The following is a 72,089-nucleotide window of genomic DNA, read 5'->3' as shown; positions in this document are numbered from 1 at the left end:
ATTTGCTGTTCTGATAACATACCTGCAGAGTACGATCCGTCAAATAATTTTGAATAATTTTCACGATATAAATCGGAAAATTAAACCTTTTTAATTTCGCAATCAAACCTTTATGCCAAACACTGTCAAATGCTTTTTCTATGTCTAGAAGAGCAGCGCCAGTAGAATAGCCCTCAGATTTGTTGCTTCGAATTAAATTTGAAACTCTCAACAACTGATGAGTAGTTGAATGCCCAAGGCGAAATCCAAACTGCTCATCAGCGAAAATTGAATTTTCATTAATGTGTGTCATCATTCTATTAAGAATTATTCTTTCGAATAATTTACTAATAGATGAAAGCAAACTAATGGGCCGATAGCTTGAGGCTTCAGCAGGATTTTTATCCGGTTTCAAAATCGGAACTACTTTGGCATTTTTCCAACTACTGGGAAAATATGCCAAATCAAAACATTTGTTGCAAATTTTGACCAAGCTACTTAATGTTGCTTCAGGTAATTTTTTAATTAAAATGTAAAAAATGCCATCCTCACCAGGGGCTTTCATATTTTTAAATTTTTTGATAATAGATTTTATTTCATTCAGATCCGTATTAAAAACATCATCTGATGAAAACTCTTGTTCAACAATATTCTGAAATTCTATTGAAATTTGATCTTCAATAGGACTCAAAACATTTAAGTTGAAATTATGAGCACTCTCAAACTGCTGAGCAAGTTTTTGAGCTTTCTCCCCATTAGTTAATAGAATATTATCACCATCTTTTAAAGAAGGGATTGGTTTTTGAGGTTTCTTAAGAACCTTTGAAAGTTTCCAAAAAGGTTTGGAATAAGGTTTAATTTGTTCGACATCTCTTGCGAACTTTTCATTTCGCAGGAGAGTGAATCTGTGGTCAATAACCTTTTGCAAATCTTTTTGAATTCGCTTCAGTGCAGGATCACGAGAACGTTGATACTGTCTTCGGCGAACATTTTTCAGACGAATCAGAAGCTGAAGATCGTCATCAATAATGGGAGAATCAAATTTGACTTGGACTTTAGGAATAGCAATATTCCTAGCATCCAAAATTGCATTAGTTAAAGATTCCAAGGTTGAATCAATATCAACTTTGGTTTCTAAAACAAAATCATGATTTAAATTATTCTCAATATGATGCTGATACCTGTCCCAATTAGCTTTGTGATAATTAAACACAGAACTATTGGGTCTGGTAACTGCTTCATGAGAAAGTGAAAAAGTTACTGGAAGGTGATCAGAATCAAAATCAGCATGAGTCACTAAAGGACCACAATACTGACTTTGATTTGTCAAAACCAAATCAATTGTTGATGGATTTCTAACAGAAGAAAAGCAAGTTGGCCCATTCGGGTATAAAACCGAATAAAGACCAGAAGTGCAATCTCTGAATAGAATTTTACCATTGGAATTTACTTTTGAATTATTCCAAGATTGGTGTTGGGCATTAAAATCACCGATGATCAAAAATCGAGATCTATGCCGAGTAAGTTTATTCAAATCCCCTTTGAAATAATTTTTATTTTCCCCAGCGCATTGGAAAGGCAAATATGCAGCTGCAATCATAATTTTCCCAAAAGAAGTTTCAAGTTCAATGCCCAAACTTTCAATAACTTTTAACTTAAAGTCACGTAAAGTGCTATAAGTCATACTACGGTGGATAACTATTGCAACTCCACCGCCATTTCGATTCATTCTGTTATTGGTTATAACTTTATAATCTGGATCACTTTTCAAATAAGTGCCAGTTTTTAAAAATGTTTCGGTTATAACTGCAACATGCACGTTATGAACTCGTAAAAAGTTGAAAAATTCATTTTCTTTCGCTTTTAAAGAGCGAGCATTAAAATTCATAATATTGATGGAATTACTTAGATCCATGATTAAACTTCAGGGTAAGAACAACATCATTCGCAAATTTTAATCCAATCTGGATAGCTTCCATCATGGATGTAGCATTACTCATTGTTTGAATCAAACCAAACAGTGAGTTTTGCAAAAAAGTCATTTTTTCAAACGTAACATCGCCGAGATCAGAAGATCCCAAAGCGTTGCCAGCAGAAAAATTTTCAAATGAAATTTGAGGTACCTGCCCAATTTGAAAATTGGTAGAGGATTTAAAATTCGTGGATGAACCCGAACCCGAAACGACGTTGGCATAAGAAATACCATTAGTGTTACCTAACTTTTCCACGGTAGGGGTATTTCTAGCATTGTTCGAGTGAGACAGCACGAACGTTTGATTTAAAGATGCAGGTACAACCTGACTTTGAGAAAATTTCGGTTTGGATTTCGGCTGATGCTTAGCACGAGAATCCAAAACCTTTTTTCTGATGGGGCAATCCCAGAAATTAGATTTGTGATTTCCACCACAATTTGCACATTTAAATTGGGTGACTTCTTTCACGGGACAATTGTCCTTGTCGTGAGAAGAATCCCCGCAAACCATGCATTTTGGAACCATGGCGCAATGATCAGTACCGTGACCGAATGCCTGGCAACGCCGGCACTGGGTCAGATTCTGGCCATTACCGCCATGTTTCTTAAAATGCTCCCACTTTACCCGTACATGGAACAAAAACTGTACTTTGTCCAAAAGTTTCAAATTGTTGATTTCATTTCTGTTGAAATGAATCAGATAAAATTGTGAAGTCAAACCAAAGCGAGAAATATTCCCGTTTGATTTTTTCTTCATTGGTATTACTTGGGATGGGGCAAAGCCAAGCAATACCTTAAGTTCGTTTTTGATCTCATCCACCGACAAGTCGTTGGAGAGACCTTTCAGGACCGCCTTGAATGGACGAGCATTCTTGGTCTCATACGTGTAGAAATTGTGTTTGTGGTTTTTCAAATAACCAACAAAAGTTTGGTGATCTTGTAAAGATTCCGTCAACAAGCGACATTCTCCTCTTCGACCAAGCTGGAACGAAACCTTCAAATTGCAAGTTTCCTTGCAATTCTTCAGTTGCGTTCGAAAGCTGGCCAAATCGGAGACGGAAGTCACTACAATTGGCGGAGCCTTTACTCGTTTCTCGACGGCAGTAGGCTCAGTACGAGGAGAAGGATCCTTGTCAACAGTTTCGGATAAAACACCGAAACCGTTTGCCAATGGAATTGGAGGATTGACCTCACTTTCAGAATCAGAATCAGACCTCAGAAGAGGCTGTTTTCTTTTTCTGTTTCCGTTAGCCGATTTAGCGTTCAAACGCTTCACCGACGTAACGACCAAATCTTCAGAAGATTTGCGTTTACCTTTGTTTTGACGCATTTTGCAATCAAAGTTCTCTTAAAAAGATGGCTTCGTTTGTAAAATACAACAAAATTTCAGGTGGGGTTAGTCTTGAAAAGACTGTTTAGAATTTTGGAAAGTAACTCAGGTAGTCTTTAAAAAGACTGTGAATTTTGTTTGAAATAACTCTGAGCTTAGGTAGTAAAAAAATACCGCAGCTCTAGTGTCTGTTCACCACGAAGGTTCGCAAGACACTGAGAAACATTTTACTCTTGCTATTCTTTCTGGGTTCTAGATTCTGGAGACATTTTAACAGTCTCCATAGTTTATGGAAGATCACAATGCTCCAGCAAAGGAGTGAGGTTCGGCGTCACAAATCATCTTGTTGAGCGACGCCGCCGCCAACGATCAAGGAGTGTCTCGCGGGCGGCAATTATTTAATGAATCATGCGTTCAGAAACGATGTGTGAGGCTGTACTTGGAGAGCAAGAAGCGTTGTTAAAAGATCGTGCGAGGGATATGAGTTATGGTGCTTATTAATTAATTCTAATTTTTAAGAATCAAGAAGAAAGCATAAACATTCGCGCGCGCGTCATTGTTTGGAGAGGGGTTAAGCGAGACAAGAGCGTTTTTTTTAAGACATCAAAGAAAATGGGTTTGTTTGTACGAGTGGGTTGTGAAATTTATGGCGAGACACTTCCGTCAGAATAGCGGTACAGCATATAATTTGTTTTAGAAATGTTTTGAAAGATTGATGCTATTCCAGCAAGCATGGTTCCAATGCTGTAATCGAAACTGTATGACCAGTTTGCCTTAATCGGCATGTTGATAAACAGCACTTGAAACAATCCAAACACTTTCTCCTTCTGCTGTGATTCACCTCTTGGCAGCATCACTCGACTCTTTGGCCGCGTAGGTACCATAGAATGTGGGTCAATTCTAAACATATGCTTGCCACACTGTTAAGCGATGGCCAACGATGAAAGTGTTTTTCCTCAACCAAACTATACTGTAAAAAATCTACTCAGTGAACCAAATGTAATTTTACATGTTTCATCGTGTAATTTTATCATAGTTTATGTGGAAACACTGTTATTACTCATATGATTATGTAAATTTACACGTTTTTCCAACAAAAAATCTGATTCCATGTTTTTTTACTGTGTTTTTGTGTCATACAAATTTTAATTGTGTGTAAATTTTTACATTTTTTTATGACATAAATTCTACTTTTACACATGCTAAGGTAAAAGTTTTTATAGTGCAATCGAACTCCCCTCTCAACCTCACCGTAGTTGGCTCAGCGCAGAGCAAAGTGGATGTAAAGGGAAAGGTTTTGGTTTTGTTGCGTGTGTGTGTGTGTGGCAATGTTTTCCCTTTTTGGTTCATCGGGTCGGGTCGATGTAAGTCACACTTACAGCTCACATGTACACAGCTACACACTAAATTTACACAATGCACACATTTTTCAATCGAAAAACGCACGCGACGATCCGGAACGTTTTAAGAAGTGCAGAGGGTGACGGGTATACTCTCAATAACAATCGAGAGCACAAGTGTTTTATTTCAAATCAATAGATTGTTCTCTGCGTTGTGTGGCCTAGTAAAATAAACATTCGGCGAGAGAAAACGCTTCTTTTTCATTTTATAACGGACCTCTTTAGTGTACAAGGCATCTACGTTACACACATTGTAATGCTTTGTAGCGAGATAGAAAGAGTTTTTTCAGGTTAAATGGTACACAGCAAATAAAGTAGTAATCCAGCTGCGTGTAAAAGGCCTGGGTGTAAAATAAATTTTGCATTATTTTATGAAATTCTGTGTAATATTACATCCTGAAATATGTAGCCCATCAGTATGGGAAACCTACTTGACCGAAATGTCAAGCTCAAGTACACGTTTATCCTTTCAGTTTTTCATCTGTCTGATGGCCGAGCGGGCTAAGGCGCCAGTCCTTACTGATGGTGCTGGGTTTGAATCCCGTCGGTTGCAACTTTTTTGTGTGTTTGCAAAAAAATGTACATGCAGTGTGTAATATTAAGTGTTTATTTTGACGAAGGTGATGTGCATGCTTTTGCATACGATTTTACCATCGGATTTTTTGCTGTGTACGTCAGTTCATAGAGAACTTATGTTCGCATTCGCATTCGCATGGAGATGGTGATCTTAGCGGGTTGCAGACTGGATTTCGTCATGTATATGTGATAATTGTCCAGCCCAGGTTGCTTAGAAATTGATTAGAGGGAATTCAAACCAATTCTACCAGAACAGGACAGGTAGCACCATGAAAGCCATCCATTGCCGGCCGCTCCCATCTCCACCATTCACCGGGAGAGGAATAAGGATTAGGAACACGGGAAGTGTTGATGCTGAACTTACTTAGAAAAAGGTAGCGAAACCGCAGGCTCTTTTTCCCAACCTTATTGTGGAACTCGATCAAACTGACCATTTGATAAAATTTAATCGAATTTAAACAACAAGGATGCGTAAATGTCGCGTGGAGTTGGTAGTTGTGATGGGTAAAGGTCTGGGATTCGCCCTAAGCAAGCGATACGACCATTGGCATAAATGAAGTTAACTGTTAGATTTTTATTCTCAAGGCAAGCAATCGGATGCTGCTGATGAGACAATTCCCGTTTAGATTAAGTAAGGATTATTATTTTCACAGGATTGAAAATTTATTCTCAAAGCACGCAGTCGGATGCTGCTGCTGAGAAAGTGTTATTATTATTTCAGTATATTTTTTATTTTAATCCCGACGCGAATATTTGTTTGAGATCTAATCTTAGACAGCCGGCTGTGGAAAGATAAGATCCATGCGCCTAAATTTCAATCATCATTTATTCCAATACGATTCATTGTTACGTTTACGGAAGCGGCTCTCCTGTGAGCAAAATTAATAAAAAAGGGGACCATCCATAAACCACGTGGACACTTTAGGGGAAAGGGGAGAGGGGAGGGTTTCTGGCGAATGTCCACACTCCATACAGAAAAAGCTTTTATTTGTATGGACAATTGACGACGAGGGGGGGGGGGAGGCGGTGGAGGGGGTTTGAGATTAAAAAAAAAAAATTCCACGTGGTTCATGGATTGTCCCAAACCGAAAACTAACGTGTGTTAACTGCTGGAAAATGTGCATTAGCAAACCGACAACGACCACAGCATTATTTGAATGAATCATCCAGCACTTTCCTCTCCTAACCAAGCCACCCTTCCCCCTCAAGCCCACCAGAGCAGCTGAAAAGAGAACAAAAAAGAACGCTCTCACCCGATGCATCAGCGACATCCTCGAGTCCAACTGTAGACGAAAGCTTTCAAACTCTCACAGAGAGCCGCCGGGCCGGCCCCGCTCAGCAGCTCTTCACACCAACAAATTGCACAGCTTCTCCTTATTTTTGGTTGCCAGAGCAAAAGCTCTTTTTCTGCAGCACACAAACACAATCCGTTTCGTCGATTTTTCTTCATCTCTGTAAATGTCATCTCACGGCCAACCTCTCGCAAGCTACTCGAACCAATACTCTCACCCAACACAAATCTCTCCAACTATGCTTCTCTTCATCGATTTTTTTCTTCTGCTTGCCTCCTGTCAAATATGGCCTAACAATTTGTACCAAAACAACACAATTTAAATCGCGATAAAACTGATTATAACACCTATTATCACTGATATTCCACATTTCCCGTGTAACTCTCTTCACTAACAAACGAATAAAACCACTTTTGCCGCGAATACGCCAATTTTTCGCCGAAAAAACGCGAAGATACCCGGAGCATCACACAAACGCGTCATGCTCTTTTCCCTCAATTCGGACTGCTCTCTCAGTTCATAGAGAACTTATGTTCAACCTAAAACAATTTCTGAGTTCAACAGATTGTTTGCTGTCATCCTATTGATCGTTTGTAACACGCAGAACCTTCGTAAGCTTCTGAACAGGGTTGATTGATATGCACGGTGTCGAGCTTAAATCAAAGGAGGTGGGCATCTAGTTGTCACCAAACACGCATATTTTTCAGTGTCTATGGTGATGCACGTCACTTGTTTATTTTCACGTGCTTACATTTCGGGTTAGCACGTCATATATTAAGCACATTACTGCACGTGTGCTTATTTTCATAGGGACCTTTTTTCAAGTGACATTCAGAGGTTTGTAAAATATTTATAATTTCTTTCTTGAGGAAACTTAGAAAAAATATTTTTTCTTTTAGGATGGAGCAATTAAAAATTGACAGACTGAAGAAACTTTTTCAGAATTTCAATTTAAAAAAAATGGGGAAAAAACGCCTGGTGGAAGTTGTTTGCTGGTAAAAGTTGCTTGTTGCCGGTTGCTGTAGCCCGGTCTTTAATTGCCGGATGCAGTGTCCTTTGCCGACCTCCGTTTACGGCTTCGTTTTCTCGGCTACTTGTTCTTGGTCTATGGATGACCTACGGGCGTTGCTGGTTCAGACGGGCAGGTGCCTAGGCTCCTATCTTTGGCTGTTTGGTAGTTCTAGCACCTGATGATCCGGATAGGTGACCAGCGGGCTGACGATGATGGCGCGGGGATGCATCGGATGACGGGTTATGGTCCTATCACTTATAGACTCAGACCATCTAATCCGGGACAGAGCGCAGACGTATCTTTCGGGTTCCGACAAATGGAAGGTCGATTACCAATTTTATTTAATTTACTCTATAAACTAAACCAATCCTTAGTTTTGCTTAGTTCAGAACTATTTTACCGATGTTTTCTACAAATAATCACACCAGATTGAACTAGGACCAAAGCCCTTGCCAAATCCAGTGAAGTTCATTTATTAAAAAATATAGTGGGTTGATTTAAAATGTATTGAAACCAGATAGGCACGGGAAATTATAAGCACTGCGTGCTTAACATAAGCACGTGCACCGCTCATAATTTTGTCGCGTGCAGAACCAAATCATAGTACACTTAGAAAATTCTTGTGTGTCTTTTCATCAACCCTGCTTCTGAATTTCCTTAAACTCGAGGCGTGGTGTTAATATGTGCCTTCCCGTTTCACCTTAATTCAATCATGACATTGGTTATGTATCCAGAGCATTAAAAAAAAAACAGTAAGTCCTATTATAGAAAACCATCATTCTGGCTCAGTTTCTAATTTAAGTAAACCTAAAATAACAATCAATACAGCAAAAATTTGCCAGCATATTATAAAACGATTCAATTTTAAGTCAAAAAATGATGTTAAACATGAGTTCTGACCATGATTTGAATATTTTGCATAAATCACATTTTTAAAATTATAACTTGGGATAAATAATTTGGATCCTTTTGTGCAAAAGCTTAAAACATTGCATTTTTGGTTATCCAAAACAAGTCCAAAAATAAAATAAAATACTTTAGTGGTATTTTTGCGCAATTTGATTTTTTTAACATGTAAATATGAGTACATTTTCATGAGTTTAACCATAGCTTCGCAAAACCTGTTTACCTATAATTATAACATTGCTGAAGACACCAAATAGGTCAGAAAATGGCTTTCCAAGGTACCAGTGTTGCAAATGAGTGATAAAAAAGCTCTCAATTGATTATCTCTGCACCAAAAATATCCGAGAGTATAGCGACCGTCACTATAGCTTGTGAGATCTCTTCTTGTGTCTCGTGATTCCCAGCGATGGCATTCTCTCTCTATCACTCCTTCCCTTTTTCTCGACTCTGCGCTCTCACCGCTGAGTCTCTCAATCTCTCCGAAAACTGCAATGAAAGAACGCGAGATGGCGATTAGGAGCCGACCACGCATGACGTCCCGTTAAACTGCGTTTGCAAAATTGATTTTGTGGCGGCTTTTGTGGTTAAACGCTGTTGCTGTACGATGATCGTGGAAGCGGGAATGAGAGAGAAAAAGAAAATGTTAATCACGAGTGTGCAAACACGAAAACGTGTTCGGCTATGTTCGGCGCTGAGAGTTTCAATGATGAGAGAAGAGCAGTTGTATTTGAGGCATGATTATTCAGGCGGGATAATTGTAGTTGCTGTGAGCTGATATTTTGATATTTTAACAACCCTGCAAGGTACAGATTATTGAACATTTATAGTGCATTTTTGAGGGGAGCTCAAATTGGTATGGAAACTTGAATGGACGAATGGAAAAATTTCTTCTATAATGCGAATAAAGAAACGAATATTCTTCATTTAACAAAGACAATTTCTATTATAACAGAGTAAGGTTTGATCGAGGGTTAGATAGTCTTGAATTACATTTTTTTTATGTTCGAAGAGATCTGAAAATTTTACAAAGGTATAATTTTTTAGCATTATGGTTACTATATGGCCTATGGTTGAGTGATATTCTTAAGATGTCAAAGTTACCCGAAGTTTCAGACTTTCCCAAGGTTTATTTACTGTGAATTAAATTTGTTGACAAGAAAGCCAATGACCAAGCAGCAATGACCTCGCCAAACCTTTTTTCTTTCGCAGTTATTACATCTACTGGATGTGTCTACTTCCCACACAGGAGAATGACTACACGTCAACGGTCAGAAGCTGACCAACCCAAGACCAACCACTAATGGTTGCATGCAATTTTCTCTTCACTCAAATCCAACAATTGTAATAACCGCCAACCACACAACGGCAACATTTAATGAGTGTTATTTGCGCGATCACATCCTATTGTTTCGCGATTATTTGTGCGATGAAGTTTTTTTTTGGGAAAAGTTTAAGTGAAAAATTATACAAATTCCGCACTGCTGTTGCAATTATTTCCGAGAAATTTTGTGAACTTGAAAAACGTGTCTGCACATGTCTTTGGCTTCGGTCATTGGAGCCCCCTAATCCAATGCGAAACACGGTCAAGATAATAAATTTAAAATTAAGATAATCTGATAATCGTTGATTAAATAATTGCGCGCTTCACTTCGCGTGGTCGTCCGCTGATATGGAATTAATTTTCTCTCGGCGCGGTCACTTTAGTGCGCGCGCGGGTGAAGTGAAAATTTGGGTTTTTTTTTTTCAAAAGAGAGAGGATGAATTTGATCGTGATCATCTCATAGCAAGGGACTGAGAGAGAGGCAATGTAATGAGAAATGCTGATAAGAAGAGTGGAGAATGGGGCAATAAAAGAGAAGCTCATCACTGTGTCAGCTGAGATAACGTCAAAGTCTTTGCAAAGTGTTTTCTTCAGCCTTAGAAACAATGTAGGAAATAGCAAAAAGTTACTTTCTTTTATGTCGACGTAATTCGTTCTCATTGGAATGCGGAAATGACTTACAAAGTAATCATCATGACTTGAGGTTGATTGATTCTCACCTACACAGGGAAACTAAGCGGTGACAAGCACAATCTGGTCGACATAAATTTAACCTCATTCTAGACACAAAGGACTATTGTAACCTCAAATGGTTTCACGTGTTGCTCCGATTCACCTGTGTCTTATGTGTAGGAGTTCAGGTCGACGATTGCATGTCGAAAGTAATAAAAACGAGTGCTGATTCAATTAGGAGGGAAGCAACCGGTGAGGTGCACACCTCTATGGACATCGGAAAGTCCGAGACCTACAATCAACTGCATAAAGCATTCCACCACAGACAACAGACACCCAACTTTGAACATTCCGTTGACAAACGAGAAGAGAAGAGTTTATCTTCTATTTGTTAAAGCCCTTCCCCCGAATGGCTCAATCCAGGGACCACCCACGGAGTTTTATTTCTCCTTTTCATCGTCACCCTATCTAATCGTGTTGGGCGGCTACCGAGCGGATCCGGAGGCCGGACCCAGCACCCTGTCCGCCCCGGGATTTGATGCCCCGTGGGAAGTCAGATTGTGGAAGAATGGATGGTAGAATCGAACTGCAGCAGCGGCGCATTGGTGTCTAAATTGGCTCACACACTAATCGCTTTTCCATTCCCATCTAGTCTGGAGTGGATAAAAAAATGTTCTCAGCGTTGCGAGAGTTGGTTCGGGAAGTCATATTGTGTAAGTTATTGAAGTGAGGAATCAAACCACTCTTCTTAAGCGATGAAGCTTTTTTAGAGTAGATGGGTTTTTGATATAATCATTCTTTTGATTTCATAAAAAGTCTTTCAAAGAAGTATCTAATAGTTTAATCTAATCTAATCTAATCTAATCAATCACAGACGCAGAAATTTGAGTTCTTTGACTCAATTTTAGTCAAATTTGAATAGGCAATCGCCTATTAAAAAATGCATATTTTCAATATTTCATCTCCTCCATTTTGGGTGCCATCTTGGATTTCAAAGTTCTAAATCATATTTGAGTAGGTTATAGGTACTTGAGTTCGACAATCAAAAATAAGATAAACAAAGTTTTTTTTTCGTCATTCGATTATCCGAAGTGAAATTTTTCCAAGGCCTTTGGATATTGCAATACATCCGAGAACACCAGAAAATGTATAGCAAAAATTAAAGCGGCCAGCCCTACTGCGTTGCGTTTGCCGCAGAGAGGATTCTGAGAACGAGTCACATTTCACAGATTCTAAAGAGAAGGGAGGATGCGTGGACATACCTTACCAAACCCTCCAGCTGTATAGATGTGTTATGTATTCAATTATAATAATCACTCACCTCATGCACACAAACAGCGAAACTCTGCGTTCCCACTGTCAGAGCACTTATCCTCAAAGGAGTATCGTAAGACGGGGTGATTTTGATAGGTTTGAGATTTTTCCGCAAAATGAAGAGTACAAATAAAATACGTACGGAATGGTACGGAATCATACTGGTAGAGAAGTGGTCGTTCCTCAACGATCATGATTTTGAATCGGAACATGGAATGCATTTTCGAATTCTTTGGACAATTTTCCACAAGGAGATGGTAAAATAAGTTTGAAAATAATAAATAATATGTGTTTTTAAAATAAAATTCAGAAAAATCTTCAAATTTATAGGCATTTCAAATTTCATATACATAATAATGTATAATGTGAAAACTTTTGATTCGTGCTTCGAATTCAGTTTAAAATGTAATAGTAATCGATAATATTATAAACAAAACTAGTTTAACAAATTTCAGGTAAGTTCTGACTATGTAACAATTTTACCTAAAATTTATATGTGTTTTGTTAAAAAGCTTATAACCTTAGTTAACTTAATATAAACATTGATTTTTTTCTTGAAAACTATATTAGCAATCTTAGTGATGGCACATTTAACGTAAAAATAAAGTTCGATCACCTTAAATCTGATTTTACCAAGAAAAACTATGACTATTAAAGTCACCTCGGAGTTCAAACTAAGAATTTCTAACGTAACTTTTTTTGAAACATTATTGATTTTTTTTTCAAAAATGGAGCATGGACCTTGTGTGGCTTACCCAAGTACATGTTTCAAAAATAATAATAATAATCTTGAGAAAAACCTTACAAGTGGGAAAATATTCCAAAAATAAATTAAAACCCTATTCACCCCGGTTTACGGAATCTTAAAAAAAAATTGTAAGGATTGTGAAAATTATTTACAAAAATGTACCCTGGGCAAAAGTGAATCCCGAGCAAAAAAATAAAAATAAATAAATAATTTAGGACCGAAAAGCTCGATTTTTTCTGCACTTTTCGTATTCATCCAACTCGGCTTATGCTCGTTAGATAATCTTTTTGCAAAAAGTGTCATAAACTACTAAACTACCATCAACTACTAACCATGGTGTGATAATTGAAACGATTTGACAAATAATTGATATTTTTTCTGATCCAAGCTGCCGCCACGACCGCGTCCGACCTGTCACACTTCATAACATAACAATTTCCAGCTTGTAGACCGAATTTTCTCTCTCCACCGTGCCTTTGAAGCCAGAGGCCGTTAAATTTACGCACCACAACTCACACCACTCCCAGCAGCCGAGTCAAATGAATGCCCCAGCGACAGATTTTAGTGCTACTCTATAGTGCTAGTTGGCACCAAATAAAAAGAAGCAAGAAAAAAAAACCTTTCCCGCGGCAGTTTTGGGTGGTTGGCACGCTTGTTTAGTATTTATGTACACATTTTGGCTCGAAAAGTGGGGAGTCCCACTTAGCCCGGGTCGCCACCACCGGAGTTGACGAAAGAATTACGGCCGGCCATTCCGGAATGGTAGAACGGACCGAGATCAACCGGCTTTTTGGTCGCAGGGGATGGAATTCGAAACCCATAACTCATCACTGGTGGTTGGGGTTACTAAGTATTTATAGGAAGAATTTGGGGGGTCAAAAGTCGAATAGTCTTCGGTCTAGTTCGAAAGAAACCCACATTTGATCCCTCTAATTAAAGTGTCAACGAGAATGGTCACAAAAATGGTCTCCGGCGATTTATGGCTTCCTTTTCCGATTAACGGCATTGTTGGCTAAGTTGAGCGTGTGTGTGGGGATCATCAATATTGAAGGGGAGGAGAGTCATCACTCATTGAAAGGGTTAAGTCAAGCTGGTCAACTTATTCGTATGAACATCGGAAGTTTCTTCATTGACCTCCCTTATTGACGGATGGTTGGGTCGTTTGAGGAGCTCATGTCTTACACGAACATAGTTTGGAAATCCCAAATTATCTTTAATTACATTACGTTTGCTTAAACAATGATCTATAAACAAAAATAGACTTTTTTATGTGAAGCTTCAGTTGTGTAATTTTCAACTAAAACAGCTAGATAATTTCCTTAATAACCCCAGAGCTTAAACTCAAATAGCACAACACAAAAAAAAACAACTAAATTTTGATACGTGTTCCACACTCCACATAACCTACTGGTACGACCTGCAAGGTCCAATTAACTTGGCATGCAAATTTGCATTGTTTCCAACCATTTTTTTTCTTCTCGCTCTAACCAGCCCACCCCACCTAACAAAGATCTATATGTGAGATTTAACTATATCTGCGCTCGGCATAATGAGACTCACCATCCCAGAGGGCGAAACAAACGTGTGGTGCGGGGTAAAATTACGATCAAAACAAACTTTGTTTCTACAGCCCGCGTTATAAGACCATCAACTTGAACTCCTTTTCAGGCGAAATGAGCTACCGGTGGCGCGGCATCATCCGCAAAGGTAATAAACCACTCTGTCAAAATATGGGTGAAGATTTTCCACCTTTTCCTCTTTTCTATCTTCTTCTTTTGTATTGTGAGTTGATTTTAGTGGAGTAGTGTGTGAGCTACTAATTAAGGTTTGTAGGGATATTTTGGGTTTTGGGAGTAGCCTTAAGAAGTTTATAAACATTAAATTAAATTTGGTACAGCAAATCATGTTACATGAATTCATAACGGCAAAGAATTATTAAAATTTATTTGTTATCTGTATTTTAGAGATTTATTATTTCACAAATGGTATTTAGGACCATCCATATATCACGTGGACACTTTTAGGAAATTTCACCTTCAGATTTGAAATGGTTTTCAGTGTGTGTTGCGAAATAAAAACTTGTTGTCTTATATTCGCTTGGAGCACATATTTTAACATAAGTTTTGACCTCACCATCGTGGTCCTTTAAAAAATAACTTTTTATCTCAATGTTTTATTTCTAGTTCACGAGATATTGCGTTTTGAAGATTTCAAAACTACTCTTAAAAATATCCTAGCGAAAGCGCGTATTGTTTGCAAAAATACAAAAATTTCAGCCAATCAAAAGTATCATTTTTAATGTAAAAAATATGAGGACTCGATTGGTGGCGATTGGTTTTTGGGGTGTTTTTTCGAATATCTTCAACTGCCGTAGTTTGCTGCACATCTAAAGTATCAGTAGTATTGTTGACACTCTTAATGGCGGCAAATGAAACCAAGGGCCAATGTCCCATTTTCCCTTTTATTTATTTTTCTTTAATAACATGAATTGCTGTAGTTTCCTACAGTTTTAAAGCTGTTATTTTATGTAGAAAATCACGAGGAATCGATTTGTGACATTTTCATTGGGGGCAAATGACAGCAAGGGCTTATTTTACCCCATTTTATGCGTTTTTCGTCAACAAATATTTTTTAATTTTTAGGAACCCACCGCAATTTTAGATAATATGGGCATTTGTCGTCATTTGCCGTTTATGGGAACGCCACCAAACGATTCCTCGTTATTTTCTGAAAATAATATACTTTCAAATTGTAAAAACAACGGTAAATTAAAATAGATTATAGAACTCTTTTCAATGAAAATTGCAATATTTCGCAATATTTTTTTTTGTCTTTTGATTTTTTGCAAACATTTTTAATGGGGTCAGGGGAACTTGAATTAAAATTAGAATCGGCTCAAAGTAGTCATCAAAAATAAATGAAAAATTTAAAAAAGCTGTAAATGCATTTAAAAAAATGACAAATTGTAATGGACTTGAACGAGAGTTAACATTTTTCTTCATTAAAAAGCCAAGAAATGGCCTTGAAAAAAAGGACCCAACATTTTCTCTAAAAAACACATTTGTTTTACAACTTCGTCAAAAAATATAAAAAACTTTGCATTTTTCTGGTTCTATTATTTTTAATAGACATAACTGTAATGGTTGAATGTTATTTTCGATAAAAGTATTTAATACACCCAAACGGCGGTCGCATGATTGTGATGCTTGGCGGCATGAAAGTATATCAGAATCTGCATGAAATCTGTCCTCATGCATTTTTTGCGATATAGGGGTATGACATTTTTGCCCGTTACCGACAATTATCGACATTACCGACGGCTATTTGGTTCTATTGCACAAGAAAAAAATCTTACCAGAACGAGGATAGAACCATCAACTTCTTGGTAGTTGATCCGACACATTTCTTGTTCAAAATCAAAATAGTTGGCGGATATAAAAACTGTGTTCTACATTCGATTTGGAAGAAAATTTGTTGGTTTGTTACATAATTTTCACAAATCGTGCTTTGCTTTGCTATCCCTCTCACACTTTACGTAATCTGTCATACAATCTTGTTAACAAAAGTTATGTGCTTTTTCAAAAGTTACTCTCCAATTATTGATGGTTATAAATGTGGCCCAACCTTTCACTAGGCAATGTGTTAGCGAGATTGTAATTTTCCCCAAAAATCTTGTATTGAATTATAGATTTTTCAGTTAAAATATATTTTGCGAAATTACTTGAATAAAACAAAATAGTAAATTCCCTCTCTACTCCTTTGGTGGAGAATCAGCAAAGCAAACAAAATTACCATCGAAATTAGTTATGATGTTATAATGATTCACTATATTAAATATAATAATCTTGAAAAATAAAATTTTTAAATCATTTTTAATTTTTAAAGTACATATATAATTAATTATTTAAAAAAACACACAATTCCAACAACTTCTTTATTCATGCTTCAGATTTGCCAGGTTTTGGCTAATAATTTCTTCAAAAACACTATAAAGAAGAACAATCGTATTACAAGTTGCCTCGAGGAAAGAAATTACAAAATTTGAGATAATGATTGGTTGGTTTAAATTTCTATCAATTAAATTTTACTTGTTAAAAGTTTCAATATGCAGATTTTTCAATTTTAATTTTAATTAGTACGATTAATTATTTTGATTATATGTTAAAATAAAAATGAGTTCAAAAAGACAAATATAGCACGAACCACCCCCCAAAATCCGCTTTTAAACCTTTTTCGCTCTGCTTAGTGTGTCAGCTAGCCGCGACTAAGTTTTAGTATACTGCAGCCAGCGAGGAGGAGGGAAAAAGCTGCTGCTGTTTGGATTTACACACATAAATATTTTTCTCTTTCGTAGCATAGTTTTTTTTTGCCTTTTTTCGGGGAGGTGTTTTTGGAGTAGGAAGCCAATTTGGAGAGCGCAAGATGTTTGGTTATGAATACGGAAGCTTATATTTAAGTCATAACCGCTATATTGGGGGCTCACGAGTTTGCTCACCACACGAGGGCTGTTTAGATTTGGGGGAAATGATACCATTGATGGTGGTGGGTTGGTTAGTAGGTTGGTTTAGCCTTAGGAAATATGTTTATTGAACGATGAGGAAAGCATGAGCCGCCGGAGCACATGGTGAGGTGGCCGGAGGTCAACCCCAGGCGTTCACAGGTTTATTGTTTTTGTGTTACTTTTCGAAATGTAGGTTTGTACAACGGGTTGTTTGACGGATAGCAGCTTTGCTCAGTCAGTGTGATTGATGGTATGTGAGAGAAAAATTGATTGATGATATCCTACTTACACTCGAGAATTTCTTTTTTCCTGCTTTGTGTAGATTTTTTACAAGACAGATATTTGAAATGTTTTTTAGTTTAACTCGGTAGTTAAGACTTAAGTTAATCGCAATTTAAATTTGCAAGTTAATCTAGTTCAAGGCACTTGTCACCGTGAAACATTGAACTAAATCATCGCTGCTTTAACTCAATTAACATGGGACTGTGCCACGGTCACGTCGCCGGAGCCGGTTTCCGAGCGGAAGTTCTTTACTGTCATTGCCAAGAAAGAAAGAAAAAAAAATACTCGAAGAAGTGTGCAAAAACGCAACTTCCTCTTTAACATACCGCGATGTCGCGAAGCCCATTTAGGCGTAATAAAGTATGCCCAACAAAAGCAACAAAAGCCATTCCCTTCATAACTTTGCGCAAGAACAGTTGTGCAATCGCGAAATTACATTTTGATAAGCACCTTCCTGGCGTGAAGAAGGGGAAAAAATCTCTATGAAATCTCTATTTTTTGCGATAAATTTTATGTTATTTATAAAATGAGGAAAAACTTTTTTTTATCGCAGAAAGAAGTTATCTTTTCAAAAATTATGATTTAGAAAAAAAATCTAAATTCTCTTTTCACAGAGAATTCCCCACCTTTGGATATAGACCAAACCCGTGGGGACTAGACCAGACGTTGATTACCAACCTTCCCCTTGGTGTATACATTCTTGAGCTCGGCGTTCTGAGCTGGGGTACACATTTGAGGCCACAACATAACGTGACTTTGACACTGTTCCAAGCTGGTTCGGATATGGCGTTTCCGTTACCGGTACACACCGGCGCGCAGGTTGGTTGGTCTTGGCGGTGTGCCTTCATTGTCAACCCTGGCCGTGATAGTTGCTTTTTGATGGTTGAAAAGGAGGTAATTGATTTTCTTTGGTGAAGGTGATATTTCAATTTCTCAGAATGAATATGAAACGAAAAAGAATCTAAAGGTTTACAGATTTCCAGATTTATAGAAGGCCAGATTTCTGGATTTCTAGTGTTCTTGATCTCTAGAAATCTTGGTAAATAGATTTCAGAATTTATGATTTTTTAGATTTGTCTATTTTTAGATTTCTAGACTTCTAGATTTTAAAATTTCTAAGTTTCCTCATACAGCTTAATTTTATTTGAAAATAAAAACCGATTCAAGAAAATTTCCAAAAATATTTAAATAAAGAACATAAACGGCGATCAATGTAATGTATTCGTAAGAGTAAAAAATTGATTTTTCAAAAATTTACTTGAAAATTTTGCCCCCTGATTTTTCGGGAAAAATGTGACAAAAACTTAAAATAACTTTGGCCTAATTAAATTTAACAAATATGCACACAAGTCTGTAATTAAAGTATAATCAATCAAATATTTAATAATTTCAAGATTTTCTAATTCTAAAGCGATCCCTACGCGCGTTTGATTATAGTATAATTATAAGATTAATTTACATAGTTTTGAATTTTGAGGAAGGCGTTTTACGATTAAAAGGTTTTTATTTTACCTGGTTAGATTTTGAAGATTTTTTTTGATTGTTTTAATAATATAACATATCACAAATAAATTGAAATTATTCACATAAATGTGGTTACTTAAAACTAATAAGAACTTTCCAAACATAAATAGTTGAAACTTAGAGCGTTTGTTTAACGATTGTATACGAACCGATTGCTTCAAAAAGTTTGACTGTATCATTCGTTGTTTTGAAAATATTTTTTATCAAACTGTAAAAATCAATTTTCTTGAAAAGTACTAAATGGTCGTTGTCACAAGATAGCACACAACAGACGATAATGCAAATGGAAAATAACAACTTTTTTTTCGAAAATACTATTTTTTTTTAATTCTCAATATAAGTATCAAACGATTCAAAATTTTGCATGCATTTTCACTGTTTTAGCGTTTTTTGAATGAAATACTAAAATTTTCACAAAATACAGTTTTTTATGAAAGTACTCAAAATTTCATAATTTGCAATATGGGTATCAAACGAAGTGAAATTTTACCTACATTTCCACAGTTTTCGAGTTTTTTGAATGAATTACTCAAATTTTCATAAAATACTGTATTTTTTTTAAAGTACTCAAATTTTCATAATATTGCAAATTATGAAAATTTGAACATTTCATTCAAAAAACTCTAAAACAGTTTTCTCGAAAATATTAATTTTTTTATAATTTGCAATATGGGATTCAAACGATTCAAAAAATTTCATGCATTTACACTGTTTTAGAGTTTTTTGAACGAAATACTAAAATTTTCATAATATTGCAAATTATGAAAATTTGAGCATTTCATTCAAAAAACTCTAAAACAGTGAAAATGCATGCACAGTTTCGAATCGTTTGATACCCATATTGTGAACTATACAAATTTTAGTATTTTCGAAAAAATACGGTATTTGGTGAAAATTTGAGTATTTCATTGAAAAAAACTTTAAAATAGTGAAAATGCATGCAAAATTTCGAATCGTTGGATACCCATATTCCGAAATTTTAAAATTTGAGTAGTTTCGAGGAAATGCGGTATTTTGTGATTTTTTTTTGTATTTCATTCAAAAAACTCTAAAACAGTGAAAATTCATGCAAAATTTTGAATCGTTTGATTTGATATATGATATTGGAAATTATAAAAAATAGTATATTCGAGAAAATATTATAATTTGTGATTTTTTTTTGTTTTTATACTTAGAAACTTACCATGCTATTATAAAATATTCTTTAAATTCAACATGATTTGGTAAGTTTAAGTCAATTTTAGAAATATTATAAATATAAGTTACCGTCCGTTATCGCCGATAGAATTATCGTTATCGTCCCGAACTATCGTTATCATTATCGAACCTCGATAATTTTATTGGTAACAGCCTTGATTTTGATGATAAATTGGTTTATGTCACAAGTGTGTATTGCGATTTCTGGGAAACTGATGCAAATTTCCAAACACGGATTAAAGCATCTTGTAGTGTTTGTTAAGTATAACAAAACATCATCATTATCTCATTTTCACCAAAATGGTCATTATTACAAGATAGCACAAACCAGACGATATTTTAAATTAAGTTGTGTCAAATTGAAACTCCCCCAACTTTGCGCAATATTCAGATGACTAATCAAAATTTGTTTTTATTCTCTCTCTCTCTTTTCAGGTAAGTTCAAACCTACACGCCATTTCAAGGTGCCCAAGGGGTAAATCACAACAAAAAAGCGATTAACTTTTTTCCTCCAACTTTGGGTAAGTGGAACAACGAGATCGGTCGATTACAAAACGGCGTCTAGTTTTTAGGGGCCAAATTTAATTGGCACCAACCGATCGCCTAAAGTTACGCCATTTGGTTTGATTAGTAAAGTGGTTCGGAGTGATTTTGAACCCAAGGTGTGTGCCGTCTGTATCGACAACCGTGAAATTACAGCTTGTTTTACACGGCAAAATGTACTTGGCACATATTTTCCTCTCAATTTGATTTTGCACGCTGGGTTTTGATGGGTGCACTTTTTTTCTGCGCAAGTGAGCATATATCTCAGGTGAGTATGTTTGTAAATACAAGAAAAAACCGCTTCAAGTTTATGTTGCAAGCAAAAGAAGAGGAAAACCCTGAGCGAGGTAATTTAAGCCAGTGTCAATAGTTACAACCATGTTGCTGTGTCGTGGGTTAATGTTATTTTCCCACAATAATGCTTAGCATATATCTTGTGAAGCATTGCTACACAGTTAATTATGACGGAGAAGAGAAAATTGAAAGTGATCTCTCTAGTGGTGTAAGTTTTCGACTTACTAATTTGTTTATAAGAAAAATGTGTAATTTTTTCTGAAATGTTTAGTTACTAAAAATTGTACAAAAATTCTTTGATTAAATTGGTACATCCCTTAAACCAGGGGTGCCCAACCTTTTGGCCTTGCGGGCCAGATCTGATTTTTCTAAAGCAGAGGCGGGCCGGAACTAATGTTGGTGAAAGTAAAAAACAGTAAACATTTTTTTTCATAAAATTTATTTTAATAGGTTAATTCAAGTAAACAAATACATAAACAAGTGTTGCAAATAAGATTCAAATAACTTGATTTTAAGAAAGAAATACAAAGATTACTTTCAAAGATGTGTTTATTTGATTTAGTTTTATTTTGCTTTGGACAAATTTGTATTGTAATTGTTTTTGTCGATTGAAATTGAATTCCCTGACATCATTAATTAAAAAAATCCAAATTTCGTCGTTGCAAGTTTTTATTCAAGTTTGAAAAATCAACGAGACAAGATAAAATTTATTAAAACGAAATTTGGATTCAAATCTTCTCTACGAAAAAACAATTTTTGCGTTGTTGTGCACCTTTATTCAAATATTTTACAAAACATTTCAAAATTATTTTAAAGACATGAAATTTAAAAAAAGTGTATACAAATATATATCTGATTCGTCATTCTTCAAATTTCTTAGAATTATTGAAGATTATGAAAAAAATGCTATCTGATTTCTTGACTTCTTTAGATTGTTTTTTATTTTTTTTTTTAATATTTGCAGCGATCTTTATTTTCAATATGATTAATTTGCCTTTTTTAAGCTTTTTCCCAGCAAAACTTTATCATTGAAAAGTTGCTCTGAAAAAAAATAATTAATCAAAATCCTCAAAAAAGAAACAATTGAATTAGAAATAAAAACAGCCAAAACTTTAAGAAATTAGAATTCAGTGTCTTTTGCAATCTTATTGCATATTTTTCATGTTTAATAATTAATTCTGATAACATAAATATTGAAATGATAAGAATTAAATTCAATAATAAAGAATGTTTCCATGTGAAATAAAATCATTTCAAAAAATACGAAGACATAATCCTAACAAACGTTGAATAAGCAACATTGTATGTCAAAAGCAAAATAAACAAATAAATGTTTTGTTATAATATCTGAAAAATTGATCTCAAGATATTTTTTTTTATTTAGACACTAAATTTATTTATTGAATATTTCATGAAGGCCGGTCAAAGAATTATTTTGAAAAGCTGTCGCGGGCCGGATGAAATGGCTTCACGGGCCGGATCCGGCCCGCGGGCCGGACGTTGGGCAGGCCTGCCTTAAACTTTGTTGCTTTGTATATGAGCAACTCTCTACGAAATCGGCCGATTTCGACCATTTTTATTTTTTGTATTTTTTGATTTGGCTCAAACTTTGTGAGGGCCTTCCATATGACCAAATAAGCTTTTTTTGGTCGTTGGTTAACCCATACATGTCTCCATACAATTTTGGCAGCTGTCCATACAAAAATGGTACGTACATTTCAAACAGTTGTAACTTTTGAGTTAATTTTCTGATCAATTGTCTTCGGCAAAGTTGTAGGTATTGTTGAGGACTATTGAGAAAAAAATAGGTACACGGAAAAAAATTGCAGATTTTTTTATAAACTTTTTTTCACAAAAACTCAATTTCCCAAAATACGTATTTTTTTTATTTTCGAGATTTTTTATACGTTTTAGGATACAAAAACCCGCAACTTTTGAGCCATAGAGAAACATGGTCAAAAAATCTGCCGCCGAGATATGATTTTTTGAAAAAATAGTGATTTTTGGAAAAAAACGAAATTTCATGTAAAAACAAATTTGACGTAAGTTTTAAAGGTAAAATTTAATTTCCAATCGAAAAGTACTATACAGATTTTTTGATAAAGGGATAGCCACCAAAAGTTTGATTTTAGCTAAATATTTGCTGTTTTTCAATTTTTAAAAATATTTTTTTTTGAAAAGTTCAGAAAATTTGCTATAAAATTGTCTAAGAGACATTGAAGATTGGACCTCCGGTTGCTGAGATACAGCCACTTTAAGGAAAAGAAACACGAAAATTGAAGTTTTCTAAGTTTCACCTAAACAACCCACCATTTTCTAATGTCGATATCTCAGCAACTAATGGTCCGATTTTCAATGTTAAAAATATGAAACATTCGTAAAATTTACCGATCTTTTCGAAAAAAATAATGCGTATTTTGGGAAATTGAGTCTTTGTAAAAAAAAAGTTTATAAAAAATCTGAAAATTTTGTTTTCCTTGTACCTATTTTTTCTCAATAGTCCTCAACAATACCTACAACTTCGCCGAAGACACCAAATTGATCAGAAAATTCATTCAAAAGTTACAGCTGTTTGAATATGTACGTACCATTTTTGTATGGACAGCTGCCAAAATTGTATGGAGACTTGTATGGGTGAATCAATGACACAAAATAGCTTATTTGGTCATATGGAAGGCCCCCACAAAGTTTGAGCCAAATAAAAAAAAAAATACAAATAAAATCCATTTCCGGTTTTGGTAGAGAATTGCTCATATACTTCTTTTTGATTTTGTTGGGTAAACCCAACAGCTTAGCATTATCATCTGAATTGGTAAAGAGCAATTCCATGTCAAATAGGGAATCGGTTGTATCCGACCCTCTCCGATTGCAATGAAACTTTATAGACATGTTATCCTAAGCATATATAAACCATTTTTGTGTATATGGAGCCAGTTACACTCGATAATGACATTTGAGAAGGGCGTAAGTGTTTTACATATTTTTGTAGTTCGTAATTTAAATATTGCTGTATCTCGAAGCCGTTGCATCATATCAAAAAGTGGTCAAAGACAAACTTGTAAGAAATTTGACGGGCTTTCCGAAAAAAAATACACTGAAATAAAAAACACTCTTCTCTTACGAGATTTTTTGATTTTTAAGTTTAAAAGTCAAATTTGAAGGTGAGCTCACGATTTTTTTTCGTTCTAAATTTTTGTGAAAATAGCCTAAGATGTTACAAAAAGACTCACGAAAAATGCAGGATGGAGCAACTCACCTAAAAAAAAATACAAAAATCATTTACTGAAACTGTTTTTTTTAAAAGTGCTCTAAACGTCAAAATTTTCAAAAACCGAATTCGAGAGTCGATTCTCCAGACAATTTTACATAAAAGTCTCCATATTGACCATTGTCCTAAGTCCAATCCTTGTGAAGTTAAAGCGGTTTTAAAAATAAAAATGTTGAAAAAATAGGTTTTTTGATGGTTTTTGGCAATTTCTATATGATAGACTTGATTTTTGTGTGGCAGTGCGTGGCCGAATGGTTACGCTGTCCGCTTTGTAAGCGGATGATTCTGGGTTCGATTCCCATCTGCTCCAACCTTCCATCGGATGAGGAAGTAAAATGTCGGTCCCGGTCTTGGTTGTTAGGCCGTTAAGTCATTCCAGGTGTAGGAGTCGTCTCCATGCCATAAGTACAAACAACACACCAAACCAAGCCTACTCCGGTGGAATCGCTGGCGGCGGTTGGACTCGCAATCCAAAGGTCGTCAGTTCAAACACTGGGGTGGAAGGTTCCTTGGAGTAAAAAGAGGTTTGGGTGCTCTCTCCATTCAAGCCTTCGGACTCCTAGGTTCGAGCAGAAACTTGCAATAGAGACCACAAAAGACCCGGGGGTCGTTAATGTGGATGGTTTGATTTTGAGACTTGATTTTTCAGTATCGTAAATATTTTTAACGGAAAGCTCGTCCAATTTCCCAAAAGTTTGTCTTTGACCTCATTTCAATTGGATGTATGGGCTTACAGATATAAGCTAATTTACTATCCAGGTTACTATACTACACTGAAAAAATATTATGTTTTCAGTTATGAGCAATGTAATTAGCTTATATCTGTAAGCCCATACATCCAATTGAAATGTGGTCAAAGACAAACTTTTGGGAAATTGGACGAGCTTTCCGGTAAAAATATTTTCGAGACTGAAAAATCAAGTCTGTCATATAGAAATTGCCAAAAACCATCAAAAAACCTATTTTTTCAACATTTTTATTTTTAAAACCGCTGTAACTTCACAAGGATTGGACTTAGGACAATGGTCAATATGGAGACTTTTATGTAAAATTGTCTGGAAAATCGACTCTCGTGTTCGGTTTTTGAAAATTTTGACGTTTAGAGCACTTTTCAAAAAAAAAAAACACAGTTTCAGTAAATGATTTTTGTATTTTTTTAGGTGAGTTGCTCCATCCTGCATTTTTCGTGAGTCTTTTTGTAACATCTTAGGCTATTTTCACAAAAATTTTGAACGAAATAAAATCGTGGGCTCACCTTCAAATTTGACTTTTAAACTTAAAAATCAAAAAATCTCATAAAAGTGGAGTGTTTTTTTTTCTTTCAGTGTATTTTTTTCGGAAAGCCCGTCAAATTTCCTACAAGTTTGTCTTTGACCACTTTTTGATATGATGCAACGGCTTCGAGATACAGCAATATTTAAATTACGAAATACAAAAATATTTAAAACACTTACGCCCTTCTCAAATGTCATTATCGAGTGTAACTGGCTCCATATACACAAAAATGGCTTATATATGCCTAGGATAACATGTCTACAAAGTTTCATTGAAATCGGAGAGGGTCGAGAAAAAAATACCTAAAAAATTCCTGTTTTGGGCTGCAATTGCTCTAAATCATATTGAACCATGAAAATTTATATAACTCGAGAGGCTTAATAAAGGGTTTAAAGTCCACATTGTTAAATTCTTAGAATTCCCTAAATTGAATTTTTATGTGTTCTTCAATCTGACGAGTTCCATTCATGATCAACGCGTACTCCACATTAGATGCTCATTGAGATCGTTGATTTAAGGAGGAAGTCATGAATGAGTTTTATGCGTTTTTCATTTGAATATTAACTAGGGACGGCAGGCGTGCCTGGCCCTGATGGCAACCCAGAAGTTGACCTAAAACTTGGACCCAATAAAAGACGTACGCAGTCGGGCACACGCACTTAAGGTCTAATCAAACATCATCGCGGAAGTGAGGCAGTGTGGCTCCATAAATTTTCTTCCCCGGGGTTCGTTCGTGAACAAAAACAGCTCCAGTTTGTTGGTTCAAGTGTTTTCAAGAGGATTGTAATTGAGATTTATTTGCTTACGAGCGTGCTTTGGCAGACTTTGTAATCGATCTCAGAGAGGAATTTGGGAAATTTTCTTTAATGGACTTTTTATTCTTTTTCTTCTTATATAATGCAATCTATGTCAACAAGCTACAGGAAGCTGAATGACCAACATTTCGCATATGATTGACGTATTTTTCCCAGTTGAGCCTGCAGCCACGATTTTGCTGGACTGTCAACCGTTCCGGTTTCTCGTTGTATACATTATCTAGCTAATATCCGACGTACTCCCGTCAAAGTCGCTAAGGTGCCGTCAAAAAGCCCCTGCAGCTAAGCCGTGACTTTAGTCGCACGGGAAAGAGTGGAACCGATCGCGGCAAGATCGCGAGACTCTAGCCCTTCGACGACGACGACGACGATTACTCAACATGACTTTGCTCGCGTAAGTTCGGTCCAGCTCCCCATAGGCCCATGAACGGGTAATTATCGACACCAGAGCCAGCACAACTTTTACAAAATGTCTGTAGAGTAGTCGGTTTGTAGCACAGCAGAGATCGGCGCAGCGGTAGCAGGAAGAATATGTCATTACATAACAGTACCCCGCTAATTGATTGCCGGATGGAAGCTGGGAGAGGCGCGACCACCGCAGCCGAGATGCATCTCCCTTGTGGAAGTTGTCCCGCTTTTACGAAGGGAGCTTCTACACAGTAAGAGGAAGGGTAAAGGTTGTCATTTTGGGCTGGTAATGTTTAAAGTTCCAACGTTCTTCTTGAAAATAAACTTTTTGTAAATTTAATTTACGGATTCCAAAAAAAACAAATAACAAGTAACAAGTAACAAGTAACAAGTAACAAGTAACAAGTAACAAGTAACGAGTAACAAGTAACAAGTAACAAGTAACAAGTAACAAGTAACAAGTAACAAGTAACAAGTAACAAGTAACAAGTAACAAGTAACAAGTAACAAGTAACAAGTAACAAGTAACAAGTAACAAGTAACAAGTAACAAGTAACAAGTAACAAGTAACAAGTAACAAGTAACAAGTAACAAGTAACAAGTAACAAGTAACAAGTAACAGGTAACAAGTAACAAGTAACAAGTAACAAGTAACAAGTAACAAGTAACAAGTAACAAGTAACAAGTAACAAGTAACAAGTAACAAGTAACAAGTAACAAGTAACAAGTAACAAGTAACAAGTAACAAGTAACAAGTAACAAGTAACAAGTAACAAGTAACAAGTAACAAGTAACAAGTAACAAGTAACAAGTAACAAGTAACAAGTAACAAGTAACAAGTAACAAGTAACAAGTAACAAGTAACAAGTAACAAGTAACAAGTAACAAGTAACAAGTAACAAGTAACAAGTAACAAGTAACAAGTAACAAGTAACAAGTAACAAGTAACAAGTAACAAGTAACAAGTAACAAGTAACAAGTAACAAGTAACAAGTAACAAGTAACAAGTAACAAGTAACAAGTAACAAGTAACAAGTAACAAGTAACAAGTAACAAGTAACAAGTAACAAGTAACAAGTAACAAGTAACAAGTAACAAGTAACAAGTAACAAGTAACAAGTAACAAGTAACAAGTAACAAGTAACAAGTAACAAGTAACAAATTGATAAATAAAGCACAAATTCAGATTAATTCAAGAAAATGTTTATTTTCCATAAACAAAATATCCACAATTTTATATTGAAAATTTAAATATTTACAAATATTTGAAAAGCATGCCTTTTTTTACCTTTCAAATGACAATGACTGATTTTTTTTAAAGAGATGAAATTTGCATCTTTTACCCTATACAACGAAACCGCAACTGATGACGTCGCAGCGATTTCCCGCGAGCAAAGCATAAGATGATCACGACAAGTCGCGATTATCGCGACGGGAGCGAGCACCTCTGCCGGGACAGCGGGCTTTGTTTTTCCTGTTGTTATTCTCTCTACGTGAGGTTGAGCGCCGTTTTTTTTGCTCCTCGTCACACACTACCGGGTGGAAATGTGCTTCTTTTTCATGTGTTAGGAGACAGTGCAGTGATTTATATGGTCTTTTTACCAGCATATAGAGCAATAAATTTTACTTAGACGATGTTAGAAAAGGTGGGTATATTCTTATGTAATGATTCAATAGCCCATAATACTAGCATTAAAATATATATTATATCATGAATTTTTGAACATTATTCACGAAGTTCATGAACAAATTTTCACGATTCCATGAGTTTCATTCATGTTCTGCAATGATTGGAAAATATTGCTGAAAACAAGTAGTTCTCCCCTATCAAACCAACACTAACTTCAAACTCGACCACATTGCAACCTTTCGCAGCACCCAAGATCACTAAACACCGGTTGCGCACACATGTTCAGACAAATTGCCGAAGGCGCGTGTGTTTCTTGTCTAAAATGCATGCTTCCCAAACATAAACGACTTGCGCTCCGCCACCGACCGACTGCAACTTTCCAATAACACACCACACAGAGATCGACTAAGCGTCTGGCAAGACAGTCTGATGTAACACGCGCGCGCGCCGGAGAAGGAAAAGCCATTTAGCGGCTTTGTAATGGCATTATTTAACACCGTCTATCGGTCTGCCGTTCCTTCCCCAAAACTCGGTCACGCCAGGGCGGGAAGAATCTGTCATCGGAGATTAAATTTATTCTAACAGAGTGACACTCAGCGCTCAAAGTGCGATAAATCGTACCTCATTAACACGACACTGGACAATTTGGGAGAGTTTCACGTAATCGGAATCTACGCCGCGTTGAAAAGTGGGTCAGTTTAATTGAATTAATATTTTCCATTGTTTTTATTTGGGCGAGATATTTTCCAAAACAATCACTCAAAACGACATAATGTGGCAACGAAACTGAAAACTTGGAGGAATTCACCCTCGGCGATTCTACTAAGGTTGGAAACAAGTTTAAAACCTAGAGCCGTTGCGTATTCAGATAAATGGGTAATTAATGTGAGAAAATCTTGACTCAAAACAACACCGCATTTTGTTGAATGGTATTCCCATACTTTACTGGCGTTGTCTCTCGCAGTAACAATCGAGTACGAAAATCTCCAACTACTTAGTCAAACTGTTGTAGTTCCGAGAGTTGCCACACAATGATGGCAGCGGTTTCGAACTCAAATCTAATGAAGGTTAAGCTCATATGAATGATCATTGCTGTGCGGTTGAGTTCATCACGAAAACCTTTGCGGTTAACCTAGGTTTACACACTCTTAACAGGTTTTGGTCACAAAACTGCCCTAAATTGCATTTTATTGCGTTCGTTTTCAATTTCAAATTTCCGACCTTCTTTGGGTTACAAATTAAGAGAATGGCAGGTGGTGCTACTGCACTACTCTAGTGTCACTAACCCGGGAAGCGTTTAGAATTGGAATGGCAACACAGGAGATTATCACTTTGTGGTTACAAAACGTTTATCTGCAAATTTCCGGCGGGGTTTCCTTTGTTAATGCTTGGCTACTGAATTTGCGCGAGTTTTACGGCCAATTCGGTAGGAAGTATTAGTAAATTTATTTCCTTGAAATTTGGTAGGATTAACGACAGATTGTATTCAGAATATTAAAAATACACAACTCTACATTTTGAAAGCATTTTTCCCTGATGAAGTCTTATTTTGTTCTATAAGAATTGGGATTTTAAACACGCTGCAGTTCTCAGAATAATATTTCAGTTCATTTCTGGTAAATCATAATAAATTTCGAGTACCGTAATCTGGGGTGAATCGGGACTACAGTCTGAATAGGGACAGCAGTTTTTAGAGCACTTAAAGCTTTTAAATTGGAAATGGATGTACACATTTTGTTGGCCTGAGTCTGTTCTAACCGAAACCAACCAGAAAAATCAAAATATTGTGCTCCAACATGGTTAAAACTGCTGTCCCAATTCGCCCCATGTGTCCCGATTGACCCCAGTTTACGGTATAAATGTTATGGTGCCTCCATGTTTTTTTTCAGAAAGAGAGATTTAATGGATGCGTATGTTTATTTAGAATAATTCTATAGCATTTACAACATACAACATTTTTTTTTGTAAAGTTTCACCTTATTTTTATTCCACAATTCTAGACTGAATTTTCAAAAGGTCCTATCTCATAGGAAACCCATGATAAGTAGGTTATTTTGACAATCTTATCTAGAAATCATACAACTCTATTTTCACTGGATCGTGTTTTGCACGTTGAGCATGTTCTACAAAGTTTCCTCATAGATTAAGACCTATAAGAAGAATTAAAGGAGCTCACTTTATTTTTTTGTTGCTTTTTTCCTTTACAAAAATATGTATCTGAAAATATTTTTTCTATGATTCTTCAGGACGTTTTACATAATATAACCAATAATGGTTAATATCCATCAACAGGATTCTGAGACATGTTTTTTGAAAAGTAACCTTTTGAGTAACCTCAAAGATCTGTTATATTGACAGGATTTGCTTGTTATGTTTATTGTTCACCGTCGTCGACCGGAGTCGCACAGACTGATAACGAAAAAAAATGTTTGAAGAACGTGATTTTTTCAGCAAAGTCGGGTAAAATTTTACAGAATTAAGTTTGATGAGATTCTAAGATAATGCAAAAACCGCATACAATTCTTTTGGCCCAATTTCACCCCAATTTCTGCCACCCCTACTGAAGTTACACGAATCGAGTCTGGCTCAACAAAAAGGATGGAAAACAGGGTGATAATCTTACAGAGCATCAACCAAACACTATTTTTTTAAATTATTTTTAGGGATTGGGTGTCTTTGACGAAGTTTAAGAGAAGAAAATATCATGAAAGATTGTCGAAAATATACTACATTTTTTCAAAAATGTGCGTAAGATGCACTTTTAGTGTTACAGTCCAGACTCGATTATCCGAAGGCCTGGGTAAAATTTCACCTCGGATAATCGAAACTTTGGACAATCGAACCACGATTTTTTTTATCGTTATCTTATTTTTGATTGTTGAGCTTTAGAAAAACCCTTAAACTACTCCAACGTGATTTAGAGTTGTAAAATCCAAGATGGTGGCCAAAATGGCGGTGATGAAGTATTGAAAAAAATGCATTTTTTAATTTTACGGGCAATCAACCATTCAAATTTGACTAAAATGGGGTAGCAGAACTCGAATTTCATGTTAAAAATAAGAAAATAAAAAAAGATTTTTTTTCTTCGTGATTCGATTATCCGTAGTCCCATAAAACCTTCGGATAATCGAAATTTCGGATAATCGAGGCTTCGGATAATTGAGTCTGGATTGTACCTCTTAAATGTGTTTTAACACGCAGAAAAATAAGGCATATTTGAAACAACAAAACGTTCTGTTGATTTGAAAATCAAGATTTTTGTTGAATCAACGCTAAACGTCAAAGCAACTTTTTCAAAATAATAAAAGATTTTTGTGGAATTAACAAGGTTTGTTTCAAGCAAAACCGGCGTTGATTATAAATATTCAATAAAAATTTTGTTGAATCAAACCTCGTACAGGCCGATTCTACAAAATATTTGTCTGCCTGAAAGAGTTATAATTACACATGTTTGCCGAAAACAGAATAATGTTTTAAGCATTTATTCAGAATTTATTGCTATTTTATGTGATTTTAATTCTATTTTCATGTTGCTATGTTTTCGAAATGGCACTCTTTCAACTGCATTTCCAGAAACTATCCTCAAACTTTCTCCTCGAAATTGTAGTTTTACTTCAAAAACTGATTGAATATTTGGTTGCTGAAAAATGCAAAAGAATTTAAAATGAGGTTTGCACTCTTTCAACTGCATTTCCAGAAACTATCCTCAAACTTTCTCCTCGAAATTGTAGTTTTACTTCAAAAACTGATTGAATATTTGGTTGCTGAAGAATGCAAAAGAATTTAAAATGAGGTTTGCAAAATGCTACCAACAGCAAGTATTTGTCTGAATTTTATTGTGAAATCAATAAATTTTTATTTCTACACATTTAACCAACATTCGCAGAGATGATGTTAGCTCGATAAAATATCAAGAAAAATAACCGTTTAACACTTAGTTACTTCAAACAGAAGTCACCAAAGTTCATTCGAGAGTCGTGAGAATTTCCCACAGCATGGGGCAACGCCGTTTCGGTCAAGAACGCACTACACAACAGTGTTGACTCAAGAGACCCCCCATTCTTTCAACGAGACCACCTGCATAATTGCGTGAGCAAACAACTAACTGCCGGAGAGACAAATGTCTTTGCGAGGGGCGGGAGTTTTGTGGGCACTTGTGGCGTTGACTTATCGTGGAAGTGGTGGTGATCGCAGGTGCCATTGTGTGCAAAAAGATCCAAAATGAAATCTTTCAATTTCCATAACTATGTGGGGGACCCCGGTCTTCGAAAAGAGCACCAGCTGATGAATGAATGAGCCCATGAAGCTACGCGAATAATGAATGAAAGCAGCAATCTACATGAATGGTCAATTTTCAAGTGTCCAGATTGAGGGCTTTACGAGGAGCAATTGAAGAGGGCGTACAATTTGCATTTTAATTTACGGGTGCGATTGCGCGTTTTTTTTGCTGGGCAGCTCATTTTTTATTTCTCTCAAGGGTGCCATAATGTTACACGATGCGGCTTGGATAAATAGTGTTAAAGTGGCGAGAGACCCTGGGATTGACCAAAAGAAGCTGAAGATGCTATTCGGACGGACAGAAGCCATCATCATTAGGGCTAATCACCGGACAATGGTTGTGCATTGTGGGAAAATTTGAGTGAATTATCTTGCTTCATTGGCTAGAATTAACTCCAAAAGTTGTGGTAATTATGGGTGCAGTGGCATTCTGAGTAATCTATAGAATTTAGAATTTAAAATTATTAAAGAATATAAAAAAAACTGTTCAAATTAAAAAAAAACCTTAATATTTTTCAATATTAAATTCATTCAAAGAAAAAATTACCGCTGAATTTCTTGGTGTTGTTCAGCGTGATGGTGTTGAACTGCATCAACTCAATAATCCACCAACAACCGCAAGTCAGTCACAGCATAGAGATCTGCATTAGCCAATAATGGTACTTTTTCAAGGCAAATAAAGCACAGCACAGACACTTGTTTCTTGTTTCTCATTTCACACGGTAAGAAACTTCAGGGTTAGCCTGAAGGGCTGGTCGCCGTCACCGCGTCATCGTTGATAGACTCATTAGAATAGTTTCTCACACGTTAATACTGGCAGTGTAGAAAAATACCTTCGCGTAATTATAGCATTTAACTCAAATAGTATACATTGCAAGCAAACATTGCGCACTGCGATTTCTGTCAGCGTGTAGTTTTTCAGTTCCTGCGATCAGATCAAATTGACCTATCATTAACACTTGGCGCATAATTACGAAACAAAATTGAACAAAGAACGTAATCCCTTGAGATGAAACACTTCTTCTTCATCAATTTCAATTTATTTCCTGGAACTTATACGATTTCCTTCGGCAACTGACACAAAATCAGAGAAAAAGGGTCGCTTCCTCCCCCAATTCCATCATTCACCCCTCAAAGTTGAGTGTGATTCATATTCGTTTCCACGTGCAGCATCCTGGCGGAGAACGAAAATCAATAAACGCACTCCCCGCATGACACTCCACAGCGCCAGAGGAAAAGCCGGGAAATCCGATGCGTGGTTCAGGAAATGAGAGTCGGAAAAATCCTGCTGACTCGCTGGAGGGGGGCACGAAAGTACTTTCACCTTTTCGAGTTATTTCTATTACGTCATAAATAATGCCTCGTCAGAGCCGGAGGGGAGAACGGAGATTGAAGGAATGGTTATTTATAGTAGAGCAATTTGTCGACTCTACTCTAGGTTTTATCTGGTTGCATGTAATTGTTAAAACAAAAAGATTTTATCAGAAGGATAACATGAAATTTTCTTTTTTGTAAACATTGTGGAGCCCTTTTAATTTTTTTTGATGAATTTATAAAAATAATATATTATGTGAAAATTTGCAATTAGAGTTAGGTCGTTGGAAATATTATTCAAAGTTTATAAAGTTTATATCTTTTCAAAATCGCCTGAAAAATTATGAAGCGAAAAATTTTTTTTTTCAAGAACATAAAATTAAAATAGAAAACAATTGAGTAATTTTCTACGAAACCTGCAGTTTTTTGGCATTTTTTATATGCCTGAAACATTGATGTGGACAAAGAAGTCATCGGTTCGTCCATACAGTTCTCCATACAAATTTGACAGCTGTCCATACAAAAATTGACTGTAAATTTTGAAAAATCTGTACCTCGCATTTTTTTTATTGATATGGGTATTACTAAGGACTTTGTGAAAAATATAAATGTAATTTTTTGTCATTAGAAAGTAATTTTTATTTTACTTTTGGATATGCTTTAAGGTACAAAAAAACCATCTTCCTCATCAAGGGCAAAAATCATTTAACTAAGTTTTGATTTTTTCTTAAAAGGCGTTTTTGAAAAAAATGGAAATTGCGACAAAAATGAAAAATTAGGGTTAGACTTAATTTGATTAAAATTTAATTTTATGTGAAATTTGGGATCTTTTCACAAATCATATTTTGGGGGATGGGCAAACATATGGTACCGATGTTTGCCCACCCCAGAAATTTTTTTTTATATGATCGCAAAATTTCACATAAAAATGAAACTTGTCTCACCCTAAATTATCTCTGCAAAATTATTTGCACCCTTTTTTTGAGGCCAAAAATTGAAGTTTTTTCTATAAAAAAAACTTTAAAACGGCTGTAACCCAGAAACGGTGCACTTTTTAAACATCATAAATGTTCCCTCCGATTGCAAATTTGATGTTACATTTAAAGATTTTTTTTTGCCGCACATTGCCCTTGTTGAGCCATATCATAGAAGATGGCATTTTTGGCACCGTAAACATATAAAAAAAACAAAAATAGTATTTTTGAGTAATTTACTTAATAGGGGCAAAAAGTTACTCAAAAAATCTGCAAAATACATTCATAACTATTTTTTTCACCAGGTCCTTACTAATATTTACACCTTTACCGAAAATACTAAATCAATCGAAGATTTCTTCGCGAGATATAGCGTTTTTTTTTTAAATTTACATGCCAAACATGTCTTTTTTGCTCACATGGAAGGTACCCATAAAGTTTCAAGCGAATAACATAATCGAAGGCTGAGAATTGCTCAATGGGTAATTCTCCGCCAACTCACACAGCAGTTGTCCCGACCCCTCTTCGATTTGCGTGAAACTTTGTCCTAAGGGGTAACTTTTGTCCCTGATCACGAATCCGAGGTCCGTTTTTTGATATTTCGTGACGGAGGGGCGGTACGACCCCTTCCATTTTTGAACATGCGAAAAAAGAGGTGTTTTTCAATAATTTGCAGCCTGAAACGGTGATGAGATAGAATTTTGGTGTCAAAGTGACTTTTATGTAAAATTAGACGCCCGATTTGATGTAGAGCGTCCAATTTCCCGGGGTTACAAATTTCCCGGGAAACGGGAAATTTTCAGCCAATTTCCCGGGAAATCCCGGGAATTCCCGGGAATTTTTAAATTTATTGAAAATTGTTATGATCTTGGTTTTAATTAATATTATGCAACAAAATTGTATAGCACATCCACATTAATAGTTTAAATAAGTGTGAAGATCAATTAACAGCTTGACTGCATGTAAAAAATCATTCAACTGCAAGAAAATCCATTTTGGTATTTTTTGATGAGAAATTTTAAACTTGCCTCTATGACCAGTTTATTGAAATGAGAAAAAAAAACATGCAGAAATTATGTTATTCATGACAAATACCGGTTTCAGCTTTTAACAAATGGTAAAGCTTTTTAGTGTTGGTTTTACTCCAAACAACCCAATGTTTTCAAATATATGAAGCGAGCTTTGAATATTTTTTTGCAATATTTAAGAACAAACAATAATTTTCAATGATTTTTTTTTAATTATTATGCAACATGATTTAAATTATATGATAAATTAACATCGTTCCACAAAAAGTCTTCTATTTTTTCACATATAACCCTCTAACACCTATAGGTTGCACCAGTGCTTCATAATTCTTTTACTTCAAATTGTAATTTATTTAGTACTAGGTGTTCAACCAATTGAATTAATTCTTTTTATTTTTTTTTTCAATTTCACAAATTTGATTTCCATCTCACTTGATCATGGTAAACAAAAACGTAAACAAATCTCAATTTTAATTTGGAGGTAAGGATTTAATATTCTTTTGATGAAGTAACATCAATCTGTTAAAAGCTTATCTAATTGTAACAATTTTATACTCATTAAGCAAGATCTATTCCTAGTTAAATACCCTGTTATAAACCAAACAATACATTTAATTGAACAAAATAATGTTGAGTTTGTTCATTTATTATTTTTTCAGAGCATTTTCAAAAAATAGTTCTAAAAATTTAAGAAAATGTATACTTCCGCTTGAATTTCGGGAATTCCCGGGAAATTTACAAATTTCCCGGGAAACGGGAAATACCTTTTTTTTCGGGAAATCCCGGGAATTCCCGGGATATTTTTTCCCGGGACGGGAAATTGGACGCTCTAATTTGATGGCGTACTCAGAATTCCAAAAAAACGTATTTTTCATCGAAAAAACACTAAAAAAGTTTTAAAAATTCTCCCATTTTCCGTTACTCGACTGTAAAAATGTTTGGATCAAGTCATTTTATGGGTAATTTAATATTCTTTTCGAATCTACATTGACCCAGAAGGGTAATTTTTTCATTAAGAACAAAATTTTTCATTTTAAAATTTCGTGTTTTTTCTTACTTTGTAGGGTTATTTTTTAGAGTGTAACAATGTTCTACAAAGTTGTAGAGCAGACAATTACAAAGAATTTAATATATAAACATAAGCGGTTTGCTTGTAAACATCACGAGTTATTGCGATTTTACGAAAAAAAGTTTTGAAAAAGTTGGTCGTCGTTGATCATGGCCGTTCATGGTCACCCGTAGAGGGTGACGAGCGGGAATTCCCGGGAAAAAATTCCCGGGAAATCGATCATTTTTGGACCTCTCGATTCCCGGGAAATTTGGTCGAGACTCCCGGGAAATTTTATTGATATAAATATGAAAGCCAAATTATATAAACTAATCAGAAAAACATTTGAAAAAATCGAAATTGTTCAGAACATTGAGTGTTCAATGATCGATATTCAAGTTCGAATAAACCAATGCTTCTATAATCTTCTTATTCAGAAAGTGTAAATTTTAAATCGTCAAAACTTCCAATTACTATAATTGAGTGTAGTCAAAAGTTACTTTAAAGCTTATTTAGCAGGTACACCCCAGAAATGAAAAACTCAAGTTTTTTTTTAAACATTATTTCTATTTATTATTTCTAAGAGGGAAAAGCCTTTTCAAGATAAGTTCAATTTCCATATCATCTCTCGAGCATAGCAAACCTTATAATTTTGTTTTTTTTTTTAATTCTAAGTAAGTTAATTTCGCTGTATCAAGGTAATTTCCTTTTTGATGTCACTAAGTAGTTTTGGGTTTTGCATCAACCTCAATATTAAATAACATTTTGGAAAAATAACTCTGCAACTCTTTGTAAAGTATAGGTCCGCCAATTGTTAAAATTCCGGTTTTCCGGATAAATGTTAATAATTCTTCATTTAATATTTTCCAGGTAAATATTTCTTTATTTAATATTTACAGTTGACCAAAGAAGGAAAAACAATTTAAAATTGTTGTTTTGAACCGTTATTTATCATATTGCAAAAATAAAGATACTGGGAAATTACATATTAGCTAATTTGAAATTTTTAAAAATCTAAGAGCAAGTTCATGCAAAAAGCTTCAGAATTCAGAAAAAAAACCGTCATCAGGGGTGAAATTGGGTCATTCTGTGAACTATAAAACGAGGCTACCTTAATTAACGTTTCATTGAATAAGTTTTAATCAATTGTAACTGAATTGGTTGAAAAGTAACAAATTTATTACATTTCTGTTAAATAATTGGCACTATTGCATAGTTTAAAAAAAACTCCCGGGTCCCGGGAATTCCCGGGAAACAGCAAAATACAACTCTCGATTCCCGGGAAATTGATAATCTCGAGAATCGTCACCCTCTAGTCACCCGCTACAGACACGGAAGACGAAACAAAGAAAAATGTAAAAAGTTACTTTTTCAAAACTTTTTTTCGTAAAATCGAGATGGCTCGTGATGTTTATAAGCAAACCCCTTATGTCTATATATCATTTTTTTTTTGTAATTGTCTGCTCTACAACTTTGTAGAACATTGTTACATTCTAAAAAATAACCCTGCAAAGTTAGAAAAAACACGAAATTTAAAAATGAAAATTTTTGTTCTAAATGAAAATATGACCCTTCTGGGTCAATGTAAATTCGAAAAGTACATTAAATTTCCCATAAAATGACATGTTCCAAAAATTTTTACAGTCGAGTAACGGAAAATGGGAGAATTTTTGAAACTTTTTTAGTGTTTTTTTCGATGAAAAATACGTTTTTTTTCGAAATTCTGAGTACGCCATCAAATCGGGCGTCTAATTTCACATAAAAGTCTTTTTGATACCATATTTCTATCTCATCACCGTTTCAGGCTGCAAATTATTGAAAAACACCTCTTTTTTCGCATGTTCAAAAATTGAAGGGGTCGTACCGCCCCTCCGTCACGAGATATCAAAAAACGGACCTCGGATTCGTGATCAGGGACAAAAGTTACCCCTTAGGACAAAGTTTCACGCAAATCGAAGAGGGGTCGGGGCAACTTTTCTCGATTTCGTGTGAGTTGGTAGAGAATTACCCCAATTTAAAATACATTTTCCTGTGTTTAAAATCATATTGAACCTGTTTGGGATTGATTAACAATATTTAGATTTTTGTGAAATTCTAATGGACAGTACCGCAAAAAGTACCAAAGCAAATCAACTGGACAGGTGAATTTTAAAACACTTTTTTAATTCAAATGTTGAAACAATGGCTTGCAGTTTCAACGTTTAAAAATATTTGTAAAGGTCTTATTTTTTTAAATTTTGTTGTGAGCTTTTCCCAGTAAGAAACATCTTGAAATCCCAGAATTTTGCAAAGTTTTGGATTGTTGAATGTGTCCCTGTTTTTTTCAAATTTTATTTAAATATTTCAAATTTACAAAATAATTGAGTATTCTGAACTTTCAAATAATTGATGCATCTTATCTACTTTTGATCTTCTGGAACCATTTCTGCTTTCATTTCTTCATATTTATCTCCAGTCGAAAGCCCCATAAAAATAAATCACCATTTGTGATTAACCACCTTCGACGACGACGACAGCTCAACTTTATGCTCACACTCAGCGATGATTGACTTGATGAACCTTATTTTTTGTTACAACAGGTGGTGGCGGCATAAAGAGTTCCGCTTTCTCGCTGATTTTTGCACAAGTAAAATGAGCAGAAAAGTTTATACGACCACGTAAGTTAAGCAGCCAGGTGGTGTAATATGATTTTTTTTCCAAAATATCACCACTAGCCTGTCCCATTTTGAGGTCATGTCGAGGAATTTCAGGTGCTCACTTCTTAAATGATAGATTATGATGTTAGGAACAATGTTTTCTTAGACAAGAAAAAATAATAAAATACTTTCTCGCACCCCCTAGTCGATTTACTGAAAAAAGTCACTTTTTTGAACAAATTTTCTAAAATCGCTTGGAATCAATACAAAAACTGTTTCGATCAGGTGTGTATTATCTTCAAACGATAGGTTTTTGTCCATAGATTAAGATGCACTATCAATATTGGACCAAAATTTAAGTTTTTGGACTCTCCCATGCGGATTTGTGTCGAAAAAATCGCATTTTTTCGAAACTTTTTTCAGAAATGTTCATTTAATTTAGGGTAGCCTATTTTTCCCAGTGAAACCAATACATGCAGCTTGTAGGAAATTTCATGGCGAACATTTTTTCCTCTGAGAAAATGCAATTTCGACACTCCAGAGCCGAGATATTTGAGTTTTAGTGAGGAAAAAAGTGACAATTTTCAAAATTTCTCAGAATTCAGAAGCAAGGCCTACTAATTACACGATGTAGCAAGCATATGTCTCAATGGTCAGGGTATGCTTTTTTATAGTAATTTTGGCCGCTGAATCCGAATCTGAAATCAAATTTCGTGTAAACAGTGATGTTTTGGAGCTACACCCTTTTGGAATGTTATTTGCGTGTTTAAGAGGCAGTTTTTGTAAATATTGATCGGTTTGTTTTAGAGGTCGTATCAAGGTGCTCCGATTTGGATGAAACTTTCAGCGTTTGTTTGTCTGTACATGAGATGAACTCATGCCAAATATGAGCCTTTTACGACAAAGGGAAGTGGGATAAAACGGGCATTGAAGTTTGAATTTTCTGAGGATTTCAAATATGACAAAAGTGAGACTAAAAAGTGCCGCTATGGATGCCTACAGGACAATAACTAACGTTGTAAAATGTTTGTTATAGAAAAATCGAAAAACTATGAGAAAAACTGTGATTGGCCAAAAAGTTATTACCGTAGGCTTATAGTCCATGAAATTACCTATCTTTTGAACTAAAAGAGTATGGGTGTTGGAGGCTGTTGCAAAAAGATATTGAGGTTTAAAAAAAACCATTTTAACAGTAATTTGCAAAAGCTATGAGAAAAAGTTAAACCAATCCTGGATGCCTATGGCCCATTTTGAAGTGCTTCAAAAGACCTTTCGAATGCATCTAAGAGAGTGGGAATTGATGAAGTTTTACTAAAATGCGAGCAATTTAATTTTAAGATTTTTTATATTTTTTCCCCACTTCCCTTTGTCGTAGAGGGCTCATATTTGGCATGAGTTCATCTCATGTACAGACAAACAAACGCTGAAAGTTTCATCCAAATCGGAGCACCTTGATACGACCTCTAAAACAAACCGATCAATATTTACAAAAACTGCCTCTTAAACACGCAAATAACATTCCAAAAGGGTGTAGCTCCAAAACATCACTGTTTACACGAAATTTGATTTCAGATTCGGATTCAGCGGCCAAAATTACTATAAAAAAGCATACCCTGACCATTGAGACATATGCTTGCTACATCGTGTAATTAGTAGGCCTTGCTTCTGAATTCTGAGAAATTTTGAAAATTGTCACTTTTTTCCTCACTAAAACTCAAATATCTCGGCTCTGGAGTGTCGAAATTGCATTTTCTCAGAGGAAAAAATGTTCGCCATGAAATTTCCTACAAGCTGCATGTATTGGTTTCACTGGGAAAAATAGGCTACCCTAAATTAAATGAACATTTCTGAAAAAAGTTTCGAAAAAATGCGATTTTTTCGACACAAATCCGCCTGGGAGAGTCCAAAAACTTAAATTTTGGTCCAATATTGATAGTGCATCTTAATCTATGGACAAAAACCTATCGTTTGAAGATAATACACACCTGATCGAAACAGTTTTTGTATTGATTCCAAGCGATTTTAGAAAATTTGTTCAAAAAAGTGACTTTTTTCAGTAAATCGACTAGGGGGTGCGAGAAAGTATTTTATTATTTTTTCTTGTCTAAGAAAACATTGTTCCTAACATCATAATCTATCATTTAAGAAGTGAGCACCTGAAATTCCTCGACATGACCTCAAAATGGGACAGGCTAATCACCACGTGTTGCTTTTCATATGATGACTGAAGGTGTGATTGAGATAACTTTGAGGGTTCCGCCATAACGTGCCCCTACGGGCAATCAACTTAATCGACATCCTTTTTACTACAAATGCATTGCAATTAGACATAAAAATCAACTTTCTATGAAAGTCATTCTGCCAATAATGATGACTGGATATCGCACGGTCACCGTACGGAATCACACTATCCCGCATACCGCTATTCTTTTTTTTAGAATTCAGTCACGAACTAAGTGGTGACCAGGGTTTGTGACTTGACCAGCTTGGCCCGCGCTGGGGTGCAGTTCCCATAAAGAATTCATAAATAGCTGATAGAATTCGATTGATGGCTGTTTTTAGTACCATCACCGTTACTAGAGATAATAACTGCACGGCACTGATTTTAATTGACAGCAGAACTGGCAGTACTGTGAAGTTGTTAACAATTTTTTCAGATTTTAATTGGTACAGTGCGATAAATTTGGCGTCAACTGCAGGGATAGCAACGAGTTGCAAAAATGTTTATTTTTGCACGATTCGTACCAATTTACCAGATAATAAATTATTAATTTTTTTAATTGATAAATTGATTTACGACTCCGGTTCCATTATATCGAATCGAATACCAACTCAACCGACCTGGTAAAATCGTTTACAATGTTGAAAATTCTATAGATGTCCATAATTTTCGAATCAGATTCCATCTTTAAATTCAATTACTCCACCCAGCTACCGGATTCACAGACACTTTCCAATTAGCCCATCCACCTCTCCCAGAACCAGTAGTGGCAGATCGTAGCAATCTTCTTCATTAAATCGTTGCCCCCGACGCTGGCCAGTCTGCTGGGCTGTTCTCTGCAGTGTGGCTACTAGATTGATTCACCTGACTCCGGCCTACTGCTTTTGGCTGCGCGCGGTACACAAGTTATGAAGTTCTGGTTAGAGCTCCGGAAGCCACGGTGCGGTGAGACGCGAACGGTTCCCGGGGAACATCCGACTCTAATGATCCGTGCATAAATCGTTTTCTGGTCTGTTGGTATACCGGGGGAGTGAAGAGCGATTTATGCTGAGATTGTTGTAGAATAAAAGCAAGACTCCCGGACGGTCTGCGTTTGTTGCCATGACGATGGATGCCCCACAGCCTGCTGATGAGGGGAGAACTATTGGTTTTATGGGAAAGCACTGGTCCATGATGACCGTGATCGATACGCTTGTTTACCCCAACAAATGCGCTCTGTTCTCTTCTACAGCACCGTAATTCACCGTGTACCACCGGGGTGTAGACGGTTCTGCTAATGGCTGTGAATCGTAAACTGAAGCTACTCTGTGTGGATCCCGAAAAAGGGGACCGTATCGTCTCTCTGTCGGATTCAATTTAATCTAGTGGCTGTCTGGTAGAGGAATTTAATTCGTTTGTTGCTGCGTGTGGCCTGAAATTATTGGCCATCGGACGAGGGTATTGACCAGAAACTTTGGCAGAAGAGAAAATTAATTGCTGAAGAACAAACTGTTTTGATTGTTTTGAGTTTAGTTGCATTTATTTTAATCCAATTTATCTAATGTATTCCTTCAATTTTGTCCATCTTTCAGAAACCGAGGGCCAATCAACACGCTCCTCCAACCTGCCATGGGGTCCTCTGTACTGTGTACTCCAGCAAGACGAACAAACCCTCACCTCGTACTGCAGTGAAGAGCTCTCGGTAAGAAGAACTTGGCGTGTAAACACATCTCAAGGCCACTTACTAACATGTTTTAACACACACACCACCCCAATTGCTGCTGCTGCTGCACTATTTTTTCCATTCTTCTTCTTTTCTCTTCTCTTCTTTCTTCTACTAACCGCTGCCAACTGAAACATAACAAAAACAACCCTTCCCCCCCATCGCTCATGGATGTATAGATTTTTCCACTAACAGCCCGAAAAGATGCTAAGGTAATTGTTTTGCAGAGCGCACTTCACTCCACTCCTCCGAGCACTAATTAGGCACTTTGAGGCGACGGAAAAAAGTGAACAAGCTCACTGCATAGTTTCTCTGTGAGATCTGACATGGGAATTACGGTTTAGGCCGATGCAAATTTAAAGTTTATGTCGCCCCCCCTTCAAAATTTGTCCGAAAAATCAGGGGGCAAAAAAAATATTTTTTCAAAAAACTTCAAAATTTTAATGAAAATAGAAGTTAAATCAACTGAAAACAATCTAAAATGCATTTTTCTGCATTGATAATCATATTTAGCATGTTTAGGCTGGATTAAAAATATTTTAAATTTTGATAAAATTCCAATGCACAGCACCGCAAAAAAAAAATTTCGTAAAAAATAAAATTTTCGTCAATACATTGATATTTTGGAAACTAATGATGGCAAAACAACTGGACAGGTGTATGATGAGCAGTTCTCTCAGATTTCGGTTATTCGATTTTTTTTTGTATTTTATAATCCGGCTGAAACTTTTTTGGTGCCTTCGGTATGACCAAAGAAGCCATTTTGCATCATTAGTTTGTCGATATAATTTTCCATACAAATTTGGCAGCTGTCCATACAAAAATGATGTATGAAAATTCAAAAATCTGTATCTTTTGAAGGAATTTTTTGATCGATTTGGTGTCTTCGGCAAAGTTGTAGGTATGGATACGGACTAAACTGGAAAAAAATGATACAAGGTAAAACAAAATTTGGTGATTTTTTATTTAACTTTTTGTCACTAAAACTTGATTTGCAAAAAAACACTAATTTTATTTTTTTTTATTTTTTTATGTGTTTTAGATGGCATCAAATGCCAACTTTTCAGAAATTTCCAGGTTGTGCAACAAATCTTTTTTTTTTTTTCGTTTTCTTTGACCGAGTTATGAATTGTTGAATCAATACTGATTTTTTCAAAATATCAAAATATTGATCGCAAAAATTTTTCAACTTCATTTTTCGATGTAAAATCAAATTTGCAATCAAAAAGTACTGTAGTGAAATTTTGATAAAGTGCGCTGTTTTCAAGTTAAATCCATTTTCAGGGAACTTTTTTAAAAATAGTCGCAGTTTTTCATTTTTTTAAATTAGTGCACATGTCTACCCACTTTTGAAAAAAATAGTTTTGAAAAGCTGAGTAAACTCTCAATATTTTGCTTTTTTGAACTTTGTTGATACGACCCTTAGTTGCTGAGATATTTCCATGCAAAGGTTTAAAAACAGGAAAATTGATGTTTTCAAAGTCTCACCCAAACAACCCACAATTTTCTAATGTCGATATCTCAGCAACTAATGGTCCGATTTTCAATGTTAAAATATGAAACATTCGTGAAATTTTCCGATCTTTTGGAAAACAATATTTTCAAAAATTTTAAACCAGGACTAACATTTCAAAAGGGCCAAACATTCAATATTACGCCCTTTTAAAATGTATGTCTTTATTTAAAATTTTGAAAATATATTAATATATAATGGGATCTAAGGGGTCCCCTGAGCAAAAATTTACAATCAAAAAATTCACTAAAAGTAAAAGTGTCTTTTTAATATGCTAAACTGCCCCTGATCGCATAAATGTCCCATATGCATTTTCATCGATTTCGAGTTATAGATGCAGTTTGGTTCAAAATTGTGTGCTCTTTCGAAAGAGCCTATAACATCCAGTACTTTGTTCTAGAAATCAGGAGGAAATCCAGTTTTTTCGCGAAAAATTAACACGTAGCCTTATGTATGGGACAAACTTCAAATGCGTTTTTCTCAGCTTGCTGTTTTTGCATATGGGACATTTATGCGAACATGGGCAGTAAACTGCCTTACCCAAAGCGTTCTCAGTCTCAGATGGTAGTCCCAGATGTCCCCTACAAGCTGCAGTTCGAACCGAGTTGATATTTGGATGGAACACCTTTTTTATTTGAGTTTGAAAATTATGCTATTTTTTCACTAAAATGCCAATAACTCCCTTTAGATTTAAACAATAGGGATGCTCAATCCTGCATTTTGTTGCATTTTTTAAGCCCTTTCAGATGCATTTTGAATTTTGAAAATAAATTAAATTTTGCCGAAGTTATACCTTTTTTAAGTTTTTTGACGTTTTGAACCTTCAAACTTTGTGTCCCGATTTGCCCCACTTTCCGTTGACCTGGAGTGCTCATATTTTGGCTAGATGCTAGTTTTATATGTACAAACTGAAAATTTCAGGCAGATTGGTGAGGTCAAAACGACGTCCCATACAAAGGGGTATGCCCTGTTCGTGGACTCGCTCTTAAGTGCTTTATAAGTCAATTGGGACTTAAGGGTCAAAAGTTACATCCATTTTAAGGTAAGAAAGAAGTTTAAAACATAAATATCTCGAAAAGGCGCAGGCCACATTTTAAGTGCCAGGTTGCATTCGAAAAGGGGAAATCTAGCAAAAAATCTCAAGGGTGATTTTCTGCAACCTCGAGATATCTTCAAAAAAAAAAAAAAATGTATGGGACCACCCCAACGAAATTCTAAACTTTTTCAACTATTTGTTTTATCATATAACTTTTCCCACTGAATCTGAATCTGTCCTCAGAATTGAGTCAAATTGTCAAAATATCGATGGTTTCTATGTGAAATTATCATTTTTCAGGAGTATTTTTGGGAATGTTTTTGTCTTCTGGAAAGTTGTTAGGCTGCATTTTAATTTGCAACAACTCTTCTGAAGACAACAAAGATCCAAAAATTCACCATTTTTCTGAAAATCTATTTTCCTCTGAATACTGTAATCTGGACCACTGTGTTCTGATGCCAGCGGTGCTATTTCTATTTTATATTGTCTAAAACAGCCTGTTTAAAGATTTTGTGCAAGCCTTGAAATATAACATATACATTTTTTGTACGTTGATTAAGTTTAGGTCACCCCCCTACGTGCAATCAACTGGGAACAATTTAAGATCCGTTTTCCTGCGTTGAATATCATCTTAGCAATTTTTTTTTCCAAAGTGGCGATGTATCACGATATTATTTTCAAACTCTTATTTCATAGAAATTTTAAAACTATGGCCTGTATTTTTTCTCTATTTTTTCCCACTTCACAATTTCGGCAAGGATTAAGGGACATAAACTTCAACAAATGTTAGCATTAGCCTTATGGCTTATAAAATATTCGTTCTTAACCTTAAAAAGCAAATAATTTCGTTAAACATATATTTCGATGGTGTCTAAATGAAAAAGTAATTAAAATGCGTGGCTAAGCCTACAGAATAATAACATTTTATTGTTACTTTTTGTAGAAAAAAATATTGTAAATGTTAAATGAACCATACATTTATATATTTCACTAAGATTTTCCACCACTGTTCCGCGAACTACTCGAAGCAAATTCGCACAAACCCACCTCACGAGAGATCGTGCCGGTTCAGCTGTTTCGATCGTGGTGCGCCGATGGTGCTCCACCACTAACAACCACCCACTACTCTTCTCCTCCCCCGACCAACACTACTGCTTTCATTAATGGTTTTACTTTCGTTCGTTCAAAGCTGACGGACGTTCTGTTTGCCGAGCTGCCCCGCGTCCGGCTCGACCTCCCGCCGGCCCAGCACCAAAGCATGAAGACGATATGGGAGGCGCCCCAACATCACCCACAGCATCTACACCACCCATCGACGACCCCGCGGATAGCGGAGGAAACGGAAGAGGAGATGGAGCACCAGTTTCAGCTGCACCAGCTCAGCAACACAACGCTGCGGAGTGGAATAGGTGAGTGTCGGGGAGCTTTTTAGCTGAAACGGCGAAAGCTTTTTTTGGTTTAGTCCGACAATGAGCTTTGAATGGATGTTGTTGGAAAGTTTCAGCTAGCGACCGCTAGGTGGCAGGGTTTTGGACTGCATTGAGAGCAAAAAGTTTAACAGAATCAAAGTGTCGGAGTTGAACGATCAGTTGATGACGACTTGATGATGACAATGATGGAAAAGCGACGAACGTGAGGAATGCTTTTTAGCTCTTCGAGAGCAAGGTCACAATAATTAGGCCGATGCAAATATTTAAAAAAGTTTTTGTCCCTCGGCCCTGGCCGAGGTCAAGGGGGGGGCAAAAAAATAAAAAAAATATAAAAATTTAAATAACAAGCCATAGTCTTCACATTTAAATGAAAAAAGCAAGGAAAAAAGTGTTTTAAAATGCATTTTACACTAGTTCAGTTGTTTTGCAATCATTAGTTTTCAAAAAATCTAAGATCTGACAAAAACAAAAATTGTATAAAAAAAAAGATTTTGCATCGAAAATTTTCAAAAAATCTTAAGATTTTTTAATTAACCCAAACATGCTAAAAAGGTTTTTAAACGCAGGAGAATGCATTTTAATTTGATTTCAGCTGGTTGCACTTGAATTTTCATTGAAATTTTGAAGTTTATTGTAAAAATATTTTTTGCCCCCTGATTTTTCAGGCCAATTTTGAAGGGGGGGGTGACAAAAACTTTTAAAAATATTTGTACCAGCCTTAGCTGTTTCTAGTGTTGGGACCATTCATAAACCACATGGACACTTTTTTGAGAATCTGGAATTACAAAAAAAAAAAGTTGTATGGAACTCCTGGCAAAACTTGATTTTTTCAGCATTTTTCGTATTTATCCAACTCAGTGAACCTCGTTGGATTAATGTACGACTCGTGCTGAAAAAAATCCTCTTTTTGCAACTTGTTGCATAAACTACAATTTCAAACTTTTGTCAAAGTTATGTTCACTGGTGTTCTGAGAACCGATTCCATCAAATAAACCATGACAAATTGGCAATTGTTATTTTGACGATCAAAAATGTGAAAATTGAGCCAAAAAGGTTGGGCAGGCCTGTATTAGACCAAAAAACATTCTTCGACTTGCATTTTGTAGGAAATCGGCTAGGGTATTCGGTAAAAACATAAATTTATCCCTCAATCGCTACCCTGTATTTCAAAACCGTATTTTGAACCTTAAAGAAGCATAATGAATCCCTCCACTGCCGGGAAATAGCCCTCCAAAGATAAAACTTTGGATACAAAACTAAGTTCAATCCAAGCTTGTACTCAATACCTTCTAAATAGGTGAAATTTTAAATTTCTATAAAACTTACTTTTTCATGAAATCCTTAAACCTTTCCTTATGAATGGAAAAATTGCCTTGCTTTTTATCAACTTTATTTTTTTTTTTGCAATTGCAATTGAAATATTTCATATTAATTCATTGTTATCTAGTTTTATTTGCATTATTTTAGAGTACTAAGACAATTCATATTTTTTTGTTTTCCCTTCTGGGATCATCCATAAACCACGTAGACACTTTTTTGTGGAAATCTGACCCAAAATCGACGTGCAACAGGATAGCACAATTACGACGAACTGAAAACAACCTACCAAAAAAAGTTGGTTTTCGTAAAAAAAGAAGATTTCAAGCAAAACAATGTAAATGGGCCAAAGCCGGAGTGTAAACAAAGAGTCTGTCCTGCTCGTTTTTAATGTAAACATCCACTGACGTGAGCAGGGTAGACTGTTTGTTTACTCTTCGGCTTCGGCCCATTTACATTGTTTTGCTTGATTTCGTATATACTTTAATATTTTGAAACATAATTGTTGCAAAACAATTGGACGGGTGTTAATTGCATTTTAAAACATTTTTTCATTGAAATGTTGAAACCGCGACTTGTTATTTAAATTTTTATATTTTCTTAATATTTTGCCGCACCCTTCGGCTTAAGTCAGAGTCAAGGGACATAAACTTCAAAAAAACATTTGCAATTGCCTGAGTGAAATAAAATATTGGCCTTCAACCCTTAGTTTGTTTGTGTAAGCATTAGTAGAATTATGTATTCTACTATGAGAACTTTTGTTTAAATTTTGAATTTAAGGACCGCTGATGGGAAAAACAATTGGAAACTTTTGAAAAAAAATATTGATTTTTTGCAATTTTTTGACAGTAACATAATGTTACAATGTATTTAGAATTTGTGACGCTTTTTGTTTAATTATTCTGAAGACTAAGGAATTTTAAATTAATTTTAGTTTAGTGTACACTTTTTAGAATATTTGTTCTTTATACAAATACCTTAGGTATCAAAAAAATAATTGTTTTATATATTAATACATTATTTTTGAAGGTTAATTGAACCTAAATCATATTTTTTTTGAGATTAACCAGACGCAGGCGTAACTATCAAACCAAGAATCAACTCATTAACCTGGTTGGTTTCTTTATCAAACAAGCTGTTCCTTCTTACACTCAAATTAATTCAATGAGGCAAGGGTTACAAGACACAATCAGAGATTATTTTGGACTGAACCATCAAAAGAAAGACATAATAAAGCCCAACTCTCGAAATTATTCGGTCAACAGTTAATCCAAAACGATTACCAGCCTCATTAGAAATCACTTTGTTCTTACCCTCTTTTCTGGCCACAGCCGTTCTGCTTTTGTAATTACAAGTTTCAAAGAGAAAAAAAAAACTACGCTGAAACAACGCACTTTCTGTTTACACGGTGAACCTTCCAGCAGAATTATTATTTTCAATTAGCTGAGAAATTCCATAAAAACACCTCCACCATCGTCTTTGGACCAACGGATTTCAACTCTGAGCGGGAACCGGGGGGAGAACTATTTGGCACAACTCGCTTGTCGCAAAAACCAGCCGAAAGTGGGCCAATTATGCCAATTTATTCGGGACGTAAAACTTTATTTTTTATTTAGTTTGAAAATGCTACAAACTACTTCTTTTTTTCACAGCGGGTTGTCCATAGAGAAACTTCGTCGAGAGGAAGCGTAGCTGGTGTGCCATCTTGTGGCATGGTTAAGGTACGACCCTCGGACGTATCTCAGTATAATGGAGCTGGACAGGGTCCGCTACCAGCGACGGAAAGCTGAATTATGTTGGGGTTTCTGTTTTTTCGCCCGCCTTTCGCTCCGAAAAATTCTGATCATTAATTATTAAATAGCAAAAGCATCGCGATGAAGCTGTGTGGGCTTTCTTTATCATTCCATTTCTACTCAGTCTCTTGTCGTTGATGGCGGCTGTTGCCGTCGACACCAGAAGAGGAAGACCGATGTTGATCTTATTTATTACATGACACATTTGTGCTTCCGATTCCAGTAAGACGGTGGAGTTGATTGTGATGAAAAAACGATAAACTATTTGACATTCCTAACCTCTCGGTTGGATAGCTTTTTATCGATAGAATTTTATAGCTTTTGTGTTGAATACTGGGAGCTAAATTTTTAAAGCAGATGAATTGTTGAAATAATAATTTTTATCATTAAATGAAAAAATCTGTGTCGCTCTGAACAAATAGTCATATTTAATTTTGAATTCTGGCCAGGAATGTGTTGCTTATTTTGAGAAAAAAAGTTAGATAAATGATCTAAATGGAAATCAACGGAACTAAATATGAAATGTCATTTTCAGAAAGTTCATAAATATTGTTACATGGAAACGGAAAACACAAAACTTCTGAAAAGAAATTTCTAAACAGCTATTTATAAGCTATCATAATATTTATCATTAATTTGTATTATTGTCACAGTCTGAATAGAACAAACGAATTTCTATTGTTTTTATATCTGGAGGAACTGAATGTCACAGAAACAAACAATTTTGAGCATTTTGGGGCAATTTTCATTCAAATATTGATTTAAAAAAGTCATAGCAAAAACTCCTTTCAAAAATTATATTTAGATGTTTCAGATGGAAAAATACGACTGTAAAACTTTGACCCATCAAAAATACATAATATATTTCTGTTTAGCCATTTTTTGAATCTTCGTTTACATTATCGAAAAGTTGATGATTATTTTTAAGAAATAAAACGAAATTATGAAGTACTAAACAAAATATTATTAAAAAAAATATCAAACATTGTACATCTAGTTACAATAAAAAGATAAAGAAATTTGGGGCACCAAATAGCATTCAAATTTCGAATACTCAAATACTGATAACTCAACAACTGCCCGATTAACGGGTTTCAGAAAATGAAACATTTGTAAAATATTTTAACCTTTCTGTTATTTTTTAAAATTTTAAGTTGAACAAGAGAGATTAATTTCAAGACAAACATTTTAACACTGGAACGCCCAACGCATGTCCAACTTACACGGACGCCCAAGCCTACCAAAAAAGGTGGAACGGTAACTTCAACTCGCTGGTTCTCGGGCATTACTCAACCAATCGAGACGATTCTTGTTTCCAGTGATTTGTTAGGATGTCTAGATGATTCTAGAACTTTGCAGAACTTAATTTGATCAAATCTGTAATTATTGCGATGAAAAACATCGTTCCACCTTTTTTAAAACGACTGCCTCCGCGGAATTTTTGGCGAATTTTTGTTTACACGCGAAAAAAAAAAGTTGGAACGATGGTTTTGATCGCAAAAATTACAGATTTGATCAAATTAAGTTCTGCAAAGTTCTAGAATCATCTAGACATCCTAACAAATCACTGGAAAGAAGAATCATCTTGTTTGGGTGAGTTATGTCCGAGAATCATTGAGTTGAAGTTACCGTTCCAACTTTTTTGGAGCCTTGGGCGTTGGAGTGTTAAAAGAGCCTGAAATTTATGAATCATCATGATTGCAATATTTGCATCTGTCAGAATAAGCAAAATTTTACCGAATTTCGATTTTACAATGAACAATAATGAACTTCATTACCGAATTTCGGTAAGTTTTTACCGACCTGTTCAGCAGTTGAAAATTCAGTAAACTTTACCGAATTCGGTAAAAAATCTAAGTAAAAAATCTATGTATAGACCTCAATGATTATCAATTTGTATTCACAGATGCATCGAAATATCGAAAATTAGGGGGCACAATTTTTTTTCAATGGAAATTGAAGTGCAATCAACTGAAATCAATTTAAAATGCATTCCCTGCGTTTAGAATCATTTTCAACATGTTTAAATAAAAAAAAAATAATTTTGCTGGATTTTCAATTAATGGTACACATCAACCACTAATAAAATATGTTCATGCTGTTGATTCCAGGGCTTGCAATTTATTTTTTTCATTTTATATATTTTTTGCGTCCTTGGTTAGAGTCAAGGCACATAAATTCGAAATATGTTCCACACGGCCTAAGATTCATAATTAAAACAAATACAAAAAAAAAACTGGATTTATGGAACAAACAGTTGATTTTTTTTGTATTATTTAAAACAATAAGATGTAATAAATTCTATAATGAATCAATGATTTATCTCTAAAAAAATCTTCTTTTGAGACTCCGTCACCTAGTGTTACAGTTTTTCCAAGATTGTGCATTTATCATCTCACAAAACAGTGAGAGAAGTAATCATCGCAATAAAAAATAATTGTTCCGTAGCACACAACTCTCTTACCCTCAGCTCTGGAGACACCTCCACAAACTCTAGGGTTGGAGAAGAATGTAGTAGAACTTTAGAGGGAGAGGAAAAAGTCTTTCACTTCACTAATCAAAGTGAATGAAGCAAAAAAATGTAAAATAAATAAAAAACACAGAGAAAAGGGGAAAATATGTCGTAATTGAGTGGTTTTTCTCTTGTCACAATACAACTCTGGAGCTGTTGCTGCTGCGGCGGCGTGTTGAGAAGTGAATTAAAAGCATTCTTCGCCGTTGTCTGCCGGTATGATTTAGTAACGCGGAAGCAACAGCCAGCCAGTCAGTCCACAGCCGGTGTAACGGGAGCAGTGACACTTCCCGGTGAGGGATTCCAGTAAATGTCTTGCGAAGAATAAGTGAAATTAATTTGCTGATTGGAATTGAGGTCAACGAGGAGGCCCTAATTGCTTGAAATAAAAGAGGGCCATTTTTTGGCTAAAATTGGGTTAATCTGACTTTTTTTTGGACAAATTTCAGAATCGAATAACTTTCTCTTTAAGAATTCTTACTACTATAAGGTAAGCAACATGCAATTGAAATTCCGATTCAGAAATATTTTTATGATAAATGGTTTAAATTAAAACCTTAAATCTTAGAAATTATAATAAAAAACTAGCTTTGAATGAAGTCGAGAACTTAATACATTTTTAGTTAATTTAGTTTCAGTACATCATTACAACAATTTTGCATTGTATAGTTAATTCACTCAATCTCAGAAAACGAAAAGACACATCAAACAAGAAACAACACTGTTTATGCTTAAAAGCAGTGATTCCAGCTTGTTTAATTTGAAATTACTAGTTAACTAGTCAACAATATTATCAGTACTGGATTTAAAGTTAACAAAAAAATACAATATGCAAATAGTCTACTTCTAATCAAATCAAATTAATTCAAATTGGCACCACTTCCGGGGACCTCCCAGCAATTTTCCGTGTTTTTGGTGCGCATCGCATCGTCGACGTCGCGTCGTCGTCGTCGTCGTTTGACTAATGTCTGCTGCCGCGGTGATCTGTTTTTGTTTGAAGTCAACCAACCAGCGATGATGTCGGCGACCGCACCGTCGGCGATGCAGCCAGCCTGCTGTAGATCCGGTGAAAATAGGCGATGCGCAACCTGGCCAACACACGCGCCATGTGCCACGCCACGCCAAGCCGAAGTGCGCTCTTTATTGTCTAGATCGCGATCGTCACCTCTGCGATGATGTCACTGCGGTCGGGGAACCGCGCGAATGTGGTTTCGCTGGATTTGCACTTTCAGGCACAAATATGGCAGCATTGGAGTTTGAGCTGAATTGAGTTGGTAATGCAAATTTGAACTGAATTGTTTATGAATCATTTTATTTTTTGAAAAAAATCACATTCTGAGAGCAGAATTATTTAAATGAGCAGAAATTCACGATAGTCTCCCTTTAACATTTGAAATCGAACCAATAGAACTGGATTATCCGAAGGCTTTGGCAAAATTGCACTTCGGATAATCGAAACTTCGGCTATTCGAATCACGAAAAACATTTTTTTTTCGGGGCAAAAAATATAAAAATTGAAATAACAAGCCATGGTCTCCACATTTGAATGAAAAAAGTGTTTTAAAGTGAACACCTGCCCAATTGTTTTGCAATCATTAGTTTTCAAAATATCCAAGTATTGAAGAGATTTTTTTTCGCCGAAAAAAAAACTTTTTGCGGTGTTGTACATTGGAATTCCACAAAAATTGAAAATATTTTTGATCGATCCCAGACATGCTAAATATGATTTTAAACGCAGGAAAATGCATTTCTAATTGTTTTCAGTTGGTAGACTTCTATTTTCTATAACATTTTGAAGTTTTTGAAAAATATGTCAATGATGCCATCAAAAAACAAATTATTCGCTCTACAGCATTGCCTTGGCGTTCTCGATTGCGAGATTCCTACTCGAAACTAGGTGTTCGAAGGCTTGATTGTTGAGGCAATTGCAAACCTCTTTTTACACCTAAGCTTCCATCTACCCCGGGATTCGAACTGACGAGCATTGGATTGTGAGTCCAACTGCCTTACCAGCGACTCCACCGAGACAGGACCCAGGGAGACGACTCCTACACCTGGACTGAGCTATCGACCTAACCTCTAGGTTAGACCGGGACCAACATTTACTTCCCCATCCGACGGAAGGCGTGATCAGACAAATCTCGTCTCAAAATTTGCCACCGGGACCGTCTGGGATCGAACCCAGGCCGACTGGGTGAGAGGCAATCACGCTTACCCCTACACCACGGTCCCGGTAATGATGCCATCTTTTAGCTAATTAAATTCCCTAAAAAACGCTTCTAACAGATCTGAAAAATTCGTTTCCTACGCGGTAGAGCGTCCAAATAATATTTCCCGTTTCCCGGGAAGTTTGTAAATTTCCCGGGAATTCCCGAAATTCAAGCGGAAGTATACATTTTCCTTACTTTTTGGTCCCAATTTTTTGAAAATTTATTTTAAAAAAATGAGAGAACCTAACTTAATTTTATTCATTTTAATCTACTGTGCATATTGAACTAATAAGAAAAAAATCAGGTTCATTTCAGGTGTATTTCAGATAATATTTATTGTAAAACGGGGTAACAATCATAGGATTTCATTCTGTTTTTATATTTTTTTCCAACTTGTAAGGTTAGTCTCAAGATTATTATTTTGAAAAAAAAGGAACTGGTCCATGCATTTTTGTTGGGAATTTTTTTTTCAATGGTTTTTGAAAAAATAGTGGCGTTGAAAGTTATATTTAGCATTTGAGGGTGATTTTGTACAAAGTATTTGTTGTTAAAATCAGATTTAAAGAGTTCAAATTTTACACTATCACTATGGTTGCTGATAAGTTTTTAAGAAGAAAAAAAAATCAATGTGTAAGTTTACTTAACTTAGTTTATAAGCTTTTTAACAATATAAATTTTAGGTGAAATTGATATAAAGTCAAAATTTTGCCTGAAAATCGTTAAAATGAGTTTTGTTGATAAAATTGCGGTCTAGAAGAAGTTATTTGCCATGAAAAACATAATTACAGCATGATTTTTTTTTTGCTTTATGAGTCAACGTTATTCTTAAACATATTCCCTTGAAACAGAGACAAATTTAAAAGCATTTTTATGGTTGAGAAGCATGGATTTTACTCACTGATTCAAAATTTGATTTATAAAATAATACATCTCAACAAAAAAAAAAATCAATTGATTTTTTTTATTTGGTAGGAGTTGAATGACAGCATATAAAATTAGAAAATTTCGATATTTTTAATAAAGTTGTATGATTTTGAAATGCAGTCAAGCCATTAATTGACCCCCACACTCATTTTGAACATTAAAGTTGCTGTTCTATACAATTTTGTTGCAAAATATTAATCAGAAGCAGGATAAGATCAATTTTCGATAAATTTAAAATTTCCCGGGATTTCCCGGGAAATTTGTTAAAAATTTCCCGTTTCCCGGGAATTTTGTAACCCCGGGAAATTGGACGCTCTACTACGCGGAGATACCGCAACCTGCAACCGTTTATACTAACTGACATTTTCGAAAGCATCATAGGGGGATGGCGGCGCTATTTTTAGACCACGTTTTCCACTTTTTCTCATCGAAACCGGCTTCTTTATCGACTTCATTTTGCTGGGCGATATGGACGCCGTCTATTTTTAGACGATGACTCAGCACTTTTACACTCTTGCACTTAAAAAAACTAGATGGCAGCACGATGTAACGCCACGTCCCTATGGATGTGCTCTCTTATTTTTCATCATGGCTTGACCTTTTGAAAACACGCAAATCCATAAAAGATACGATTATACTATAATATTATGGTAAATCGCCAGGTGTCCTTACTAGTTTGAGCAATATTATGGAGCACTATTTTGGAAGGCTGTCTGCCTGTGTGGATCAACCGGACCGCGCACTGGACTCACAATCCAGAGGTCACCGGTTCGAATCCCGAGGCAGACCCCAAAAATTGTAAGTGTTAATATAGGTATTCGGTGCCCTCTCCCCGTGTCATACCTTCACACTTAGGAGACCCGGGAGGCGGAGTCTTGTCGCAAAAAGAATGATACACGCCTGTGGATCCGTTGACGAAACCGCAAGGTTTAAGAGGGCCACATTATAAGGTGTTACGTCGATTCCATCCATTTTGGAAGGCAAATAGCACAAGTGTGCACATTTGGATGTGAGAAGGAATTATCAGTTAGGTGAAGTGTGTCAAAATGGTTTAGAGGCATAGTTTGTTTTGGTTTGGACGACCCATTGATTAGGATAAGTGTATCTTGGTTCTGTGGGTAAGTTTAAAATGTTGTTATGTAGTTTTTTCGCATGGACGACCCCTGCAGTTGTGCTAAGAGTGCACAACGACTTGAAGAATGTTAAAATTGGACTCTTTGTTGGGGTAAGTGGTTAATGGGTTGGGGAAAAATGTTGTTACGTAGTTTTTGTTTGCATGGACGACCCCTGCAGATGAAAAAAAAATCCAAACAAAATCCCAAACAAAGTACTCAAAAACATAAAAAAACCACGACTGACTTAGCCCAACACAAAAGTCCAGTTTGAAACATTCTTCAAGTCGTTGTGTACTCTTAGCTCAACTGCAGTGGTCGTCCATGCAAAAAAACTACGTAACAACATCTTCCATAGTTAATGCGCATACTTGGCACAACTGTATGGGTCGTCTATACTTAAAAATATGACGTATTAATTTTTTTTTGAGTACCGTAAACCGGGGTGACTTTGATAGGATTTCGATTTGTTTTTAGAATATTTTCCAACAGGTAAGGTTTTTCTCAAGATTATTATGTTTAAAACATGTACTGGGGTAGACCACACAAAGTCCATGCACTATATCGGAAAAAAAGTTTATTCAATGATGTTTAGAAAAATAGTTACGTTAAAACTTCTTAGTTTTAATTCCGGGGTGACTTTGATAGTCTTAGTTTTTCTTGTTAAAATCATATTTAAGATGTTCAAACTTTATTTGTACGCTAAATGTACCATCACTAAAGTAGTTGATATAGTTTTTAAGAAAAAAAAATCAATGTTTATATTTAGTTAGCTAAGTGTATAAGCTTTTTAGCAAAATACATAAAATTGTTAAAAAGTCGGAATTTTGCCTGAAATTTGTTAAAACTAGTTTTGTTTGTAAAATTATCGATTTATATTGCATTTTATACTGAATTCGAAGCACGAATCACAAGTTTTCACATTTTACATGAAATTTGTTCAACTGAAATTGCCTTTTAATTTGGAGATATTTTTTTGAATTGTGTTTCAAAACACATATTATTTATTATTTACAAACTTTTATAACCTTCTCCTAGTGGAAAATTGTCCAAAGAATCCGAAAATGCATTCCGTTTTCCGATTAAAAATCATGTTCATTGAGAAAATCAAGACACTTTGAGAAGTTTAAAATTATGACTTTCATCAACATTTTCTTAACTATAGTTAACTAACTTTTTAAACTTGTCAAAATTTTATGAAAAGTTCTTCTTGAGGTACTTTGAACACTTCTCTACCACGGTCAGTATGTTTCTAAACCATTCCTTACGTATTTTAATTGTACTCTTCATTTTGCGAAAAAATCGCAAACCTATCAAAGTCACCCCGGCTATCAAAGTCAACCCGTTTTAGGTACATTTGTTCTATTCAATACATTCATCGACATCATTTTCTTATGTTTTTAAGAGTATATCAACCTAGTATTCGTCATAGTTGATGTATTATTTGTGTTTTTACAATTATATTTCATAAAAAATATAATTTCACCAAGTTTTTCATGCAAAAATTTTGATTTAAATGCTCATTTTTCCAAAAGGATAATTTTCCTACCAAATTCAAACTATAATAATTGTTTGGAAAAAGTTTTGATATAAAATGTTTTTCTTAAGCTCGAATTAATCAACTCGTGAAAAAATAACATTGAAACAACTAATTTGAACTATTTTAACAATAAAATGACTTTGCACGCTTTTGTACCAAAGCCCTGTGCACGTTTGTGCTAACTCATACAAATCACCTCCCTAAACACACTTGTGCCAATTGCAAGCATGATTTTTTTTCGTAATTTCTCTGCCAAAATTATTTTTTCAATACTCTGAGATACGATTTTTTGAAAATAAAAACTGGGGTTTTCGACGCACCACGCGCAAAAAAGGGGAAATGACGAAAACGGGAAAAAAACGACTTTTTTCACTAAAACTGCGATAACTTAAAAATTTCAGCGATGACCTATACATGTTAGGGTATAAAAAGTTGTGTATTTTAATTACGAAAATTTTAGTGCCCTAACATGTATAGGTCATCGATGAAATTTTCAAGTTATCGCAGTTTTAGTGAAAAAAGTCAGTTTTTCCCGTTTTCGTCATTTCCCCATTTTTGCGCGTGGCGCGTCGAAAAACCCAGTTTATATTTTCAAAAAATCGTATCTCAGAGTATTGAAAACATAACTTTACCATTTTTTGATATGTTATGTGAAATTTTCCGAGGAATCCGATAAAAATATTTTCAGACATAGGCCCTTTGGTCCTGAGATCTTTAAAACAGCATTTTAAGTTTTCATACGACCTTTTCAAATGTTAAGCTAGATTTTTGAAACTTCTTACTATTTTTCCCAAATAGCCAAACTAATCACCTTTCTTTTGCGTCTAGGACAGCTAAAATCGGTCACCCTAATGGCCAAACAAAAAAAAATACGGGTCTAATTATTTCGGCCAAGGAATCCCCTGAAAAATTTTGAGCCCGATCGGAGAACTGTTTTTTCGAATCATGCTGTTTTCGTGGGGAATTGCTGAATATGTACAAAACTGATTAATTTCAAATTCTCTTGTGTTTGCTTTAAATACCACGCAGGGGTCACAAGTAAATTCATTGTCCAAACGCCACTTTGGTAGATTGCGAATAAAGGACCCCTTACGGGGTGTAACGAAGGGAACAAATAGTTGCCAAACTGTGCAAGAATGTTCCGATTCACGCTATGCTGATTTCTAGCACCGTAAGAAAAATCTTAACATTTTCCATAGTCGATTTTTTTTTATTTTCTATTGATAGCAGTGAAAAAAACCAAATTAAAAAAAAATCGATAGTATTCTTGATTTTTTGTACAGTGCACATTTATATCAGAACAGTGCGAAAAAAAAATCAGAATAAAACATTCCAACTCAGAAGTGTTTTGCTTTTTTTTTCTCTACCAAATGAGTTGTGTTTATTCAGCATATCTAAGTGCACTCGTGCTGTGAGAAGTGTCAATGAGTATGTGATGTGTGTGTGAGTGTGTCTTTGTTAGCATGTATTTATATTTTTGTTTGTACGCAGCTAACAATGGTCATTCAAATGAAATAATGATGATGAAGAGGATCGCGTGGGGAATTGACTGCCTGTTGCCAGCCCGGACTGAAGCGAAGCTGACCGTTTCAAGGTTATACGAGTTGTTATGGAAATTTAGTTTGCGAACAAATATGGTTTAGTTTCATGTTTACATGATATGTAGCACATTGGTGTCTGCGGGGTTTGTGAGTGCCCCTTAAACTCAAAATTTCACATTTTAGAGGCGAATCAAAGGCGAAGATTTGAGAATAGATCGCTTGTGAAGAATAAAATAAAATTTTGAGATCGCTGGTATTTAGTAGCAATGTTCGCATCTTGTCAAAATCAATTAAAGCATCAACTAGCGACGGTGATCGATGGTGACAAGCGCCTCTTCATGTCAAGCAACATTGTTTGGTTGGCCCCCATGAAACATCGTCAAATTGGTTACTTACGAGCTTTTACTCCCAAAGTAGAGCACAGTGCAGTACAACTGTGCAGAGAGAGTGAGTGAGTGAGTAACTTCATCGCTTCCCCACCAGTTTTAATTAATTATTGTCCATTAACCAAAATTTCGGCCGGCCTGACTTCGGCGTTGAAAAGTCTTGCCAGATGATGTCATCGGTGTCCGATGACTTAAGTAAACCGAACTCAGAACTCGGTCGCAACCGAGCTGGCAAAGCGTAATTTCCTTCGATATCCGCGAAAGAGACGACAACCGATTCTGGGGCCATCCTCCGTGCTGCATGCAAACTAGAAGACGGGCGGTCAACTCATTAAACGGCTTGGCCTGGGTACAAATGAAAATGTAGGTTGATATCACAAGTGAGATAAATGACAGGCAGGCTATATGGCAGTTTGACGATCGGAACGACGCCGAACAAAGAGTTGACATCGACACCACCACTGCCGCGGTTGTCATTGGACTTAATTGTTGAGCTTCTGCTGACGGGTTCTGGTGGTGTGGCGAACGACTTGGACGAAACTGCAGAGTTGAATGAGAGTTTTCCTTTTAAGTCGGACCCGTCTGGATTGTAGGCGGAGTGGGATTGAGTTGACAATACGTTGCTGATTTGTTTGCTTGACGGTACACAGTTATTAAAAACATGGCATTGACAGTTTTTTTTTGCCAGAAAAAGAGTAATGTTACCTCTGAAAATGTGTAAATTTACGTCTTTAAAAGAAAAGAAACCTTCCAAAATTTTACTGTTTTTAACTGTGTAGTTTCTGAGATTTTGGAGGCAAAATCTAGATTTGCAACGGACTCAAAACATCACGCACGTGATGGTTGAGAGTAGTATACTCTCAGATGCATTCACGGTTTTTGTATGTTGATTATTTAGCTTTCGCATAAAGCTCCCCAATCGCCATTAAGATAATCCCAGCCAGGGCAATTAATTAGTTTTCCGGGGAAAATATCCACGCTGCTTGGCAATTCAACAAATCATTCCTGACGGGCGCCGCCATCCCATCTCATCTCGATCTATCCCATTTCACACTCCGATAATCGCTCAAAGATTAACGCTGACAGTCATCGCGTCGTCGTCGTTCAGACGTCACTTTCCAAGCCAATTGCCTTTGAGTCGTTGATCGTCATGATCGTTGGGAGCACCACAAACGGGCGCACTAGACTAGATACTAATTCAAAACAGCAGCAGCTTCGAACTCAAAGGGCGGAGAAAATCTGCTTTTGAACCCTTGACAAGTCACTCGAGAAGACCTTCGAGTGCGTGTTTCAGATAGTGAAAACGCCGCGGGGGAAAGTGATTCGAATGGCAGAAGAGACGACACTGTCATGGGGAGGGGATAGAGAGAAAAAAGAAAATTTAACTCTTCCAGTGAAATAAAAAAAACGAGGCACGCATAAACACATAATCCAATGTGAAATAGAGCAGAGAGTAGAGAAAAAAATGCAGCCAGGGAAAAGCCAATGACATTTGAGCGCCGTAAAGATGCGTTCTGCTTCAGGAGTTGTGTAATATTTGGTCGCAATTCGTTTCTTGAATCATCATAGAATTTATGCGAATGGAAAAATGATTTTTTTAAACTTAACATTAAAAAAATCATTACTCTACAAAAAAGGTGAATTTTGGTAGGTTGAAATTTGGTGGCTGAATGTAACCTCTTTTTTGAGCAATTCTACCTCAAATAACGTTTAAAATGTTAAATTCAACAGAAACTGATGAGACTCTCTTAACTCATTTTAACATGTCGCCATAATTTTCTTTTTAAAATGTTAGATTATACTAATTTCATTAAATATTCACTTAATTTTTTTCTGTGATAAATATGGCTTGACTGGATTATTTATTACATTCAGAGTAAATTTCGAGGACAAATCTATCCACGAGAACAATCTATCCACACAAAAAAAAAGAAAAGACAGGCGGACTTTCATCCATCATTCACACTTACTAATTACTCAAATATGTAATAAAAATATGAAATTCTTGGCAGAAATCGCGGAAAACACAATTATTTCATACCATATGTTCAGGACGACAGTGTCTGCCTGTGTGGATCAATCGGACCGCGCACTGGACTCACAATCCAGAGGTCGCCGGTTCGAATCCCGAGGCGGACGCAAAAAAAAATCTAAGTGTAATCTAATATAGGTGTTCGGTGCCCTCTCCCCGTGCCCATACCTTCACACTTAGGAGACCCGGGAGGCGGAGTCTTGTCGCAAAAAGAACGATACACGCACACGTGGATCCGTTGACGAAACCGCAAGGTTTAAGAGGGCCACATTATAAGGTGTTAAGTCGATTCCGTTCCGTTGTTCAGAACGACAAGTTTTAAATTTTTTACTTACTTATTGTGTATCTTTTTAATATTTGACATGAAACGATATATTGTCGTAATTTGTATGAACTTGATCTAAATTTGTATGTATTGTTATTGTTCCTACAATTCCATTCAAAATTACAGCATTGAAGTTGGTAAAAAATCTTCTGGCACAATGTTGCAAAATTTGTAAAAATCTGGATAAAAAAAATTACTCAAAAAAGCAATCCTCAGAAAATGAATTTAGTAATGTTTATGATTGACATTTGCCTAAAATATATTTTGGATTTTTTTGCTGTAGTACCCAGTATTAAGAATAAGTGTCGATATCTAGGTAATTATTGCCATTTAGTTTTTTATAAGTTTGTATTCTGTGTTTTAAATGTGAAAAAAATCATTTTCCAAGAATAATTTAAATATTATTGAACTGTATAAAAATCATATTAAACATATTTTTAACCCTTTGCACTCTTCTTTTTATTGGAAAATCAGTTGAATGTTTCGAAATCAAACATTAAGATTAAGATTTATCAATACTTTAGGTTAATATTACTTCATACAATCATAGATTATCACTTTTAAAAGAACCGTGTATGGACAAAGAAATTAAAAAGGCATTTAAAAGCAGGATGTATCGATGAAATAAATGTCAGAAAACTACAGAATCTAGAAATTTTTATGGGATTTTTATGTGTTTTTGGATGAAACTCATGTGAAATGGTTTACAGTATAGACTCGATTATCCGCAGACTTTGGAAAAAATTCACTTCGAATAATCGAATCGAATAATCACAAAAAAGGAATGTAAATCATACATTTTTTTAATAAAAGTAACTTTTTTTATAGAAAATAATTAGACCCGTACTTTTTTGTTTGGCCATTAGGGTGACCTACGCAGTGTTAAAGTGTTAAAAAAATGCAATTTTCGTCGATTTTCGCAAAAATCACATTTTTCAAAAATCATAACTCCGCGCCATTTCAACAGATTTTTGCTCTCTTGGAAGCTAATTAAAGTTAATTGATTGGGTTTTTATAGAGAAATAGTTTGGAGTTTCAAAAATCTAGCGTTATGTTCGAAAAAAAGTCTTATGAAACTTTAAAATGCCGTTTTGACAAAATAAACTAAATAAAATGACAAAAACAGGAAAAACAACTTTTTTTTTACGAAATTTGTATTACCCATAAAAGTACAGATCATTGCTGAAATTTCCATGATATCGCAGTTTTAGTGAGAAAGGTTAATTTTTCCCTTATTCGTCATTTTACCTATTCGTATTTCGTAAAATACAGTTCTTATTTTCAAAAAATCATAGCTCCGAATTCTCTTAATGGAATCCTCCTATTTTCAAGTATTTTATGTAAAATTGTCCGAGGAATCCGATAAAAATATTTTCAGACATAGGCTCTTTGGCAGCTTAAAGTTTTATTCGACGTTTTCAAATGTAGAGCTGGATTTTTTGGTCTTCAAACTATTTTTTCTTGACAGGCCAACTAATCACCTTTCATTTGCGTCCAAGACAGCTAAAATAGGTTAAAATTTTACAACTTTTTTTGAATATAAAAAAAATGGTTTCTGCAAAAAATTTCGGAAATGGTAATTTTTTTGACCACCGTAACACGGGGCAGCGAATGACCGAAAATTTAAAGCTGCCGAAAATAAATTAATTAACAACAACAACACCCTAACACGGCTGTTTGCGTGGGGAATTGCTGTATAAATAGTTTGTACTTCATTAAAATTTTAAAATATCGAAAACGTCGATTTGCGGCTCTAAGCGCGCTTTTTGGGGTTTTGGCACAATTTTGGGGAGCGTATACTGAGAGAGCGTAAAACGTGGTTTTAGTGTAATGTCTTTTAGAAAAAAATAAAAACTTATTAGAATTCAGTTAGGTTACCACAAAACACCATGCGTTTCCACCAAAATTAAACCAGCTATCTACTCTTTCTCTCCACTTTGCACGATCAACCAGCCGTGAAAATTTAATAACACTCAGTCGTTTCATTTTCTCTCCACTCTCCCCAACTCTCTGCGCTCAAATGCGCGTGCGAGAGCGACGCCCGAAACGCCGGCTCAAACGCCAACCAGACCGACGCAATCAGCTGAGCGCGACTCGAGCTCTCTTCGGCGTATGAAAATAATAACAAATTCATAAACATTCAGTCTCGTTCGAACCGTCGTCGGCTCTGTGACTCGGATCGTCGTTCCGTCGCGTCGTGGAAACCCGCTTTTTTCATGCAAATTTCGTTCGGCTTTTTTTCCTTCACACCTTCGGCTGGTATTGCGCATCGTAGGCAAAAAATTTGCGTCGATTTGAAATTAGCAGAGCGCGTGTGCGCGCGATCGCGAATTTGCGTGTGTGTGGTCGCGCAGCCTACTACTACAAGCGCGTGCTTCTTCTTTTTCGACGGTAGCGACGGTGGAACGTGGTGGAACCGATTATCGGGAAAAATAGGACTTTGTGTTCACTGATGTAAGACCGTCGTGCCGCCACTGAATGAGTGCGCTTTCTTCTTGGGGAGTGTGCGGTTGTGTGTGTTCATGTGAGGTGGAAGAAGAAGATTGCTGCGTGTGCGATCGTCATCAGACTTGATCAAAACATGTCGCCCTCCGACTACGAAAGCGACGATGAATTTTGTGCAAATTTTTCGTGTGTGAGGGAGCTGTGCGGTAGTCGTAGTTGGCATTGAATCTTTTTATTTTTTTGTGGTTCGAAAGAAGAAATCATGTGTGGGCGTAGTGTTCAATGTTTTTCTTTTTGTTGTTTTTGGTTTCTGTTCTGCGTCGGGTGTGATCGACCGTTGAGCATTTTCGAGCCCGGCGTTGTCAACAACAAGTAGATTGACTGAGTCAGCAAAAGTCAGCTGGCGGCTTTATGGCGATTGACGGTTTATTTCAAGTTCGAAGAAAAACTTGTTCATCCTGGGAAAATTTTGAATTTTGGACCAATTTTAGAACTCTATTGTGATAAAATTGAATCATAAAATGTCTAGGTCATTTTGCGAAAAACTAAATGTGTAGGTACATCAAATTTAATTCCTTTAGAAAATAAATTAGAGTTTTAAAACATCTGAGACCGTTGCAAATTTTTTTCAAAGTTTATGACGCTTCAAAATTGTCCCGAAAAATCAGTGGGGAAAAAAAATTCAAAAAACTTCAAAATTTTAATGAAATAAAAAGTTTAATCAACTGAAAACAATTAAAATGCATTTTTTTTCTGCATTGATAATCATATTGAGCATGTTTGGGCTCGTTTAAAAATATTTTGATTTTTTTTTATAAAATTCCGATGTTCAGCAACGCAAACACTTCGTTTTCTCCCAAAAAAAATTCGTCAATGAATTTTTTTGTATAGATATTTTTAAAACTAATGATTGCAAAGCAACAGGATAGGTGAAATATGCATTTTGAAACATAATTTTCATTCAAATGTTGAAACCTTGGTTTGTAAATTCAATTTTAATTTTTTGTGCCCTCCTCCTTGACTTTGGTCAGAGTCGAGGGAAATAAACTTAAAAAATATTTGCAACGGCCTCAAACAAATAAAAATATAATGATATTTTCAGAATAAATAAATTTTCATTGAAACACTATTTTCATAATTTTGAGTTAAAGAATGAACAAGAAATCTTCTCACTTTAATAAGCATCTTTAATTCAAATTATTTGTTTAAAAATTGTAAAATGTATTGGCTTAGAACCCACAAGTTCTAAGAACAAAGTCAAATCAAATCGTAAACAATTTCATGCGTTTTAAAATTTACATTCTGTTATCTGTTGTAAATATTGAGTGTTCCATCAATTTATTAAATTTATGGAAACATTTTCAGTTCTTTAAAGCAATTCAATTTAATGGTATTGCAAAATTGATTCTTTTTTATTTCGGAAAATTATAATGGCTGATAATTTCCAGTTTTCCCGGAAATTGATTTAAAAACTTATATTCTTTGTTTGAATACTTAGAATCTTTGTTAAATTTAAAGCAATCATCTCATGAAATCTTTGCAATTTATTTTCTCGTAGAAATTGGCTCAAATTAAAAAAAATCATTTTTAAGTCAATTTCATAACATTTGAATTTTGAAAAAAAATGATATTAAAAATATTTTTTGGTAACGAGAGTAAAAGTACTAAAATATATTCAAATACCTCATTAAAAAAAGATTTTCCTCAATAGTTATATGAGCGTCAAATGAAGCAGAATTTTATGTAGAATTTAGTGTTTTTACAGTTATTATTTTTTCGTACAAAATAGCGTATTTTTAAAATACTATATTTTTTATAATTTGGATATGGGAAAAGATCTTCAGTTTATTAGAATTTTTAGATTATTTTTTTACTAACCACGGTATTTTTTTAAAATAAAAGTTCATTTTAAGAAGTTACCCTAAAAGGTTAATCGTCAGTTATCGCCGATAAAATTATAAATAATAACGATAAATCAAAATAATACTTGTTATTGTGTGAAGCTTGTTGAGAATCTGACAGAATTAGCTCAAATTTCTCACCCCGGTAAAATATTGGCAATTTCAGCTGAGAATTTAGCTGGAAATGCAAGATATCAGCAACCCCCAAAATGTCCTCTGTTAATTTTTCCAATTGATTTCCTTTTCGATTAATAATTGTTTTGATAGCAACCGAAAATTGTTTAATTTTACATAAAGCATCTTTTAATGCTTAACAGATTTTTTCGAAGCGTAATTTGTGTCAAAATTCTCAAACAAATAAATGATTTTGCGTGATAGAAATGATTGGCGCTGATTTTCGTCTGGTTCTAAAAACAACGATGATCTCGCCCCGCCTTGCGTTCTTCCGTCTTGTTTTATTTATTTCTAAATTTTATAACCACATCAAAATGCGCGCGATTTCTTCAATTCTGTGGTTCTAGGGGAGGGCGAAGTTATTTGACAGCTTCCAGAGAGAGAGAGAGAGCGGGCATTTCTTGATTAAACATCACACTCGTCGTCAGTCAATGTCAGTGAACCGCGATCATCACCCCCAAGAAGAAAACGAAACAGTTTGTTTACGTGATCTTCCGAGAGAGATTCATTCTCTGGTTTTTTTCGGAAGCCAAGAGTTTTAAAGGAAGACGATGTTTTATGAACGATGCGACGGAATTTGGCATTTGTGGTTCCTGGTCATGAAAACACGTGAAGAAAAAGGGGAGACGATCCTAAAGTGAAGTTTGTACAGTGAAACTTCGATAGCTTGACAACTATTTTTATTTTTTGTTGTTGGCTTGGTAGTGTTCGTAAAATCTTTGGCAAGTCAAACTAAGGGTTGTCCAACTATCGAGGTGTCACTGTATCGGATCTCTCGTTGTGCACTGTTCCGGTCTGCTCGACGTAGCGTAACCGATGCGTGTCTGACTGCTGGTTTGAACTCCGTGCGCTGATCGTGCAGTAGTAGCATGAAGAAGATCGCGGATCGTTTCTCGGTAGCGAAGAAAGACCGTCGACTCTCTAGCAGTGTGTAAATTGATTATGAATGACAAATCGGCATCTAAAAATATCTGAAACGGCTTCTTCCCTCTTCAAGCCGGTTGGTTGGTGCGTTACTCGGTCTCTTTGAAGAGAACTATGCCAAGATCACGTAAATGAGCAGCTCGCGTCAACGTTCAGCAAGTCTGGTCGGCATGTTGTGATGAATAATCGTGGCAATTGTGTGTTTCAGGCAAAGTCGGCACTAATGAGAGTGTGCGCGGGCAAGATTTCTGTGATTCTTACATAGTGATTACGTGAAGAATTGGCAAGAAATAATGACCCCTTTCCCCCATGGGTGGTATTTAAGTGCAACGTCGGAAGAAGAATAAAAAAGTGCAACAAAAAAAGTCAAGTTATCTAGAGTTATCCGTTCGCCACCGGACGCCGGAAGCAGAGATTATCCATCATTAGTCCGGATATCCCCAGCGGACTGTGTCTCTTCCGAAAGGGATCGAACGAAGAAATTTGTGAACCAACCGTACCAATTACTCAACCGAACGACCATGAATTGCGCAACGCTGACTTCGGCTATCACGCCGGACAATTATCAGCAGCAGCAGCACCACCACCAGTACCAACAGCAGTCCCAGACGCCCCAGCACCAACTTCAGCTGAGGACCCTCGAGCGGGAACGGCGAACGTCGCGTGGCCTGACGGCGTGCCTCCGGGGCGAACGGGAGGAAGTGGAGAGTAAGTGGAAGTCGATGCTTAGATTCCATACCAAATTTAAAAATTTATTGCGATTTAATGTGAGGAAGGCTCACATCTACCAATTGGATTCGTTAACTTTTATCTCCTAAGATTAATTCAAATAGTGGCACAGTTATCATTTCACCTGTCGCCACCGTCAAGATAAATCGAACTATCGGAATGGGCACCACATGGCAAGCAAAGTGGAAGGAAGTCTATCTTCCAAGTCTTCGGTGAGTCTCGGATGATTTGTCGTGTTTGGAGTGTGGCACAAGATAAATGTTTGTTTGTGCTGCACACGCAGTCTCGCAGTCGTTGACCTGTGTTATGATAGCTGATCTTTGAGGGGATTTTTTTGAATTATGGAGATTTCATGTTTGTTTGTTTTCGTTATTTTCGTCAACGCATTTGTCTTTCTTGCAGCGATGGAATAATCATCATCAAAAGAAAATCTTTGGACGTTCATCAAGAGAAAAAATCCGAAGGGAGCTTGGCTCTCCTCTCTCGCGCACGAAAGATCGGTAAAAGGAATCTAAAAAAATCATCATCTTGATTATTCAGTGGAACATCTTTTTCACTACTACACTTGCAAGTATAACGTCACACGTCGAATAATGACCTGTCACATATTGTAGAACGGCAATGTGTGTAAATATTTTTAAGTGGTGCTGACAAGGAAATCCACAAAAAATCATCAGCAGATTGATTTTCATGAAGAATTTCGGGAGCGATTTTCTTTTGCGCGATTTGCCTCCTCTCTCTTACGCGGGTGAAGAAAGTTCGCTAGCGAAAATGAGTTTTTTGCGATTATTCCATCCCTGCTTTCTTGAAATCATGTGTGTACAAAAATCAATCATTTATTTGAATGTTGTCATTCTTAGTTTACTCTACTGCCCAATTTGTATTACCGATTTTTCCTCCATTATTGCAACTTTTACCTTACGAATCTCTTCTCCAGTTTCATGTTTCTATTTTTAAATTTAAAGATTTTAAAAAAGTATTTATCTTGTGTAAGTTTATCATTTTTCTGATAATATAATGCCTTTTCTTCGCGATTTAGTTCATTTAAATTTGTATGTAGATTTTGTATTTATTTATTACGTGATTAATGGACGATTCCTAAACCACATTCCTTCATTCCTCAGGTTCACGTAATTTATGGATGGTTCTCGTACATAATAAAATAATTCCTACATGGTAAAAAACAAATTGCCAGGCTAAAGAATTGTATGGTTGAATATAACCTTTTTATAGATTTATTTTATCTCAATGTATGAGCTTTAAGTAAAAGTTCACAAAAAATATGTAAATATACATATTTTAAAACCTTTGAATTTTTTTAGATGTAGTTTAAACATTATAATTAATTTTGGCAACATCCACATAAACATTTTGAAAGGTATACTCCTTAATTTTTTGTATAAAGAATAGAATTAATAGTTAAAAAATATGATTGATCTTTTTAATGTAATTTCTTCCTTAAGATACACATATCATGATGAGAATTCTGTAGTAAATCTTCAATAAGGTGAAACCCTGGATGTAAAGAAAATAAAAAAAACGTTTTTTTTTATGTTTCGATTATCCGAAGTCCCATAAAAACCTTCGGATAATCGAACTTCGGATAATCGAAACTTCGGATAATCGAGGCTTCGGATAATCGAGTCTGGACTGTATTTAAATAAACAGATTGTTACTGTGTTTCTTCCCACTTTTGTTTGTCCTTCCCACTTCTGAATATTTCTGAATTTTGAGGCATAATTTACAAGATTAAAGAAAATCAGGACATTTGTAAAATGTAAAAAACTTTTTCGTAGCACAACATTGAGACCTTTTAGAGCAGATTCACACTCGACCTTAAATTTCCACTAAAATTTCATAATTTGGTCTCAAAGTCTAGTCCAAAACTAGTCGTGAATTTTAATATTCTGTAGAAATCATGCCAGTTGTTAAATTATTAATTTTTTGAAGAAAATGTCGAGAAAATTATGAAAAGCCATGTTTATTTAACATCGTGTGGATTGCCTTTTTTTAATTTCAGACGGTAAAAATTGTTTTATTTATTGAAATTTTTAACATTCTCGACGAAAAACATTGGATTGAGAACTGAAAAAAATGCTTGATTTTTAAAAAGTTAGGCGTCATCCATAAAGTATGTCACGCAAAAATCGGCAAAAATTAACCCCCCTCCCCCCTATGTCACGCAAGGTTGAACCCCCCCTCAAAAAGTACGTCACATTTTGCCAGACCTCCCCGCCCCTTGTTTTCTATAGTTTTTATTTCTTTAAACTCGCATAATTTTGGTATTTTTGCCAATTTTAATATGAAAAAGAAAATAATAATAAGTTGTCTAATTATTCATTTTTTAGAATAAACATTGCGACATAATAAAAAATTTTGTATCTTTTAAAAATTAGAAGACCTGACATTCAAGTATTAAAAAATCTTGAAAACTGTTTTTCATAGCTTTGTATCTAAAGTTCAAATCATTTATAGCAGTTTTCTTATGAACACCCTGCTTTCAAAACATTAATGTTTATCGAGAAAGAATTTACAAAATATTGAAGTTCCAGCTGAATAAAAAAAATGTGACTATATAATTAATTATAATGTGATACTTCTATATAATAGTAAGAAAAGAGGATTTAATCAGGGCTGAGCTGTAGGTTAGTCGAGGTTAGTCGTCGACTAACAAGTTCTTTACAAAAAATGTCGCCCTCCTTAAACAATTTGGCGCCCTCAGCAGGGCCCAAGAGAAACTTTGCATTTTGCAAATTTGCCAAGTTGCCGATTTGTGCTGCGCCTT

Source organism: Culex pipiens, chromosome 2 (genome assembly GCF_016801865.2).
Source record: "Culex pipiens pallens isolate TS chromosome 2, TS_CPP_V2, whole genome shotgun sequence".
Taxonomy (NCBI): domain Eukaryota; kingdom Metazoa; phylum Arthropoda; class Insecta; order Diptera; family Culicidae; genus Culex; species Culex pipiens.
The sequence above is the reverse complement of the archived record's forward strand: the minus strand, read 5'-3'. Positions refer to the sequence as shown.